General features: G+C 41.3%; 1 long non-coding RNA gene across 1 annotated transcript; it reads left to right on the plus strand.

Moving 5' to 3' along the window:
- Window positions 1-24,961: 24,961 nt before the first annotated feature.
- LOC134357509 (uncharacterized) lies at window positions 24,962-40,982 on the plus strand. The gene is made up of 3 exons (XR_010020636.1): window positions 24,962-25,097; window positions 25,844-26,011; window positions 40,276-40,982. It is a non-coding gene; the product is annotated as an uncharacterized LOC134357509 (long non-coding RNA).
- The last annotated feature ends 31,107 nt before the right edge of the window (window positions 40,983-72,089 follow it).

The following is a 72,089-nucleotide window of genomic DNA, read 5'->3' on the forward strand; positions in this document are numbered from 1 at the left end:
GTGCGGATGGAGTGTCAGAATGAAACAGTGACCCATGTTGTGCATGTTCATTACAGTAAGCTAATTGGAGGGCCAAGTGATGGGAGCAGCTTTCAAAATTGTCCTATTAGAAATAGAGTCTCAGAGCCGGAATGATGATGTAGATAGCATATCAACACAGCATAATTCTTACATGATTTCCAACCTGTAATTTTGCACATTTGAATACTTGTTCACAGCTAAGATATCATAGAGAGGTGATAAATGGAACTAAGAACTACTCCAGCAACTCACAGGGATTTCTGTTTTAGCTTGCTGATCTTAATGATTTCCAGAACCTCTGCTATGAATTTGAAGGCGTCTAGAAGGAGACCCATACAATAGAAGCCGATGCCATAAATGGATGTCAAAGTACTGTAATAGCAGCAAAGTGTAGCATAGATATTTACAGATACCTGGGAGCCACAGTAGCATGATGTTACTACAGCTTGGGACGCAAAGTTCACAGTTAAATTCCAGTGCTGTCTGTAAGAACTGTGCATGTCCTTCCTGTGAATATGTGGGTTTCCTCCGGGTGCTCCGGTTTCCTCCTACAGTCCAAAGTTGTACTGGTTACTAGGTTAAATGGTCATTGTAATTTCAGAATGAATTTATTATCGAAGTACGTATATGTCACTATATACAACCTTAAGATTCATTTTCTTGCAGGCATTCACAGTAACTACAAGAAACACAACAGAATCAACGAAAGATCGTATCCAACAGGACGGACAAACAACTGACTTGCAAAAAATAACAAACTGCAAGTATAAAAAGACAGAAAAAACAGAAATAATAAAATGAATAAATAAGCAATAAATATCGAGAACATGAGGTGAAGAGTCCTCGAAAGCGAGTCCGTCGGTAAATTGACTGTGATCAGGCGAGGGTTAAATAAGTGGGTTGCTGGAAAGTGCGTTTCATTGGACTGGAAGGGCCTGTTCTGCGCAGTATCTCTAAATAAAATAAAATAAAGGGAAAAGGGAAGGAGAATTGCTGACTGGATATAAATTTTTGTGTAACCATGGTTTATGAGATATTGCATGAGCTTCTTACTCCAGCAATCAACAATAAAGCAATGTAGGTCTCCAATTAGCAATTTAAATTCTTTATTTAAAAGCAACGCTTTAAATAATTAGACGAAGTTCCAGAGAAGGTTGGCAAAATTGGGGAACTTTGCTACATTCTACACAGTACTGCTATAGTTAAAGACAGCACCATAGATCTGAGGAATATGGATGGATTGAGGACACAGAAGAGAAGGAAATGTAATCAAAAAGACAGGTGATTTCGCTTAATTTTCTGATGAGATCTGCAGTGGCACACAGCTAGCTTGGTCAATGCAGACCTATTCCCAAAGGTGTTTATGTGATCTCCCCGTGACTGTGTGGGTTTCCTCAGGGTACTCTGGTTTTCTCCCACATTCCAAAGAGGGTTAGAAGATTAATCGTGTGTAATTGGGTGGCGCAGGCTTGTTGGGCTAAAAAGGCCTGTTACCATACTGTATATCTAAATAAATATATGAATAAATGACCAGGAGACTTCTATTTACTTTAGTTCTCATCTTAGGTGACTATATTTAATTTGCTATACTTTAGTAAAATTGATTGTTTTGCTTCTGTGCAGTTATTAAAAGGAATATATTCAAAGTAATATCTCTTTTTCCCTTTAATTTGGGTGTTTATGGCCTTTGCATTCAATATACTTGTTCTTTTTTTGAGCTTCTGTTTGCAATCCACAATACTTTGCACATGCTCTGTGTACGTGTCCTGTTTCTAAGAATCCTTTATGCTGAGTGAATAACAATAGTAGAGGGCTGTTCAGCCAATTAGTGAAATGCACAGAACTGATCAACTGTGTCCCTAATGAACCTTAATATACAGGATTCCGTATCACATTTTACTTTCCTGGGGCCATTATAATCTTCTTATCTTTAAAATCAGAGTTTCTTGCAAAGTTTTCACCAAGTCTTCTTGATAGGAAAGAATTGAGTCTGGCATGACGGTAACCTCTGCTTCTCAATATCTGTCACTGCTGATGAGCACGTCCTCGCAAGGCCACTGATCTGTGTGAGCACAGAACGTTGCCGTCAATCCTTCCTTCATGGTTGTCATTCTCCGTGGAAATTGAAGCCAACCAAGACTTTGTGGTCATGGACATTGCCATAGCTTAACCTGCCAGAGCAGAGGTCAGCCCTTCTCTAAAGGCATTCTAGATGGCTGTCCACAGTGTGGTCACTAGAGAGAGAAAAAAACAGTGCATCTACTCAGTCTTTTTGAATTTGTCTCCAGGGCTTAACTGAAAAGTTTTGCAGACTCCGCAGTTGGAAGAATGAATATTTTGATGCCTAAGCCACTTAAGTATTCCGTTAGCTATTAAGAAGTATGAAAAGAATATTTTTCCAAGCATACCAAGATTTGTGGGATTTCAGTTGTGTGACAAAACCATTCTAACCTATTGTTATGATTGGCAGTTGTTAAAATGACAAAGAATAGCATTATGAAATTGCTGTTCATATGGAGGAAATATTGTCCCGAGAGAGGAAACAAAGGGGAGCCCAGTAGTAGTCCCTCTGCACACCTCATAACGTCGGGATAGAAAGAACCATTGACAAAGCCAAAGGGGTTTTGAGGGATGCTGTGAACTGAAATGTGGAACTGAGAGGGACATCCTAATGAAAGAAAAATAAAATGTAGTTCTAAAATCAAACATCACCCTGTTGTGGCACTGCATCTTTCCCCGTGAATGAGCATGCAAAGTTACTGTGATTCTACCTTCTTGTAGAACATAATTAAATATTTAGCATAATGTTGTATTCAATTGCATATGCAATGAATTTTGGAAAAAAAATCAGGATTAATCTGAATTAGAATCAGGTTTAATATCACTGACATAAGTCATGAAATTTGCTGTTTTGTGGCAGCATTACAGAGCAAGATATAAAAATATTATAATTACAATAAGAAATATAAATGAGAAAAATATTTAAATAAGCAGTGAGCAATAATAGTACTTTTTACAGCAAATCACAGGGCTGATATGAACCTTGCATGAAAAAAATAGAATAATCTAAAGAATATATTTTGCCTGATGGGGGGGGGGGGGAAGGAACAACATTTGCATCTCATATAATTAGCAGCATGAAAACCAAATTGCTTCCAAGGGCTTCTGAAGACAACTACATTGCTTGCTATTACTGGTTAATTGTTGAACGTCAAAGACTGCACATCTTAATTTCAGGAGAATAAGCTGAATTGAACCTGCTCCACAGTTATGCAAAACTGCTCAGAAAACGAATGGACACTACAGTAATGAATGCAGTTATTAAATTGTTTCAATTGAAAGAACTCTATTCTTACAGCACTATAATGGGAACAATTTATCCCCACTGATCGGCCTGTCTCTTTTTTCAGTGCAGACTTTGATTTTGCAGCGTATTGCAGTGATGTGTTCTATTGAATAGTGAATCTGGGGCAATTCTAATGCTTTTGTACCTCACCAGTGCTCCATTTTTCGCTGTTTAAAAATAGCTGTTAATTATATCTGCAGTTTAAATGTCTCCAGTGACCCAGAAATGCAGGTTGGAATGAAACAGATTGTGCAATCTCATAGAAAACCAAGCCACGTTTCTTTACAATAAGAAAGGAGAAACATATATTCATTCCACCAATTGAAATAAGGCATATCTGATCATTTAAAAATATTAGTTCTTGAAATATGCATTATAAAAAAAACTCTTTTTCATAAATTTAATGCAATTAATGCAGTTTTCAAGATATCGGCCAAAATTTTAAACCAAATATAATAACGACATTAATTATTTTGCTGTAATGCTTCATTTGAAAAATATTTTAGGAGAATAATATTAAAGCTCTTTATTCGTACTTTTTCCAGCCTTCTAAATGTTATGGAAATAGCTCATAGCTTTTATGCAACATTGTTATTAGCGACATAACAATCACTGAGAACTTCATTGGTTCTTAGCCAATGAATTGCTTGTCAATTTCACATTAGTTTCAGTAATCCAAAACTGAAATTATTAGTGCACCGTAGAGTGGGGCTCTTATATATTTCTTGGCTATCTACAGTCTACAGGAGAACAAGGCATTTTTGATTAATTTGGTAGGAAGGATAGAAGGAAGAACTGAAACAAAGGATTTGGACCATTACACACCTAATGAAATGTTGTTCAAATGAACATCCATCTGGCTACACCCCAAACGTCAGTAAGACAGTTGATGTCTTTAGCTTAACGCTCCAAATATTAATAACTGATTCAGAGGCGACTTCAAATTTACATAAATGTCTAGAGCAGGGATCCATGGGCCCCTTGGTTAATGGTAGGAGCCCATGGTATGAAAAAGGTTGGAAACCCCTGGTCTGGAGACTGTTATACAAATATTGACACATTGAGGATAGGTGGATTTGTTTTTTTCAGCAAACTACATCTGAATTAGATACGTTGTTTAATATCAACATTATAGAAATAGCATTAATATTTTAGTTCCCTTATAGAACTGCGAAGCAAAACAAGTTTGTTCAAGTTTATTGTCAACCAACCATACACATGTAAACTGCCAAACAAAACTGCCTCCAGACCAAGGTGCACTACACAGTACATATAACTCACACACATAACTCATAAAGTAATATTACCACAAATAAATGAGGTGAATATATGATACAAGTTAAAAAGTAAACAGTATAATGCTACTGGCACTTCATACGTGATGAGACCTGGGTGGTGGCAGTGTGTTCTGCATTCTTACAGTCTGGAGGAAGAAGCTGTTCCCCATCCTAACAGTTCTTGTCCTAATGCTATGGAACCTCCTGCCTGACGGTAAACGATCAAAGAGATTGTTGAACAGATTGTTGAGCCAAACAGAAAAAATATTTTACCCATAAATTGTTAATCAAAGGCAGATTTATTTTTTGAAAAAAACATCGTTAGGCTCAGAACTATGAATTATTTGATGAAGATATATTGGGTAAGAAATGGTTTACAAATCCGCTCCCTAAACTGCCATAATGTGGAAGGCACAGCTCAGTTTTGTGTGAGGCTCTGACTTTCTCCAAGAGCCCAAGGTATTAAGCACAGAAGGAAGGGCCTTCCGTGTTTGGATGGATGTCCATAACTATCAGCCATTTTGGAGACTGGGTCTACAGAAGTGTGTAAGAAAAGGAATGATATGAGGAGGTAGGTAGTGGAGTGCATGGGCAAGACCGACCTACAGCAAGGATGTCAATAAGATTGAAAGAGTACAGAGAAACTTTACACGGATGTTGCTGGTACCTGAGTAGGCTTGGACTTCATTCCCTGGAGTGCAGGAGAATGAGGAATTATCTTAAAGAGATACACACTAGCATGAGGGGTATAGATAGGGTGCATCCATGCAGGCTTCCCCCCCTGCCCCTTAGGGTGGGGGAGACTAGAACTAAATGTCAAAGGTTAAGGGTGAAAGGTGAAATATTGAAAGGGAAGCTGAGGGGAAACTTCTTCACTCAGAAGGTGCCAGCAGAAGTGGGTTCAATTGTAACACTTAGGAGAAGTCTGGATAGGTACGTGGATGTAGAGGTATGGAGAGCTATGTTTTGAGTGTAGGTCGATGGGATGAGGCAGAAAACCAGGCCAGTGGGGACTAGATGGGTCAAAGGTCTTCTTTCTGTACTATCATCATCATTATGTGTGTTGTCATATGATATGGGCGATCATAGTATTTCCATGACCATGATTGCTTTTGGCAAATTTTTCTACAGAGATGGTTTTCTCCTGGGCAGTCTCTTTATTAGACATGTGGCCCCAGCCATTATCAATACTCTTCAGAGATTGTCTGCTTGGCGTCAGTGGTCACATAACAAGGTCTTGTGATATGCGCTGCTGCTAATATGACCATCCACCACCTGCTCCCACAGTTCCACGTGATCGAGGGGGCGGGGTGCGCGGGGAGGGCTAAGCAGGTGCTAGACCTTGCCCAAGGGTGACCTACAGGCTAATGGAGGGAAGGAGCACCTTACACCTCCTTTGGTAGAGATGTCCCCCCCCCCGCCACTCCACCCAGTTTTGTGCTATTGTGCACCAGGAGGCTATGATTCTTGGCCAGAGGGTTGGAGAAAGGCTGACATGGACATATGGAACCATAGACTCAAAAAACTATAAAGCATAGAAACAAGACTCTTTGACCAAACTCACCCTTGCTAACCAAGTTGCAATGATCTAGTCCTAGTTGCTTATGTTATGTGGAATGTGGGGAGGAAACATAGACCCTAACAGAAGGGATAATCAGAAGATGGTGTTGCTATGAAAATCACCAGTACAGGGGTGAGGTCAGCTAGTTAAGGAGATAACTTGGGAAAAGAAATTCTTTGGGGAACGATGGAGGAGGTGGGCTTGGGAGTATGATTGGGCTGGTATGGTTTGGAAAACTTCACAGGAGTTGGCGCTGAACCATTGACAAAGATAAAGGTGTATGGGAGCTTGTCACAATCAATGAAAAGTTTCAGAACTAATTTTCCTAAAAAAACATTCATGTTTCAAACAGTTCAGCAAAAACCCAAGGAGGGATGGCACTAGAACTAATGTGGAAGCAGGTCTCATCCCTCCATTTCAGAATTGTTTGAGTTTTGCACCCGTCACAATTTTCACAAGTATAGTAAAATTTCGAAGTTCAGGTTCAAAGTAAATTTATTATCGAAGTATATCTGTCACCATATACAACCCTGAGATTTGTTTTCTTACACAACAAATGCAAGAAAAACAATAGAATCAATAAAAGACTGCACCCAACATGGCGGACAAAAAAAATGTGCAAAAGACAACAAACTGCGCAAATACAAAAGAAAAATAAATAAATATCGATAACATGAGATGAAGTGTCCTCGAAAGTACATCCATAGGTTGTGGAACATTTTAATAATGGGGCAAGTGAAGTTGAGTGAAGTTATCCACCCTGGTTCAAGAGCCTGGTGGCTGACGGTAGTAATTGTTCCTGAATCTGGTGGTGTGGGTACCTTTTGCACATGTCAAGTCTTAAGGATCAGCTCTTCACTATGCACTGCCAAGACTAATCACATTCAATAACTTAGATTTTCTTTTAACTTGATCATATGATTTGTTACAACATTGATGGGTTTTTAAGCCACTGGACAGTGACTATCTGTTTGTTAAGCAAACTGTTCTATGGTTTAAACTTTTGAAGTATTAATTAACTTATCATAATGATAAAACCAGACAAAACATTGCTAGTGTTAGCAAACCACAGCAACAATGTTTAAGTAGCTTTAAACAGAATAAAGTGACCCCCTGTGTTTTACACAAGGTACACCTTCACAAAATTGATAGTGTGGAACATCAAGAAGGCTATAATCTTATCTGATCTTGTGGTTTAGATAACAGTTATAAATTACTGTAGATTCTGTTCCCTTGCCATGGACCCCATCTTTTCTTGGAAAATGTCTCACACTTTGCAAGACAATTCAACACTTTGAAATGGGCTTCACATCACATGTACATCAACATAAAGGTTGAAGCAACACTCACAACACGCTGGAAGAACTCAGCAGGTTGGGCAGCATCCGTGGAAATGATCAGTCAACGTTTCGGGCTGGAACCCTTCATCAGGACTGAAGAGGGAAGGGGCAGAGGCCCTATAAAGAAGGTGGGGGGAGGGTGGGAAGGAGAACGCTGGTAGGTGCCAGGTTGCTTAGTCTCACCTGCGTTGCATTCTCTGTCTCCAGCTTTGCTGTAAAACTTTACTAAATCCAAACTTTACTCGTTCAACGCATTCCAGTCCATCTTCCTGCAAGCTGGAGCCATAGAACACTACAATAGAAAAACAGGCCCTTCAGCACAGTCCGTTGAGTCCATACTGAACTACTTTTTTGCTTACTCCCATCCACCTTCACCTGGACCATAGCCCTCGATACCTCTCTCATCCATATGCCTATCCAAATTTCTCTTAAATGTTGAAATCAAGCCTACGCCCACCACTTCCATTGGCAAAAACATGAGAAAATCTTCAGATGTTGGAAATCCAAAGTAACACACACAAAATGCTGGAGGAACTCAACAGGTCAGGCAGTATCTATGGAAAAGAGTAAACAGTTGACGTTTTGGGCCGAGACCCTTCATCAGGATTCCACTTGTAGCTCATTCCACACTCTCACCACCTTGTGAGAAATTCCCCCTCATGTTCCCCTTAAATATTTAACCTTTCACCTTTAATCCTTGACATCTATTTCTAGTCTCACCCAACCTCAGTGGAAAAAACCTGCTTGCAATTACCCCATCTATACCCCTCATAATTTTGTATACCTCTATAAATCTCCACTTACTCTCCTACACTCCAGGGAATAAAATCTTAACCTTTTCAACCTTCCCCTATAAATCAGGTCCTCAAATCCTGACAATATCCTTGTAAATTGAGAATCTAGCCTGGACCTAACTTATTGATGCATCTACAAAGAAGGCAAGGCAGCAACTACATTTTTTTAGGAGTTTGAGGAGATTTGGTTTGTCACCTAAAACAGTCAAAACCTCTACAGATGCTTTCCGCGAAAGCATTCTGACAGGCTGTCAGGTATGGTGAGGGGGGGTGGGGTGGGGGTGCGCTACCGCACAAGATCGAAAGAAGCTACAAAATGTTGTAAATCTGTCAGCTCTATCATGGGAACTAGCTTCCATAGTATCCAAGACATCTTCAAGGAGCAGTGTCTCAGAAAGTTGGCTTCCACTATTAAGGACGCCCACCGCCTATTCAGAACATGCCTTCTTCTAATTCTTACCATCTGAAAGGAGGTACGGAAGCCTGCAGGCACACACTCAATGATACAGGAACAGCTTCCTCCCCTCTGCGATCTGAATTCTAAATGGACATTGAACCCATGAAACAACACACACAAAATGCTGGAGGAACTCAGAAGGCCAGGCAGCGTTCATGGAAAAAAGTACGCTTGATGTTTCGGGCCGAGACCCTTTGGCAGGACCATCCTGGTCTCGGCCTGAAATGTTAATTGTACTTTTTTCCATTGATGCTGCCTGGGCTGCTGTGTCCCTTCAGCATTTTGTGTGTGTGGCTTGGATTTCTAGCATCTGCAGATCCGCTCTTGTTTGTGATTGAACACGTGAGCACCACCTCACTAATTTTTGCACTATTTTTAATTTAACAGTTTAATATACATATAAATACTCACTGTGATCGATTTACTTAGTTACTTATCATGTATTGCAACATACTGTTGCTGCTAAGTTAACAAATTTCACAACATATGCCAATGATGTTAGACCTGATACTGATTCTGAAATTTTCTCTCTACTCTTTCAATCTTATTAATATCTTTCCTGTAGGTACGTGATCAGATCTGCACAGAACACTCCAAATTGGGCATCACAAATGCCTCTTACAACAACTGTGCGTACACTTGAGGTCATTAAATACTCTGCTGGCTGTGTACTAATTCACACTATCCAAATTTGCACTGATGATGAGATATTAAACCAAGACTCTTTCTGTTGTCTTAGCCACAAATGATTCTATGATGCTATTTTATCACATACCAGAGGGATTTGACTATTATCTAAAACTTCGTCTTTGCAAAAAACTTTGACAAACCTCTATGGTTGCACAGTGGAGAGCATCCTAACTGATTGCGTCATGGCCTGATATGGAAACATCAAAGCCCAAGAATGAAAAAGTCCACAGAAAGTGGTGGATACAGCCTTGTCTGTCACAAGCAAAGCCCCCCATCATTGAGCACACTTACATGGAGAGCTAACACAAGAATGTAGTATCCGTCGTCAAGGACACCCACCATCTAGGCCATGTTCTCTTCTTGCTGTTACAAACAGGAGCCTAGGTACCATATCACCAAGTTTAGGAAAAGTTATTACCCTTCAACTATCAGGTTCCTGAATCAGCGTAGATAACTTCACTCACAACTCCGAACTGTTTCAATAACCTACTTTTAAGAACTCTACAACTCACGTTCTCAGTATTATTTTATTTGCACAATTTTTCTTCATTTGCAATTTGTTGCTTGTTAGTATTTGTTTATGTATATATTTTCATAAGTTCTGCTGTATTTCTTTATTTTCCTGTAAATGTTTGCAAGAAAATGAATGATAGGTGATATATGGTAACGTATGTGCACTTTGACGTTATCTCTTGACCATTATTTATCCCTTACCTAACATCACAAAAACAGTTTAACTGGCTCTGGTCATCTATTTTCGGAGCAGACTAGATGGACCAAACAGCCTAATTCTGCACCTATGTCTTATGGATTTTGTTGCAGCTTGCAGTAAACACATTTCCTTAACTATAATACCTCCATTTTTGAAAGGCACGTCACTGGCTCTAAAGAGCTTTATGTTATCCTGAGGTTCTGAAAAGGCAAAAACGTATCTTATACATCATCAATTGAAGTGGTATTGAAGACATGGGAAATACACCCCCTCCCACTGCTTTTCAATCATGTGACGTTTTATGCCAATTGGGAAAGCTGACAGCACCAGAGAGACTGCAGATGCTGTAAATCTGGATCAAATTCTGGAGGAACTCAGCAGGACAGGCGGCATCTATGAAGTGAAATGAGCAGCCAATGTTACATCAGGATTAATTGACGTTTCATCAGAAAGACAGCGCTTTTAATTTTAGATTAAAATCCAAAATTAAAATAAAAGTTGTGGCGTCATGAAATCTTGGAAATATTATTAACTCAAGTTGACAAGTCCATGTATTTTGAAGTTATTTCTTGTGATCAATTATGCTGCAACAGTATCACACCTTTAACGAATTGCTCTCTGCAAGTCTAGTGTTTGCGGTTATGTTCCTGAGGAAATGGCGGTTTATTGTGGCGAAGCATCTGATGAATATGACTGGAAGAAGGCGTGGTCCACTAAATAGTACACAGGAGATTCTACAGATGCTGGAAATCCAAAGCAACACACACAAAATGCTGGAAGAATTCAGCAAGTCAGGCAGCATCTATGGAGGGGGACAAATAGTCAATGTTTCAGGCTGCGACCCTTCATCAGGACTGGAAAGGATGGGTAAGAAACCGGAACAAGAAGGAAGGGGGAGAGGAAGGAATATAAGATGGAAGGTGATAAGTGAAACCAGGTGGCTGGGGGAACGTGGAAGTGAGAAGCTGGGAGATGACTGTGGATAAGGTAAAGGGCTCAAGAAGAAGGAATCTGACAATGCATGAGTGATTACAATTTTAAGATGGAAACATTATAAATATGTAAAAGACTTATTCAAGCGGCAACATTTTGGTTTACTGATGCATTTAGAGTTTTGGCACCTGCAATCCTTTTCAAAAGGATCATGTGGCGCAGCAGTAATTGTTTCATCTCTGGAATTTCTATGATTAATTTGTCAAACAATTGTTTTGGCACATGCTGTTGAGCTTTGTAGTATTTCACCTAAAGAAATGTTTTCATTTGCCAAAGTGTGTCTGAATTTTAAATAAACAATTAAATTATTGCTTGTAAAAGCAATAAATGCAGAAATCAGATATGTACCCATAAATGTGATTTATTTTCAACATTCTAAAGCATCTTAAAAGGTTTTCCATCAACATAAAAGCATAGCAATGTGAGAACGCCACATAAATAATTAGAGAATTAAAAGATTTGGAAATAATTATGTGTGCTATAATTATTTACTTTCCAAAGGTTTGAAAGCTACTGTGCTGTCTTTGTTGGTAGTGTGATGCTATTCAAAGTACAAAGTAAATGTATTTACTCCAGTGGTGGAGGCAGATACACTAGTGAAGTTTAGGAGACTACTAGACAGGTATATGGAGGAATTTAAGGTGGGGGGTTATATGGGAGGCAGGGTTTGAGGGTCAGCACAACATTATGGGCCAAAGGGCCTGTAATGTGCTGTACTATTCTATGATTCTATGATTCTATTATCAAAGTACAAATACCTCACCATGTACAACCTGAGATTCATTTTCTTGCACGCAATCACAGTAAATACAAGAAACACAACAGGACGGACAATCAACCAATGTGCAAAAAAAAACCTATCAAACTGCAAATACAAAAAGAAATAGAAAAAAGAAACAACAACAATAATAATAATAATAAATAAATAAGCACTAAATATTGAGAACATGAGATGAAGAGTCCTTGAAGGTGAGTCCAGTTCAGTGATGTGCTGAGTGAGGTTGTGTGAAGTTAAGTTCTCCCCTCTGGTTGAAGAGCCTGATGGTTGAGGGACAGTAACTGTTCCTGAGCCTGGTGGTGCGGATTCTGAGGCCCCTGTACCTTCTTCCTGATGGCAGAGAGTATGGCCAGGATGGTGGGGGTCCTTGACGGTGGATGCTGCTTTCCTGCGACAGTGCTCCAGGTAGATGTGCTTAATGGTGGGGAGGGTTTTACCCTTGATGGACTGGGCTGTATTCACTACTTTTCAAGGCCTAATTATTATTACTAATTATGAGACCCCAAGGCTCGCCTTTGTTTGCATTGTCCATGGACATTGTGACCTAGTTACTTATGTGATATGTACACCAGGGCATTACGATATGGAGAACAAGCTCTTGCTCATACAGCAGGTACTCCCTCTCCACGCTGTTGATGAATCCAATGGACTGGCAGTGACTGATGCAGTTTGGCACCAGTGGCATCGTAGGAGCTGCCAGTCAGCATTGGACTCAACAGAGAATTGCCTTAATGATTCCAGCTCTGGATTTTTTCCTGGGGTCTACACCTGAAGCCTTCCCCATGAGTGGGTATAGCCACAAGGCAACTGTGGTTTGAGATCAGAGTTTTCCTAATAAATTTATCTTACTTCCTGTTAGAAGTTAAACACAATTTGAAATGTTACTGCAACAAATGAGTGTGTTATGATTCAGGACTACATCAGATTCTGACAGTATGTTGTAAAAATGACCATTTCTACAGGATTCAAAATTCAAGATTGTTTAATGTCATTTCCTGTACACAAGTGGAAAGGAGAACAAAATAATTGTTTCTCCGGATCTGATACAGCACAAAAAACACAAAAGATAAAGAACACAATAATCATAAAAAACATAATAAATATAAATACATAAGATAGCTTATAAACATTGATTGATTATATGGCCAAATAGTGAGTCTAGGCTGTACATAAGGAGACTGACAGGAAATAATAAAATAGTGGTGGGTTAGTGGGTGGAGGTGTTGATCAGCCTTACTGCTTGGGGAAAGTGACTGTTTTTGAGTCTGGTGGTCCGGGGTGGATGCCACGTAGCCTCCTCCCTGATGGGAGTGAGACAAACAGTCCATGAGCAGGGTGGGTGGGATCCTTCATATTATTACTGACCCTTTCTGTATATATGCCCTTGATGGTGGGTAACAAGCCAATTTATCACATGGGTGAACTGTCATGTAATCTAACACACATTGGAACCATTTGAACAACTGATATATAAATGTAAACACTAATTCCATTTAATTATTGTACCTGTACTGAACACCAGATTCAGATTCATTTATCACGTGTACATCAAAACATATGATGAATTGTGCCAATTACATTAACAAACAAAACTGCTAAGGGTGTGCTGAGACTGGCCTGCAATTGTTGCCACACATTCAGATGCCAAGATATCATGCCCATAATGCTCAGCAGAAAAACACAGAACATTTCAAGTATCAAAATAAGACCAACCAGCTTCCTCCCTCTCTGAAGGAGTGCTGATGAAAGGCCTCAGCCTGAAACATTGACTATTCATTTCCATAGCTGCTGCTTGATTCGCTAAGTTCCTCCAGCATTTTGTGTGTTTCTCCTTTCTTGCTCCCACCTTCCATCTCATACACACACACGGACAGTCCCCCACCTCCAGGACAGGCCTCTGGGCGTCCAGGCTTTGGCTGTCAGGCTATGACCTCCGGTCTTCCAATGACCCTCTGGACTTTAAGCTTCAGGATCAACCTTCAGACCAGCTGACGACAAGATCTCGTGGTTCAAACTCTAAGCAAGCTGACTGACCTCTGCCTCGCATGGACGCGCACCAACCTGAGACAGCCGACAAGCAACTCCAAACCTTTCTATTGACGGACAAAGCATCAGAGAATGAATCTTGGGATTACAGATCACAAATCCAGTTTATTAAAAACTAAACCAAATGTGAAAGCAACAAAGAAATACCTCATAATTTTCTCTTTTTGTGTTAGACCGGGGTTTCCATCCTGGGGTCCACGGATCTCTCAATTAATGGTAGGCGTCCTTGGTATAAAAATGGTTGGGAACCCCTGATTTAGATAAATGACAATATATAAAAATGCTAGATTGGAGGATGTTTGGCGGATGGTATGAGGGAAGTAAGAGATGAGTGTATAGTGTAGGGGAGAAATGGGCAGTTGAGGGTAGAGGTTGAAGTGAGATGTAGATAATTGTGTTGACCAGAAGCAGCCATGCTCAGAATGCAGTCAAGAGAGGCACTTGCTATGTTCCTGGCTTTATGTTAAGGCAAATATTCTTTGTTGGCTCTGACCTATCAGATGTCCCTTTGATAGATGACAAAGCCTTGTTTTCTTGAATTTTCAGGGCAAACAAATTCTTCACTGTGGACCTCAGACCAATGTCAGACCTGTGATTGATGAATCAGGGGGCTCAAAACTGTTTCAGTTGTGAGAGCTGGAAGCCATTTTTTGGGCCTTCTCTCACAGAGGTGGGCAGTGCGCTCGCAGCTCCTAGAGCTGTTTGGTTTCTGCCTGCCTGGTTGGAGGCTGTTTAATGGCCAAAAAATGACTGCTCGACAGCCAATTTTGTGGCCAGTAACTCTCAAACAGGTTAACACTCTGAAGGTGTTGAGCAGACTAAGATTAAGATAAAGATCAGCTTTATTTGTCACACGTACATCAAAATATCGAAACATAGCATGAAGTGCACCATTTACATCATTGTTTGCATGTCATCAATGCTGTCTGCCTTGCTGAATTCCTCCACAATTTTGTGGGATTAACTGAAAGAGCTCATTCTTGGTGGCATGGACTCAGTGGCCATATGCAATATTATTGATGATAAAGTTGGCACATGGCCAAGTGGTTAAGGCGTCAGTCTAGTGATCTGAAGGTCGCTAGTTTGAGCCTCAGGTGAGGCAGCGTGTTGTGTCCTTGAGCAAGGCACTTAACCACACATTGCTCTGCGATGACACCGGTGCCAAGCTGTATCGACCCTAGTGCCCTTCCCTTGGACAACATCAGTGGCGTGGAGAGGGGAGACTTGCAGCATGGGCAACTGCTGGTCTTCCATAAACCTTGCCCAGGCCTACGCCCTGGAAACGTTCTTAGGCACAAATCCATGGTCTCACAAGAGTAACGGGTGTCACAAGACTAATGGATGCCTATAAAAAAAGTTCCATAACGTAAGTTTTGATCTAGGTACTAGATGGAGATCTAGGTACAGAGCCTGGAGATTGGAGGTCTGGCCTGGAGCTGGGACGCTGTGTATGTGTGTGGTTGAGAGGGAGGAAGGATAGTCTGCTGTTGTTGTTTAGTTGCTTGTTGGTTTCTGTGTTGTTCTGCCGAACATTGAGAGCATGGTTCAGTATGTTGGCGCTGAAATGTGGGGTGCCACTTCAAGATTCAAGGTTTTTCAAAGTCATTTCCTGTGCTCAAGTGTAAAGGAGAATGAAATAATTGTTAATCTGGATTTGACGAAGCACAAAAGAACACAATAATAAAAATATTGATAATAAAACACACAATAAATATGAATACATATGATAGTTATCTACACAGATTGATTGTATGTCCCTAAAGTGACGCTAGGCTGTAGATAAGGTGACTGACAGGAAATAATAAAATATCGGTGGAATTGGTGGGTAGAGGTGTTGATTGGCCTTACTGCTTGGGGAAAGTAGCAGTTTTTGAGTCTGGTAGTCCTGGTATGGATGCTATGTAGCCTCCTGTTTTGTGGCTGGCCTTCAACACATCCCTAGGTATGTTAGTTTTTAATGCAAATGGTGCATTTCACTATATATTTTCATGCACATGTGATAAATGATTCTGAACTTGAAGATAAGTCTGGTGTGGGACACGACAATTTCAGTCTGTTTACAAAAATCCTCTCCTACTAACACTAAGGGACATCATATCATCCTGGATGAAGCAGCCTGCTTACTTGGCACCCTTCCAATGCCCATGACATCCACACCCCCTGGCAGCGGAGTACTGCAGCTGCAACGTGCCCTGCCTGAGTTTGCAGTCTTGCCTGGCAGCACCTCCTGAACCTGCAACCTCTATTGTCCAGAAGAATAAGGACGCCAGCTGCAAATTCTCCCTGGAGTCACACTGCATTCTGGCTTGCACATACATCACCGATTGCTCGCGTCACCGGGTCAGAACCCGGAAGCTCTCCATTGAATAATGCTGCAGGAATACCTTCACCAGCACACTCTCAAGGGCAGGCAAGTGACATGAACTCAGTCTCACTTAGGAAGATTAGATGATGCAAAGTTATTAGCAAATGCTTGTTATTAGCATTCTACAGATGTACTGTGGAGAGCATTCTAACTGGCTGCATCACTGTCTGGTATGGAGGGGCCACTGCACAGGATTGGAAAACGCTGCAGAGAGTTGTAAACTTAGCCAGCTCCATCATGGGCACCAGCCTCCCCGGCATCGAGGACACTTGCAAAAGGCGATGCTTCGAAAAGGCAGCACCCATCATTAAGTACCCCCATCACTCAGAACATGTCCTCTTCTCAGAATCAGGTTTAATATCACCGGCATATGTTGTGAAATTTGTTAACTTTATGGCAGCAATACAGTATAATACATGATAATATAGAAAATTGATTACAGTAAGTATATATATGTGTGCAAAAACAGAAATAATAAAAATAAGGCAGTGCTTATGGGTTCAACGTCCATTTAGGAATTAGATGGCAGAGTGGAAGAAGCTGTTCCTGAATCACTGAGTGTGTACCTTCAGGCTTCTATACCTTCTTCCTGATGCTAACAAAGAGAAGAGGGCGTATCTTGGGTGGTGGGGGTCCTTAACGATGGATGCCACCTTTCTGAGGCACCGCCTTTTGAAGATGTCTTGGATACTACGGAGGCTAGTGCCCATGATGGAACTGACAACTTTCTGTAGCTACCATTGCGATTATCAAGGAGAAGGTACGGGAGCATGAAGACATTCACTCAACAATTTAGGAACAGCTTCTACCTCTCTGCCAAGAGATTTCTGAATACACACAGGAACCATGAACACTACGTCGCTATATTTTCACTCTTTTTGCACTGGTTATTTAATTTAATTTTTATAAATACTTCATATTGTAATTTACAGATTTTACTTTTAGGTATTGCAATTTACTGTTGCCACAAAACAACAGATTTCATGACATATGCCAGTGATATTAAACCTGATTCTGATTCTAAATGATAATAATTTTATAGATGATTCTCACGCTAAAGTGCGAACAGGAAAACTTGTGAGGCATCCAAGTCAGAGAAGGAACAGGTTAGAATGCTGTGACCAGATTCAAATTCAGGTTCAGGTCCAGATAGGGATTTATTTATTTGTCACATGTACATCAAAACATACCGTGTAATGCACCATTTGTGTTAACAACCAGCACAGCCTAAGGATGTGCTAGGGCAGGCCGCAAGTTTCGCTGCATTTCTGGCATGAGCATAGCATGCCCGCAGTGTTCACCAGAACAACAAACAGAAAGGCGGGAGGAGAAGATGGCAGCGTGACGCAGCGCGCGCAGCTCTCCGGTGAAATGATATCGTCTCTGTTAAATAGGGGCCGTGGACAATTCTGATTTGATGGAGACAGATGTGAAAGCACAGAGGAACATCTGGAGAAATTTCTGAAATGCCCGGTTCGCTGCTGCTGCTACTGTATGATCGAGAAACTCCGGAGGGAAAGCCCCAAAATTCCCAGCTTTGCCTGCTGCTGGCGACTGAGGTTGAGATCGAAGTGTTCGGATAGAGATGGTGCTTGGTACTCGGTGCCGGAGGGCTGATCGGAGCTCGAAGTTTTCGGACGTATGTGGTTTTTGTTAGTTTTTCAGTCTTGATCTGTCCTGTATTTCTGTGATATCACACCAGTGGAATATTGTATCATCTTAATGCATGCATTACTAAGTGACAATAAAAGAGGACTGTGTGTCCTCATAATCTAATACATCAACAACTCAGACTCCACACTCACTAAGCTGGGGTGTGTGGTGAGTGCCTCCTGTCTCTAGGGAACTCTGATCCCAAGATCCCCTGATCTGGGGAGGCATGCGGAGTTCGGGGTCATGCTGGTCTTCATTCACAGCATTTGCTGAATTGACATCCGTTGAGGGATGTCCATCATTGCCGGTCTGCGAATGCGGAATGTGGAACAGAGGCCTTGATTACAGCCTGACCTTTAACACCTCTACATCCCTGTCCCTAAACACTAACCTGTCCCCTAACTCCCCTCCCGGACCCCAAAACTATCCTCATGAACCCAAAAAACAGGTTAGTCTGGGCCACAACATGGACAAGGCTGCCTGAACTGAAAGTGCTATCAGCATTCAGAATGCAAATGATTAGGTAATTCTCCTGGCAAGTGCAGCTTACACCAGACATCCCACCTCTCCTGGAAGTTCCGGGAGTCTCCCGCATATTGACAGTGGCTCCCTGACGCCCGGAAATTATATACAATATCCCGGAAATCCATTTTTTTGAGAAAGAGGGGGAGAGGGAGAGCGAGTATCCTGATTGGTCCCTCTTTGTGCTAAGAGTGGTCCCCAACCATGATAATATAATATAATATAAGTACATATTTTATTGTCACATTTTCTACATATACCCAACTTGGTTTACAGATTAGACAAAATCACTAAACAAAGTATTACATACATCCTTGGAAGTCATCAAGGGGTAGGATATGGGGTTGCGGGAGGCGGGGGTGCTACCTCCCTGAAATGAGTTTTTGCAGGGTGGGATGGCTGGCTTAGACGTATAGATAGCTATGAGTAACCTCATTTTACAATGAGCTCAAGAGATTCTCTAGATACCAGAAATCCAGAGTAGCACACACAACATGTTAGAGAAACTCAGCAGGTCAAGCAGCATCTATGGAGAGAAATAAACAGCTGAAGTTTTGGTGCCAGATTTCTGAAACATTGATTGTTTATTCCACTTCTGTAGATGCTGAACGGCCTGCTGTTCCTTCAGTTTTAGAATGAACTTTGACATTGCTGAAAGAACACTCTCCTGAATCTAAATGCAATCATTCTAATCCAAAATGAGAGCTTCACCAACTTTAAGAGGACTATTGTATTTTAGTTACTTGCTAATTATCACGCATATAATAAGCACATGAAGTCTGATTCCTTTAATTAGAATCCATAATGAATATTCTCAGTTTACTTCTGGGAAATGAAAACAGAAAATGCTGTAAACATTTAGAGGGCCAATAGCAATTTGAGAGGGAGAAGCATAGTCACATGTATCAGTACACAATGGAATAAAGGAATTACAGAGGCATGAGAGAGGAACTTGTCCAAGTGGATTGGAAAGCGATACTGGTGGAGATGAGGGCAAAGCAGAGGTGGCTGAGGTTTCTGGGAATAGTTCATAAGATGCAGGATAGGTATGACCCACAGAAGCAGAAGTTCTCAAATGGCAGAGGTAGGCAACTGTGGCTGACAAGGGAAGTTAAAGACGGCATAAAAACCAAAGAAATGGCATATAAGATAACAAAAGTCAATGGGAAGTTGGATGATTGGGAAGCTTCTAAAATCAAATAAAAGGCAACTAAAAAGCTATAAGAAGGGAAAATATGAACTATGATGTAAACTAGCCAATAATATAAAGCAGGATATCAAATGCTTTTTCAGTTATATGAAGAGTAAAAGGAAGTTGAGAGTTGATATTGGACCACTGGAAAATGATGCTGATGAGGTAGTAATGATGGACAAAGAAATAGCCAATGAACTTAATGGGTACTTTGCATCTGTCTTCACTGTGTCAGAGGTCTGCGAGTGTCAGGGAGCAGGAGTGAGTGCCATTGCTATTACAAAGGAAAAAGTGCTTGGCAAACTGAAAGGTCTTAAAATGGATAAGTCACCTGGACCAGATAGACTACATCCCAGAGCCCTGAGAGAATTTACTGGAGAGATAATGGGTGCATTGGTCATGATCTTTCAAGAATCATTTGATTCAGATGACTGGAAGTTTGCACATGTCACTCTACTCTTTAAGAAGGGAAGAAGAAAAAAGAAAGGAAATTATAGGCCAGTTAACTTAACCTCAGTGGTTGGGAAAGTGTTGGAGTCTGCCAGTGGTGTGCCTCAGGGATCTGTTCTGGGACCCCTTCTCTTCGTGATTTTTATAAATGACCTGGATGAGGAAGTGGAGGGATGGGTTAGTAAATTTGCTGATGACACAAAGGTTGGGGGTGTTGTGAATAGTGTGGAGGGCTGTCAAAGGTTACAACGGGACACTGATAGGATGAAAAACTGGGCTGAGAAGTGGCAGATGGAGTTCAACTTAGATAAGTGTGAAGTGGTTCATTTTGGTAGGTCAAATATGATGGCAGAATATAGTATTAATGGTAAGACTCTTGGCTGTGTGGAGGATCAGAGGGATCTTGGGGTCCGTGTCCATAGGACACTCAAAGCTGCTGCACAGATTGACTCTGTGGTTAAGAAGGCATACGGTGTATTGGACTTCATCAATCATGGAATTGAATTTAGGAGCTGAGAGGTAATGTTGCAGCTATATAGGACCCAGGTCAGACCCCACTTGGAGTACTGTGCTCAGTTCTGGTCGCCTCACTACAGCAAGGATGTGGAAGCCATAGAAAGGGTGCAGAGGAGATTTACAAGGATGTTGCCTGGATTGGGGAGCATGCTTTATGAAAACAGATTGCGTGAACTTGGCCTTTTCTCCTTGGAGCGACGGAGGATGAACGGTGACCTGATAGAGGTGTATAAGATGATGAGATGCATTGATCGTGTGGATAGTCAGAGGCTTTTTCCCAGGGCTGAAATGGCTGCCATAAGAGGACACAGGTTTAAGGTGCTTGGGAGTAGGTACAGAGGAGATGTCAGAAGTAAGTTTTTTACGCAGAGAGTGGTGAGTGCGTGGAATGGGCTGCCGGCAATGGTGGTGGAGGCGGATAAGATAGGGTCTTTTACGAGACTTTTGGATAGGGACATGGAGCTTAGAAAAATAGAGGGCTATGGATAAGCCTAGTAATTTCTAAGGTAGGGACATGTTCAGCACAACTTTGTGGGACGCAGGGCCTGTATTGTGCTGTAGATTTTCTATGTTTCTATGTTTCTATTACTAAGGATGACGTTTTGAGGTACTTGGAGACTAATGATAAAATGACTCAAATTTAGCATGGCTTCTGTAAAGGGAAATCTTGCCTGACAAATCTATTAGATTAGAGTTCTTCGAGGAAGTATCAAGCAAAGTGGACAAAGGAGGGGCAGTGGAAGTCATTTACTTGGATTTTCTGAAGGCATTTGATAAGGTGCCACAGATGAGATTGCCTAACAAGATGAAATCCTTTATTATTACAGGAAAGATACTGGCATGGATAGCGGAATGGCTGACAGACAGGAGGCAGCGAGCGGGAATAAAAGGGGCCTTTTCTAGTTGGCTGCCGGTCACTATTGGTGTTTCTCAGGGGTCAGTATTGGACTACTGCTTTTCACATTGTTTGCCATTTCACGCCTGGGAAAAAGCCTCTGGCTATCCACACGATCAATGCCTCTCATCACCTTATACACCTCTGTCAGGTCTATTCTCATCCTCCTTTGTTCCAAGGAGAAAGGGCCAAGTTCATATATTCTCATAAAGCTTGCTCTCCAATCCAGGCAACATCCTTGTAAATTTCCTCTGCACACTGGGATTTAGAAGAGCGTGGGGGTTCTCATTGAAACCTACTGGATGTTGAAAGGACTAGATAAGGTGCCTATGATGGGAGAAATCCAGAACTAGGGGGCATAGCCTCAGAACTGAGGGGCGACTCTTTAGAACAGAAATAAGGAAGAATTTTTTTTTAGCCAGAGTGTGGGAAATCCGTGGAATACTCTGTCACAGACTGTGGTGGAGGTCATGTCCATGGGTATATTTAAGGCAGAAATTGATTGTTTCCTAATCAGTCAGGACATCAAAGGATATGGCGAGAAGGCAGGTGTATGAGGTTGATGGAATGGCGGAGCAGACTCAATGGGCTGAATGGCCTAATTCTGCTCCAATGACTTATGGTCTTATAGTGGAGAGGACAATAGAGTTAAATTTTCATCATGAGAGAACCTAGATATTTTCTCTTCTGTAGGTTTTTCCTATAAATCATATAAAGTTGATTCTGGTTAACTGGGATGCATTGGGACCAGTATATTTTGGGCCAATTAGCCGATGTTTCATGGAAGTAGTTATAAATGTTTAAAAAAGACAAATTACCATTTAACTGAGTAACAAATAATGTATTTAAATGAAATACAGAACAATTTAGAACAACATCAATACCTGAGGTGCTTAAGGAGATCAGCCTCAAAAATTGCTGGCCGATGTTTATCGATGTGTGATGAAGAGCATATACTAAATGACAGTGTGGTACTCTAGCTGCAGTAAGATAGATCACAAAGCACTCCAACGGGTGATTAGGATGACTCAGCACATCACTGGGACTCAACTACCGGTCTTGGAATCTACAACTCTCAATGTCCTCAGCACACTTGTATTATCATTAAAGACCTATCCCAGCCTGGACACTGTCTGTTCAATGTCCTGCCATCTGGTAGGAGATACAGAAGCATCCTAGCCAAGACAATAAGACTGAAAAACAGCTTCTTCCCGAGGGCTGATGTGCAGCTGAGTAATTCTACACCCTGGCTAGCCAGTGGCCTTTGAGTGTGTGGACCATCGAAGTCATTTGATGAACATAAATATGGGATAGTAAGCCAGACCACATGCATTTTTAAAAAGCTGTTTTGCATGGACCAGAGCAGCACCGCAAGCTTGTTGCCTTGAGCAATGAGAATAAAGTTCTGTTCTAATTCTACAATACTACAACCTGTGTATTAGTTCCTAATAGTTTTTGACAGAGGAATTAATCTAGTGTAGGCTGCCATATTCTTTTGAAATTTGTCCCAATAGACGAGAATCCACTGTATATATTTCTATCATCCGACAGAAAGCCAGAATAGAAGTGTGGAGTTGGGGATCTGAGAATACAAAGTGTGGAGCATAGAGAAGTGAGATGTCTGATAGAATGGAGAGCAGTAGTGATTAAATGGTATCTGTGAGTGTGAGGGAGACAGAGAGAGGAAGGGAGAGAGAAAAAGATATTGATTATTCAGTGTTAAATCAGTATTTGATCTGATATGAGATAATTGAATGGATGCATTAAATGTGTCTCTACATTCAGTGTACAGTGCTTTCAGGACTTTTTATCTTTAGCTCACGTTTCTCCAGACTCTTGTGTATTCATGTATGTTCATTTTGTTCAGCCATAAGATATTGTCAGATTCAGAATTACTAACAGCTTGATAAAGTATTGCGGCCATTTTTGGGAAAAATTTCACAAACTGTATAAGAGAATGGGGCAGTTTATTTCATTCACATTTATTGAATCATTCTCTGACTCACTGCCAAGGTCACGTTAGGCTAACTGTTTACTGTAACTGGACTCGAACTCTTTGTTTTCATTATTTCATCCAAATGCCAGTAAGACAAATGCACTGAGCTAGTCCGGTCACAATAAAATCTCTCACATCCTGCTGCTGACTGTAAGGAATTTGTATGCTCTCTGTATATTCTCTAATTTCATGTCACAGGCCGGTGATAATAAACTTGATTCTGATTCCGACTGTGTTGGTTTTCTCCAGCTACTTGTAATTCCTCCCCCATTTCTAAGACATATGGATTAGTACAGGGGTTGCCAACCCTTTTTATGCTATGAAGCAGTACCACTAATTAAACGATCCATAGGTTAATTGAGTGCGATAGGGTGGCACGGGCTCATGGGACAGTGTTGTGAGCTCCTGAGATCCCAAGAGCTGAGCTCCTGGTAGAGTCACCCATGACGGGAAGGGCAAGGGGGAGCTTCCAGACAAAGATCTCAACAGTGGAGCTGGAGGAAGATGAAGACACATCACAATGGCATTGAAGGTGGAGGAAGGCTGCAGCAGTGAAGTGTCCCCAGTCGTCCTGCATTCCATGCTACTGTACCCTGACCCCGATCTGTCAAGGACCACGCGGTGGCGGCCCGTGTTAAACAAAGTCAGGTGTTCTCCATTAATGAATAACTCCTTAGGACAGGGGTTCCCAATCTGGGGTCCACGGAATCCTCAGGTAATGGTAGGGGTCCATGATGTAAAAAAGATTGGGAACCCCTGCCTTAGGAGAATATCACACCCAACCGATTTCCTCCCACGGTGCAAAGATGCGCTGGTTGGTAGGTTAATTGGTCATTGTAAATTGTCCTGTGATTAGGCTAGGGTTAATTCAGGGGATTGCTGGGTAGCAAGGCTTGAAGGCCCAGAAGGGCCCGCTGTGTACTGTATCTCTAAAGAAATAAATAAATAAGCTCGCGATCACACTACTATCTCTAAATAAAAATAAAAACAATGCTGTCAGCTGCAGCAAGTAATATTGCAATAACTTGTTTTCTGAGGACTGACAGCATCATGATACTAAAGTGTTTACAATTACACCTTTAACAATAGTTTGATCAAAATCTGCAAAATATTATATTTGTTTTCTATTTAAAATAAAAAAGGTAGGGAATCCAACAGGACTTCCTCAGCTGCCAAATCAGAAGAGATGAAAGAAACCCTTGCTGAGAGCAGGAGCAATGGTAACAGGGTGAGCATTACTTTAGTAACAAAATTCAGTGCCTCAAAAGGGCTGGAAAGTGTGACCTTGCTGGGAAAATGCCTGCTGAGTCAGCAGCGCATTCCTCCCAACACCGCAGCTCTTCCATTTGTAATCTATGGGAAGTCCAGAGCTTCAGATCAGAGTGCTGTGGCCTACCACAACATGTTTGAAAACATGAAGCACAGAACTGTCGCCACAGGAGACAAGCACCACCAACTATGTCACAACTGGCTTGGCCCGCAATGAATGTTACGTGAGTAATGAACATAATTTACAAAGCTAACCTTACTCCTCCAGTGCAGGCAGAAAGGCCCGATTGATGAAACGCAGATGGCCCCATGCCCAGTAGGAACTCAGTGTTAAAGCAAGCAGAATTTAACGCTAGAACTGTTTCAGGACATTGTCCAAAAATGTCTCTTGAGAAGAGAAAGAACGAGAAAATAGCTTGCTGCTGTAAAAGGAAAGACTAGTAGCGAGCTATGAAGGTGAGGATATTGCTAACGGGACAGAGTGAACAGAATCATTGAAGGATAGAGGGTATTGAACTGGAAATGCCAACAATCCAGCAAAGTGAAGTGGGAAGCAAAGACGGCTTGAAACATAAACACATCTTAATGGGAAACAAGACCACAGCCAAGGAAAATAACGTACAAATAATTAAAGGATAAAGCTGCGGAAATGGGAGAAAGTGGAGTTGAACTTAAGTATTGCAGAGGGATTTAAAATGATTTAAATTGAAAAATAAATATGTTCTGTTGGCACAGTAAGGAGGAAAAAGAAAAAAATAATAATTAAAATTGCAGCACTGAGGACTCTGTCACACTGGAGTAACTATAAAATATTTACATTATTCAGACTAACTATTACTATGAAAGTTCATTGGGATCTGTGCATTTTTGAATTATGAGATATGAAATCACAAGCTAGGAGAAAATTTCGTATTGCGTATCTTCCTGGGGCTGTGTGTGGTACATACTCTTTACATCCTCCCTCCATTAGATAGAACTGGAAACAATTTCCCAATTATAAGCACAAGAGATTCTCAGATGCTGGAAATCCAGAGTTACACATGCAAAATGCTGGACGAACCCAGCAGATTGGGCAGCGTCGATGGAGAGGAATAAACAGTCAACATTTCAGGCCGAGGCCCTTCCTCAAGACTGAAAGGTAATTTACCAATCATTTTTTCCATAGCATCCATCCAGGATTCTGATTTCAGAATTAAATGCAGTGGAGTATAATTAAAATCCTTCTGGCCACCAGTGCAATTGGTGAAAACTTGTGTTTGAGGAACAATTTATAATCAAGTTTGATTGATAATTATTAACTAATTGATAGCAAATGGACAGTATATGATTTATAGGGATAACCTACAGGACAGAACAATACAAAGTTTAAGCTGTGTGTTCCAAATATAATTCTGAACTGCACTTAACCCCTCAGTAAAGGCTGACAGTACATTTAACCATTTTCTCTTGAACTGATCTATTTTTCCTTCACAACTGAGGCCAGGGTGCCTTTGTGGAATCGATTATTTTCCCATCCTTTTTTTGTTATTAACTTATAGAACTTATGATTTGCCAAAAATGCAACAAACCAACGTGCTTGAACTACTGTGTAAACTAAATTTTGTTTAACCAAGAGAGCAAAAGCAAAATCAGTTTATTCAGCAGAAACAGATTCCTGATAAAGATACATTAACTCACTGCAAACATGAACTAAGGAGTTGATTTCACACACTGTTGAAGGTCAAAAAGTACATCAACAAAGGAGAAAAAATTTCTAGCCTCATATCTTTTGCTCTTTTACCACACGCAGTAGTGGATGACACACAATAGTGGATGACACGCAACAGTGGATGACACACACCTGCTGCTTCTTGACTCTGGGTCAACACAAGAACAAAAACTCTGTCTATATTTTCATGTAAAATTTCTCCAAAGGATGACAAACCTAATTTATGGGACATAATGTATTTCTATGAGAGATGAATGTTTATTTAAACTCATACCAATTGTCAAATAAATATTTTCGGATAAAGTGTATGATACAGAATCAAAATGAAAATCCGAATCAGAATCCGGTTTAATATCACTGGCATATGCTGTGAAATGTGTTGTTTTGTGGCAGCAGTACATTGTAATACATAATAATAAAAAACTGTAAATTACAGTAAATAAACATATACACACACATATACATATATATATACACACTTATACATATACATACACACACATACAGTATATATATGTAAGTGTGGAGATATAACTAGATGTCAAGCTGCTGAGTATAGCAGTTTAAGATACTATGTTGCAATTATTTAACTCTTTGCTGAGGGCATACTTGAAGTACTGTGTGAGTTTTGGTCACCTTGTTATAGGAAAGATGTAGTTAATCTGAAGTGTGCAGTGATGATTTATGACAACGTTGCCAAGATTAAAAAGCTTGAGTTGAACCAGCATCGATAACTTCACTCATCTCAACTCTGAACTGATTCAACCATGTATGGGCTCACTTTCAAAGACTCTACAACTCCTGTTTTCAGTATGTATGTATGTATGTATGTATGAATGTATTTATTTATTTATTTATCTATCTATCTATTTATTTATTTATTTATTATTAATTTATTTATACAGTTTGTCTGCTTTTGCACATTGTTAGATCATCAGTCTTTGTGTGTAATTTTTCATTGATTCTGTTTATCTTTGTTCTACCGTGAATGCCTGCAAGAAAATGAATCTCAAGTTAGTATATGGTGAGAGATACATAATAAATTTACTTTGAACTTTGAGTTACAGGGAGAGGTTGGCCAGAGTAGATCTTAATTCCTGAAACGTGGGAGAATGAGTGGTGATCCCAGAGGTGTTTAAAATTGAGACACATAGATAAGGTGGACAGTAAAAGTCTTTTCTCCAGGGTCGAGCAGTCCAAACCTTGTGGGCACTGGTTTTGGGTGAAAGGATCCTGAGGGGCAACATTTTAACACAGATGGTGGTGAGTAAGTAGATTGAGCTGCCAGAAGAAGTGGTTCAGGCAGCTATTACTGTACTTTCTATGAAGCTCTTGTCGAGGCAAGTGGAGGGGCAGAGCTCAGAGGAACATGGGTGAAATGCATGAAATTGTGACGAGCTGGGCGGGTACCATAATTGGAATAAACTGGCTGGTAGGAAGGGCTTATGCTCCATCTCCATGATCCTATAACCCACAGCTCTGCTTCCAAGTTCAAGATTCAAACTTCAAACCATTCCAGAATCAATGAAAGACCACCCAACTAAGGTATTCAACTGGAGAGCAGAAGACAACAAACTGCAAATAGAAAAAGAACTAATAATAATAATAATAATAATAATACTGTAATAATAATAATAATAAATAAATAAGCAATACATATCAAGAACATGAAATGAAATATACTTGAAAGTGAGTCCATAGATTATTGCAACATTTCACTGATGGGGCAAGTGAAGTTGGGTGAAGTTACTTCCTGTGGTTCAGGAACCTGATGGCTGAGGGGTAATAACTGTTCCTGAACCTGGTGTTGTAAGTCCTGAAGCTCCTGTACCTTCTTTCTGATGGCAGCAGTGGCATGGCTTGGGTGGTGGGGGTCCCTGATGAAGGACGTGCTCAATGGGAGGGCTTTACCCTTGATGGGCTGGGCTGTATCCACTTCTTGTAGGAGTTTCCATTCAAGGACATGAGTGTTTCCATACCAGGCTGTGATGTAGCCAGTCAGTATACTCTCCACTCCACATCTATAGAAGTTTGTCAATGTTTCCACTGGTTATAGGCTTCCTACCTTAATAGCTCTTTGATCCAACTCACTGCTTCTTGCTAGTTGGTCATTGTTTTATCCATAGTAATATAATGCTTCCTATGTCATGAGCACCAAACTTGTGAGTAATGTCTTGCATGTCACGTAGACAAAGTTCAAGTTCAGTTTATTGTCATTCATCCCTATACATGTATACTGCCCAACGAAACAACGTTCTCTCAGACCAAGGTGCACAACACAGTACACATAACTCACACGCATAACACATCAAGTAATATTACCACAAATAAATTAACAAATAAAAAGGTGCATTTACAATACAAGTTACAAGCAAACAGAATCACTCTACTGGTGCCTCATACTTGATGAGACCTGGGTGGTGACAGGGAGTTCAGTAGTTTTATGGTCTGGGGGAAGAAGCTGTTTCCCATCCTAACAGTTCTCGTCCTAATGCTAGGGTACCTCCTTCCTGGTGGTAGGGGGACAAAGAGGTGTTGGGCAGATGGGAGGGATCATTGATAATGCTCAGGTGCTATGTATGCAGTGCTCCTGATAAATACCTCTGATGGGTGGAAGAAATGATGGAAAAGAACATTCAAATAAAATTTGAATATTCTTTTGAATATTTACATTTTATGTGTCATACACTCTTCTTTGCCCGCTCAGGCTGATACTCAAAGAGCTTGATGAACTTTGACAAACATAATGGTTTTTCCTTCATGAAGCTACACAGATTAGAATCAGAATCATGTTTAATATCACTGGTATTACTGTGGGCACGTGGCCAAGTGGTTAAGGCGTTCGACTAGTGACCTGAAGGTCGTGAGTTTGAGCCCCAGCCGAGGGAACGTGTTGTGTCCTTGAGCAAGGCACTTAACCACACATTGCTCTGCGACGACACTGGTGCCAAGCTGTATTGGTCCTAATGCCCTTCCCTTGGACAACATCGGTGTCGTGGAGAGGGGAGACTTGCAGCATGGGCAACTGCCAGTCTTCCATACAACCTTGCGCAGGCCTGCGCCCTGGAAACCTTCTAAGGTGCAAATCCATGGTCTCGCAAGTCTAACGAATGCCTTTGTCTTATCACTGGTATATGTTGTGAAATTTGTTGCTTTGTAGCAGCAGTGCATTAAGATTCAGATTCATTTGCTTATTACATATACTTCAAAACACACAGGTTGTGTTAACAACCAACACAACTTAAGGATGTACTGGGGGCAGCCCACAAATGCCATCATATATTCAGACGCCAACATAGCATATCCATAATGCTCGGCAAAACAACACTGAACACAACAAGTAACGAAACAAAACTGCAAAAAACAGCCCTTTTCTTCCCTCCCACTCATCCACATGCACAGATAGCCCTCCAACCCCAGGACTGACCGCTGGGTCTCTAGCCTCCAGTCTTGCTTCTTCAGCCATTTGCCTTTGATTTCTAGACTTCTGATCGTCCTTTGGGCTTTGATCTTTGGCATTGACCCCTGGTCTAGGTGTTAGCAGTACTCCAAAATCCAGGTGACTCTCATTGAGGAGATTAAACTTATTTGCCTCCAAATAGACCAAGACGAGATTAGCTTTAAGAGAGGCCAAAAATAACAACTAGAAAATAAATCCAGTGGCAGGAATGAAATGGCATTGATTTAAAATAATTGCCAAAAGTGCCCAAAGTAAGATGTGGAGAAATATTCTGCAGTGTCAATTGTTATGATCTGGAATGCATAGCCCAGAAGGTAGTGGATAGATTCCAAAGCAATTTTCAAAAGGGAATTGGGTTCAGGCTGTCGAGCAATTAAAAAAATTAATTGCAAGTTAATCACAATTTTAATTGCACTTTTAAACAAAAATAGAATAAAAATAATACACAGATTTTTTGAATGAATTTAGCTTAGCTAAATATTATATTTGTTGTTAAGTGTTTGGTGCCTTGATTACTTTTGGAAAAGAAAATTAAATTGTTTTGTTAATTTTTTTTACAGTTTTGGAGTATTTTTGAAAGTTTGAGTTTTTTTTTAATGTCATTCAGCAAATCCAAGATGTAAGGCATGGTCACCTGTCAAATTCTTTATTCAGCAGTGTGTCCTCAGGGCTGTTTCTTGTTTCCTGCTTCCCGCACCATGCTCGGATGATCAAAACAAATTATGGCAATGATGTCAAGTGGAGCTCGATGCTAAGCACTTGGGATGCCTTCAGGGAGGAAATTCCCATTGGAGTATCCCACAACATAAGCAAGGACAGTGCCTAGGTGGCTTAATACAGACCAGGAAATTTAGTTCAATTTTCTTTTCGCTTTTGTGCTGGTGTTTCCTTTTGTCCCATCAACCGTCGCTTTTGTTTTACACCTTAAGCCAGTTTTAATTTAATTTCTCGAACTATTTTCTCTTTTACAGATGTTTCCCTTTGTTTTTTCTTCCCTAGACTTGTTCCCTGCCTCCTTAAAATGTGTTTAACTTCTAACATTTTCATTTTCTAATGAAAAACAAAAAAAAAACACTCTTTATTGGGTACCCTTGTACACCTGCTCATTAATGCAAATATCTAATCAGCAAATCATGTGGCAGCAACTCAATGCATAAAAATATGCAGACATGGTCAAGAAGTTCAGTTGTTGTTCAGATCAAGCATCAGAATAGGGAAGAAATGTGATCTGAATGACATTTACTATGGAATAATTGTTGGTGTCAGATGGGATGGTTTGAGTATCTCAGAAACTGCTGATCTCCCGGGATTTTCACACACAACAGTCTCTAGAAGTTTCAGAGAATGGTGCGAGAAAACGTAAAACATCCAGTGGGTGACAGTTCTGTGGGTGAAAATGCCTTGTTAATGAGAGAAGTCAGAGGAGAATGGCCAGACTGGTTCAAACTGACAGAAAGATGTCAATAACTCAAATAACCACATGCACAACAGTGGTGTGCAGTAGAGCATCTGTGAACACACAACACATCAAACCCTGAGGTGAATGGGCTACTACTTCAACAAGTTAGGAACCACGAAGGATTTGAAGTTATTGGCAATCATCTTGAATGAAAATGAAGATTTGGAGGAGGCCATTATTGAAAGGATTGTTTGAAGGTAGTCCATTAACTGCTCTAGGTGTCTGCGCTGATTGTGTTCCTTTAGTGTCAATCAAAAGAACACGCCAGCGCACACTGAATTAATTTCTCTGTTGATAACTATTAGGAATGAATACACATTTTTTTAGTACTGTAGTAGGTATTGATAGTGTTCTAATTTGTTATGTTTTTCATCTAAATACATCATTTGCTGCTTGATTAAAGAATAGTTTGGCCTTTTTATATATTGTTTTAACTATCTCCATGAAACCGTCTAATTGAGGCAGCTGCTTAATCAGGACAAAATGTACTGGTCTCTGTCATGACCCAATTAACCAGAATCCACTGTACTTTGATAATATATTTACTTTGGACTTTGAACTTTGACAATACAACAACAAGTTGACCAATCAGACAAGTGGGAAGCTGTTGTGTTATACAATGGTGTCAGCTAATGGATTATGTTGGCTTGAACATCAGGAAGAGCCTCTGCTTGGGAGTAATCTCCACATTTCTGAAAGGGCCTTGTTTTAACATCCATCTGAATAATTGTTCTAAAACCACAACACCTCCATGCTCCAACTGATCCGGCTAAATTCCTGTAACCAGGTGACGGTCGAATCTTATTCAGCATTGTTAAAAGTGTACTTAGGCATCCATCAGGGTAATGCTAGAATAGTTGTCTGTGCCTTTATGTGGAGATGGTGATGTCATGACGCACGCACTGGATAGTGGGGAAACCATTTTGTTTTCTGCTGAAGATGCTGGTGGGCCGTTGGAATTGAGTTCCTCCCAGAGATACTGGGCATGGTGAGGAAAGGTGAGCATTAATTTATAATATCGATATGAATTCATTTATGCTTTTTGGTGAATCAAGAATATCGGTGACTTGACATGTTCTACATGTGGATGCTTTAGATTTTCATGAGTGAAAGCATCGATGCTGGATAGCATGGCTTGTGCAAAGTTCCTTACCAGCCAAGTAGGTCAGTCTTCCTGTAATTTAACTACCAGGCAATATCTTGTAAAAGTTGTGCCAAAGTGTACCTTTTGTCTAACTTTATTGTATCATGACTGATTGTGCATGTAACAGCGTAACGTGAATGGTTAGTCTCTGTTCGGAAGTTCAGCACGTGTGTAGTAAAAAGTAGTAGACGTCTTAGACGAGATGTAGTCACTTACACTTTTCGCTGCTATGTATAAGATACAGGGTTGGGGGGATTCTAATGTTGTTTGTATTATGTTCCTTCAGGATTGCCATTACTGTATTAGTTCTGTATTAGTTTTGTGCAGTTTGCTTTATGTATTTTTATACTGTATAAGCAATTTGCCGCTACACAGGGGTGTGGATCGAAAATTAAGCTGAGATTGTAACGGCAAGAACTGGTTGTAATTTTGTTCGTTCTGTTTTGCGACCCTCTTCTGGCACTTAAACATCTAAAACAGATAAAGGAATTAAAACTCGAAAAAATATTTGTTGTCCTGAGTGTGTACCTTTCCCCAGGCTACATTCCTTATATTCCGTTTGGGTAGCTGCCAACCTGTTGGCATGGATGTTGGTTTCTCCACCTGGTAAAAATAAACTTTTCTTTCCCCTCCCCTCCCCTCTTCTATTCCCCACTCTGGTTTCTTACTTATTCTCACCTGTCTATCACCTCCCCCACCGGATCCCCTTCTCCTTCCCTGTCTTCTATGGTCCCCTCTTCTCTCCAATCAGATTTATTCTTCTCCAGCCCGTTAACTTCTTACCCACTTGGCTTTATCTATCACTTTTTAGCTTGTCTTCTTTCCCCTCCCCCCCACTCTTTTAATCCAGCGATTTCCCCCTTCCTTTTCAGTCCTGAAGAAGGGTCTTGGCCCCAAACATTGACTGCTTATTCATTTCCATAGATGCTGCCTGACCTGCTGAATTAGTTCCTCCTGTACTTTGTGTGTTAATTAACCTATTTGTTTAAATCACCAGAATGGGGTTCAAACCCAAATATGGAAAAGCTGGTTTGACACTGAAAGCTGACAAAGCTGGACCTGTCAGGAGGAAATATAACCTTGAGCTGTTTTAAAGTGTTTCACAAAATTAATTAGCTTAGCAATTCGATGACTAATGTGCTGTCATCCATGGCCTATAAACAATATTTTATATATATATATTTTCAAGGTCCTTTATTTGTGTGATTTCCATCCATAAGCTCCTAATTCTACTTCTATCAAGTAATCATAAGTAAATTTAAAAACATTGAGTCTAAAAGCGTACCATATTCATTATTATTGGATCCTATGTTAAATGCAGAGAGAGGCCATTTCCTCCAAGTATGATCTATGCTTGATTTTCACAGTATTAAACACATAATTCCCTTTCCCTGCCCTCTCCTCCTCCTTATTTTCCCATCTGCTTTTATACAGTATATTCTTTCAGATTTTGCTTCATATTATGCTTTATGCCAACTCTCATGAAGGGTTTTGGACTTGAAGCATTGACCTGTTGAGAGTTTCTTGTCAGGAAATATAGAGGAGTCTTGACAGAAGTAAAGCAGCAGAGACGATTTAAGCAGTAAATGATATCTTACTATTAATTTGCAAAATAACAGGCCATGAGGGGCCACAAAGCAAGAGAGAACAGATACTAAACACAACAAGGCAACTGAAGGCTAGGAGCAACTGGTTGAAGCTGGCTGGTTCGACGGGTGAACCAAAGGACTGTGGATGAGGGTTGGGTTTAAATAGGCTGCAGGTGCTGAGTTAGCAATGAGTGTAAGGTGACTCCTGTTAGCTTGGTGGAGACTGGGAGGTGCCTGTGTGTGTAGGCTTGACATTTCCAGCATCTTTGTTTTTTCATGTAACACCCTGGGGAAGGTTTCTCTGCTAACGTAATGGTCTTTCTATTGAAGTAGTGTTTGGGTTATGGTTAGAGATAATGGGTTCTTTGAAATGTGAGCTAGATATTTTGTTTGGTGGGAGATGAAGAGTGAAGATGTTGGAGAGAACTGGTCGTAGGATTCGACATGGTGGGGACCAAGCATGATTCAGTAGAGCAAGGTGATGCAGTCGACTGTGGATCGGTGAGTATGACTTTGGAAGAGTTGAGCTCCAACTTGTGCACATTTGACTGTTTAATTATAATAGACTCTCTTTGTTTCTTTCTTTATTTTCTTTACCAACCCTTTAGTTATGTTAAGAGTCATAAATATAATTACTTTAGTCATATGTAGTGTGCTGTCTGTTATTTCTTGGCACTGAGTTATAACAGGGTAGCAAATTACACAGCATCCACACTAGGGCTAGGGCTTTGCTGTCTGGAGACAAGGAGGATGAGAGGAGACATGATAGAGGTGTACAAGATAATAAGAGGAATAGATAGAGTGGATAGCCAGTGCCTCTTCCCTAGGGCACCGCTGCTCAATACAAGAGGACATGGCTTTAAGGTAAAGGGTGGGAAGTTCAAGGGGGATATTAGAGGAAGGTTTTTTACTCAGAGAGTGGTTGGTGCGTGGAATGCACTGCCTGAGTCAGTGGTAGAGGCAGATACACTAGTGAAATTTAAAAGACTACTAGACAGGTATATGGAGGGATTTAAGGTGGGGGTTTATATGGGAGGCGGGGTTTGAGGGTCGGCACAACATTGTGGGCCGAAGGGCCTGTACTGTGCTGTACTATTCTATGTTCTATGTTCTATGTTCACACAAATCGGGGTTTGGAGTGGGAGAGCCGGCTCAACCTCACGGGTTTGGCGGGACCAGAGTGTGTCTTCCTGAGACTTACGCAGCCAAGGAAACCAGGCAGGGTTTCACTTAAATTAAACTTAATCCATTAATTCTAAATGTCAGAGTAACTATTAAAGGAATGGAACCGGAAACTTCATCATAACTGGAAGTTGGAGGCCCCATGTCTGTGAGTTTGAGATACTGGGGCTGAAGGCTGGAGGCCTGGAGGTGGCCTTTCATTGACGTTGGACGTCCACGTGTGTGAGGAGGAGGTGGGAGGGTGGGGTGAGAAAGGGGCTTGTTTTGCTGTTGTTGTCTTGTTTTGTTCTGTATTGTTGTTGCTGGTGTTCTCTGTTGTATATTATGTTGAACATTGTAGAACATGCTATGTTGTTGCAGGCCACACCCAGCACACTCTTGCATACTTTTTTTGTTAATATAAATGAATCATTTCACTGAGTGTTTGGATCTACTGTACCTGTGATAAATTAATCTGAATTTGAATCTAATCAGATACAATGTTCTGAGCATTCATTTCAGATAAATATTAGAAGACATAATTATAAGACGCTGCTGTTCACTTTCATAAGCAAATCTTAAACAATTCCTGCTTATTTATTTATTTATAGATAGATAGATAGATAGATACAGCACAGAATTGGCCATTCCAGCCCTTCGAGCTGCATCATCAAGCAAACCGCCAATTTAACCCCTACTTGATTACAGGGCAGTTTGCAATGACCAATTAACCAAACCTTGGAATGTTGAGGTTAACTCAGGTACCTAGAGGAAACCCGTGCATTCCACAGGAAAGACTTACAGGATCCTTAAAGAGTTCACCAGGATTGAACTCCGAACCCTGACATCGCAGGCTTTATTAGCGTTGTGCTAACTACCATACTACTGTGGTGCCCTCTTCAGAATCAGAATCAGAATCGGGTCTATTATCACCGTATGTGTTGTGAAATTTGTTAACTTAGCAGCAGCAGTCCAATGCAATACATAATATAGAAGAAAAAAACAAAATAAAATAATAATAAATAAAAAAATAAATCAATTACAGTATACGTGTATTGAATAGTTTAAAAATCATGCAAAAAACAGAATTAATATATACTAAAAAGTGAGGTAGTGTTCAAGGGTTCAATGTTCATTTAGGAATCAGATGGCAGAGGGGAAGAAGCTGTTCCTGAATCGCTGAGAGTGTGCCTTCAGGCTTCTATACCTCCTACCTGATGGTAACAGTGAGAGAAGGGCATGCCCTGGGTGTTGGAGGTTCTTAATAATGGACGCTGCCTTTTTGAGACACCACTCCCTGAAGATGTCCTGGGTACTTTGTAGGCTAGTGCCCAAGATGGAGCTGACTAGATTTACAACCCTCTGCAGCTTCTTTCGGTCCTGTGCAGTAGCCCCTCCATACCAGACAGTGATGCAGCCTGTCAGAATGCTCTCCATTGGTACAACTATAGAAGTTTTTAAGTGTATTGGTTGACCTGCCAAATCTCTTCAAACTCCTAATGAAGTATAGCTGCTGTCTTGCCTTCTTTATAACTGTATCGATATGTTGGGATCAGGTTAGATGCTCAGAGATCTTGACACCCAGGAATTTAAAACTGCTCACTTTCTCCACTTCTGATCCCTCTATGAGGATTGGTATGTGTTCCTTCATCTTACCCTTCCTGAAGTCCACAGCTCTTTTGTTTTAACGACATTGAGTGCCAGGTTGTTGCTGTGACACCACTCCACTAGTTGGATTCACACCTGGATTCGAAATTGGCTGTGTGGGAGAAGACAGAGAGTGGTAGTGGATGATTGCTTATCAGACTAGAGGCCTGTGAGTAGTGGTGTGCCTCAGGGATCTGTGCTGGGACCATTGTTGTTTGTTGTCTATATCAATGATCTAGATAATAATGTGGTAAATTGGATCAGCAAGTTTGCTGATGACACTAAGATTGGAGGTGTTGTGGACAGCGAGGAAAGCTTTCAAAGCTTGTAGAGGGATCTGGACGAACTGGAAAAATGGGCCAGGAAATGGCAGATGGAATTTAATGCAGACAAGTGTGAGGTGTTGTATTTTGGAAGGACAAATCAAGGTAGGACATACACAGTAAATGGTAGGGCATTGAGGAGTGTGGAGGAACAAAGGGATCTGGGAGTTCAGATACATAATCCCCTGAAAGTGGCGTCACGGGTAGACAGGGTTGTAAAGAAGGCTTTTGGCATCCTGACATTCATAAATCAAAGTATTGAGTATAGGAGTTGGGATGTTATGGGGAGGTTGTACAAGACTTTGGTGAGGCCAAATTTGGAGTATTGTGTACATTTTTGGTCATGTAACTATAGCAAGGATGTCAGTAAAGTTGAAAGAGTGTAGAGAAGATTTCCTAGGATGTTGCTGGGTATTCAGAAGTTGAGTTACAGGGAAAGATTGAACAGGTTAGGATTTTATTCCTTGGAGCGTGGAAGAATGAGGGGAGATTTGATAGAGGTTTACAAAATTATGTGGGGTCTAGATAGAGTAAATGCGAGTAGGCTCTTTCCACTTAGATTAGGAGAGGTAAATACGAGAGGACATGGCTTTAGGGTGAAAGGGGAAAGGTTTAGGGGGAATATTAGGGGAACTTCTTCACTCAGAGAGTGGTGGGAGTGTGGAACAAGCTGCCATCTGACATGGTAAATGCGGGCTCACTCTTAAGTTTTAAGAATAAATTGGATATGTACATGGATGAGGGAGATCTGGAAGGTTATGGACTGGATGCAGGTCAATAGGACTAGCGGAATAATGTTTCGGCACAGCCTAGAAGAGCTGAATGGCCTGTTTTCTGTGCTGTAGTGTTCTATGGTTCTGTACGCCCTCCCGTCACCACCTGAGATTCTACCAACAATGGTTGTATCATCAGCAAATTTATAGATGGTATTTGAGCTATGTCTAGCCACACAGTCATGGGTATAGAGAGAGTAGAGCAGTGGGCTAAACACTCACCCCTGAGGTGCACTCACCCTCACCTCATAGTGGACCACACTCAGCTGGTCTCTCACTCTTAGCCATTTATGGAAATACAGCATGGACTAGGCCCTCCTGGTCTTTCTAGGTACGCTGCCAGCAATCTCCCAGTTTTTAATCCTAGCCTAATCTCTGGTCATTTATAATGAACAATTAACCTACAGTACAAACCAGTACAGAGCACCTGGAGAAACCCTGCACAGTCACGAAGAGAACATATAAACTCCTTACCGGCTGTGTCGGAATTGAACCCAGGTCACTTGTAGTGTAAGGCAATGTGTGAACCACTACACTACCGTCACCATGTACCGAGACCTGGTGATTATATTTATTTATTGAGACACAGCAAGGAACTGGTGCTTCCAGCCCTTCCAGCCACTCCGGCCAACACTCCTGATTTAACCCGAGCCTAATACTGGGATAATCTACAATCCCCATCCTTTAAACCAACTTGGAACATTTTCGCAATAGAGTGATACATTAGACAACCTCACAGAAGAAAATGATCCATTTATCAATATATACCAGGAAAGAGATTTTATGACCACACAGGATATTAGAGAATGCTGAGAGTGGAGATCTTCTGGACGTTTTGGTGAATGGTTAATTTTCACAATAGTTTATTATAAACTCTGAATACAGGATCCAGCATTGATTGGTAAGCTACATTCTTGTTACATTGAGATAACTGGAGCAAAGTATTCATGAAAATAAATATTTCTGTTTCTCATGTTCTCATTCATTGACGTCGAAATTGATTCAGGATTCAAGATTCAAGATCGTTTAATGTCATTTCCAGTACACAAGTGTGAAGGGGAACAAAATAGTTGTTACCCCAGATCTGATGCAGTACAAAAAAAACAGAATAAATAGCAATACATAAGACAGCTTATATACAAAGGTTTATTGTACGTCCATAAAGTGACACTAGAATGTACATAAGGTGACTGACAGGAAATAATAAAGTAGTGGTGGGTTAGTGGGTGGAGATGTTGATCAGCCTCACTGCTTGGAGAAATGACTGTTTTTGAGTCTGGTGCTCCTGGTGTGGATGCTACGTAGCCTCCTCTCTGATGGGAGTGGGACAAACAGTCCATGAGCAGGGTAGGTGCGGTATTCTTCATGAAGTTACTGACCCTTTTCTGGCACCCTTCTTTATATATATCCTTGATGGCAGATTGGCTGGTGCCGGTGATCTATAGGGCAGTTTTGGCTACCTGTGCAATTTCAAGCAGTGATGCAGCTTGTTAGGATGTTCTCTACTGCACGTCTGTGATTGTACAAATATATTGTACATATTTGTGTGTGTCTATTTTAACAATAATGAAAGTGTAATTCTATTAATATCCATAATTAGAGCACACACACACACACACATATATAAAGACAAAAATATTTTGAATCTGAACTTATTAACAGCTCATAATGATGCATTAGAGAATGATACCATTCTCCTGATGTGGAAACTTCCAAGACAAATTTACCGACACAGGAGATTCTCCAGATGTTGGAAATCCAGAGCCTCACACACAAAATGCTGGAAAAACTCTGCAGGTCAGGCACCATCTGTGGAGAGGAATAAAGAGCCAATATTTCAGGCCAAGACCCTTCATCATGTCTGGAAAGGAAGGGGGAAGAAGCTAGAATATAAAGGTAAGAAGCTGGGGGGAGGGGAAGGAGTACAATCTCGTATGGGAGGGGTCATTGGTGGGAGAAGGGGAATAAAGTAAGAAGCTGGGAGATTATAGTTGGGAAAAGTAAAGGGCTGAAGAAGAAGGAATCTGATAGGATTTCTTCTTATTCCAATTCCCATTTTCTTCTTCTGATTTATTCTCCCCCTTCTTTTCCAGTCCTGATCTCAACCCAAAATGTTGACAGTTTATTTCTCTCCACAGGTGCTGCCTGACTTGCTGAGTTCCTCCAGAATTTTGTGTGTATTCCCCAAGATTTTCAACATCTGCAGAATCTCTTAGATTGGACAAACTCGGAATATTTTCTCTGGAGTTTCAGATACTGAGGCTTGAGCACGAAATGTCCACTCTTTCTTCCTTTCCATAGATGCTGCCTGGCAGAATAACTCTACATGTTTGGCAAAATGAGTGCAAGTGGCAATTGATCTTTTATAAGATTTCATGATTCGTTTCAACTTTTATCTCACTTTTCTTGACCGTTGCTGCATTGGAATAAAGTTTAAATTGATTGAATATATTTCTCATAGATCCAATAAATTCAGAACTTGTATTTTATTTCCAATTGTTTTCAATGTTTAGTTTTGAAGTTGGGTTGTCTAAAGTTATTGGCAAGTCGATTTGTCATTAAAGTAATACGTTTCGAATGATAAAACATTCACACGTTCAATGGTTCCTTTTAATATCAGAAAATGTGTACAGTGTACAACCTGAAATTCTTACTCTCTGCAGAAATCTACAAAACAGAAGAAAAACTCCAAAGAATGAATGACAGAAAAAAACGTTAGAACCCCCAAGCTCCCCTCACACGCACAAGCAACAACGCATCCAACCTCCCCTCGCCTCCCCTCCCCTCAAATGCCTCAGTGAGAGGGGAGGCCAACAGCTGGCTGTTTCGATGTTACAGTCTGCCACGTCCCTTATTTCGACAGCAGCGTACATCGCTGGTTCGATGTTCTGAACTCCCGCGATGCTTCAATCCGTGATACTGCAGAGGAATCGGGTCATCTACAGGGTCACAGGGTCACAGGGTCACACCCTGAAGGTGCACGTCTTCCAAGTTGCTTGTGCAGATATCAAGAACATTGTTTAATATTTGATTAATCTTGTTATTCCTGGCTTCACTTTACCTGGATTATTGGTGTTAATTTGACACTCATCCCCTTTGTTATTTTGCTCACTTGTTCCTTGCAAAATTATTCAATGCACTGAAACCCTTTATTGTTAAACCTCAGCATCAATTTCTTTGGAAATCTTGCTTGTGCCATTATTAGATAACTTTTGACCACTTAAACTTCTATTTTCCATAAATATGCATGTCAATTAATGTTCACAAGCCTCCGAAATAGGCTCCTCTTCATTATGCGCCATGTCGTATATAACGTGGGCGATCATGGTCTCCCATCTGTCTTTAATTTACTTATTCTTTTTTCCATCTATGACCATGATTGCTCTTGGCAAATTTTTCTCCAGAAGTGGTTTGCCATTGTCCTTTTCTGGGCAGGTGACCCCAACCATTATCAATATTCTTCCAAGATTGTCTGCCTGACGTCAATGGTCACATAACCACTTGTGATTTGCACCAACTGCTCATACGCCCATCCACCACCTGCTCCCATGGCTCCATGTGACCCTGATCAAGAGATGGGGCTAAGCAGGTGTCACACCTTGCCCAAGGTTGACCTATAGGCCAGCAGAGGGAAAGAGCACCTTACACATTCACTGGTAGAGACATATCTCCACTCTGCCACACATCTAAATAGTGTAGCACTATGTAAATCAGCAGAGGATAAGTATCACTTGGAAGATGTACTGTGTGGTAGGAGACCTACAGAGAATGGAGGATAATTGTGTGTTGCAATGTATCAGTATGGCACATGATAGTTCAGAAATAGTACGATAATACTTGTGTGTTGCAGCTACAAAAATATTCAAGAGAATTTTTGCCCAGCAAAGCTTAGAAGTTGCACCACATGACATGCTAAACAATGTTTCTCTTAGCAGAGTTCAGATGTTTTGAAATATTGACAAATATAAAACCATAAGATAGAGGAGCAGAATTAGGTCATTCGGCCCATCGAGTCTGCTCCGCCATATCATCATGGCTGATCCATTTCCCTTTCATCCCCAGTCTCCTGCCTTCTCCCTGACTCATCTAGAACCTATCAATCAACCGCCTTAAATATACCCAATGACTTGGCATGCATAGCTGCCTTGGCAATGAATTTCACAGATTCATCACTTGCTGGCTAAAGAAATTCCACCTCATTTCCATTCTAAATGGATGTCCCTCTATTCTGAGGCTGGCCCTAGACTCCTCTACCATAGGAAACTTCCTCTCCACATCCACTCTATTGAGGCCTTTCACCATTCGAAAGCTTTTCCCGTCATTCTGTTGAACTCTGGTGAGTATAGGCCCAAAGCCATCAAACATTCCTGATATGATAAGCCGTTCAATTCTGGAATCATTTTTGTAAACCTCATCTGAACCTTCATTATGATATGAACTTGCTTTTGTGGACATATAACTGCTTGATCATTGATGGTGGATATATTACACTGGAAATTTAGAGGGAGGATAGAATAATAAATCCTGTATATCTCTGATGTTTAAATGGAAAGATCAATGGAATAGTATGGATATCATTGTTAGTCAGGACCACAAACAATTCCAGATGGTAATTACTGAGCCAATGAGCTTGAAGACAGATAATAATAATGATTGAAGGGAAGAAACAAGACATCATTTAAAGATCCCACAGTTAGAGGGAGTCCTGGAATTTTACCAGAGGTGCTCCCACTCCCTGGATAGGAGGGGAAGGATTTACAAAGAGTAAAGTGGGAGATAGGTCACTCTGGAAGAGATTATACCATTGCAGGAGGTTATTGACAGCAATATAGGAAGTGGTAATATCAATTAGGAACTAATATTAGGACAAGAACTTTAATTTAGAGAAATTGGGTGTGTTAATGGTGGAGGAAATGAATGGTAAATGAGAAGCAGGATTGAACACGATGCTGTTACAGCTCAGGGCATTGCAGCTGGAGATTCCAGTGGCCTCATTAGGGATTTGTCTGTCCTCCCCCAAGGAATGCCCGTGTTTTCTCTGGGTTCCCCAGTTTCCTCCCACAGTGTGAAGATTTACTGGGTATTTGGTTAATTGGTCATTGTGAATAGTCCTGTGGTTAGGCTGGTGTTGAATTGAGGGTTGCTGGGTGGTGGGGCTTGAAAGGCCGGAAGGGCCTATTCCTTGCTGTAAATAAATCAATAGAATATATACAAGACAAGATATACAGGACCAGAAGATGTACAAAGTGAGGTATTCAATAAGTGTAAGTTTGAAAAGAGCAGGAAGCTAACCTCCTCATTAGATTTTTAACTTCATCCAATCTAATCGATAGGTAAGGGCCTAAGTAGCAGGCAGTGAGGTTGAGTAGATTGAAACAGGCTTTACCACTGCTGAACAGAATATGTACTTGGGACATTAATTGCAAATCAGAAGTGCCAAAGTTGTGAGCAGCCTGGTTTGATCTAAAGGATGGTTTGGAGGCCGATAGAAACTTCGTCGATGATCCAGATTTGTGCTGGGGGTTGGAGATAATTGCATTGGTTTTATCATCACTTAAACTGTGTGCCTGAGCTGCATGTTGGAAAAACAATGAGACAATTAACCCAGTAAGTGAGACTATGGGGAGAAGAATTGCTTTGTCACCACATGGAAGTTGACTGCGTACAACCATCTATTGTCATTCTGGGAAAGCCAGTGGATGTGCGTACAAGAGGAGAGGGTTAGGAATAGATTATTAATAGTGTTCTGCACTTGTGGGGGTAGGAAAAGGAGCTGTTGTTGATGTCTGGCTACAAAGTGACTAGATGGCAATAGGATGAAGTGAGGTCAAATTATCAGAGATGGACTATGAAGTAGGTACATTGGAATTAGTTGTGATTGGTCACATCAAGTGTCCAAAAAGATTAAGAAAGTAGAGTAACACACATAAAGTGCTGGAGGAACTCAGCAGTCCAGCAGCATTTATGGAAAGGGTCAACAGTTCAGGCTGAGACCCTTCATCGTGACTCATCGGGAGTCCTGATGGTGTGTCTCAGCCTGAAATACCTACTCTTTATTCTTCTCCATAGACGATGCCTAACCTGCTGAATTCCTCCAGCATTTTGTAAGTGTAACTCTGGACTTCCAGCATCTACAGAATCTCTCGTGTTTAAGAAAGGTACAGGAGCCTTAGGACTCACACCAGCAAGTTCAGGTACGGCTATTACTCCTGAACCACCAGGCTTTTGAACCAAAAAGAATAGCTTCACTCAACTTCACTTGCCTCATCATTGAAATGTTCCCACAACCTATGGACTCTATTTTGAGGATTTTCATCTCATATTCTTAATATTTATTGTTTATTTATTTATTATTATTATTTCTTTCTTTTTGTATTTGCACAGTGTTGTCTTCTACACTCTAGTTGTACACCTAAGTTGAGCAGTCTTTCATTGATTCTGTTATGGTTATTGTTCTATAGATTTATTGTATGCCTATAGGAAAATAAATCACAGGGTTATATGTGGTGACATATATGTACTTCGACAATAAATTCATTTTGAACTTTGAACTTTGAAAGTGGACTGCCATTTTGATGCTGTAAGTAAGGATAAGAATCAAAGCATCTTTTAAACTGATAGTGTGATTTGGAAAACAAAGCTTTTTCCACTTCCTAATAGATGGTCAGGCCACAGTAGGGTTGATATTAATTTCCTACATGCACTGGGTGACTGACAATCACGGCAAATGCCAGTGATAAAGCAGCCAAACTTGATATGTTTTATGGTTAGTTCTCATTTCAACTCAAACTCACATTGTTATTCCTAATAGGCATCACATCATTTGAAGTGAGTGGGGGTGAAATTAAGTTTATGCATGGTCTGTAGACTCACTTCAACAAGTTAACAATGTCGGATTGATAATATTTGTGCGGAGAAGTTTACTGATGTGGGAATGAAGGATCAGATGCAAAAAAATTGAGGACCTCCATTGGGTGGGATGGACCCATGGATGTTATGTCCTAGCTAATACGCAAACCAGGGCAGTACGATATGGAGAGCAAGCTGTTGTCCATGCAGCAGGGTCCCCCTCTCCACACAGCTGATGAATCCAAAGGAATGGCAGAGACTGATACAGTTTGACACCAGCGGCGTCACAGGAGTTGCGACAGGATTCAGCTCAATATAGAACTGTCTCAGAGATTCCAGCTCCGGATTTTTCCTCCAGGGTTTACTCCTGAAGCCTTCCACATGGAAGGGTATAGCCTCAATGTAGAAGAGGTTTGAGTTCAGAGATTACAGTCTCCGAGGGGAGCTGCTATCTATGGCTAACGAGCCCTACCTGCTTGAAGCCACTGATTTTAAGGCATCAGTAACCTGCCTTTGCCCCTTCTGCCGTTAGTAGAAATGGTTCGGCTAGGCTTAGGAGTTAAGACACACGTGATGGCTAGGAGCTGGACTTGGTTGTCAGAGGCTATTTGAGACGCACACCATTGGGGGCATTTAATAGGTAGCGGGAGCTTATCCCCAATACTACCCCTGGCTGTGACAACCTTATGGATTCTTCAATTAGCAAGGAGTTTAACCCAACAAACTTCATAAGGTTCAAAAATCAAAGGAAAAACAAAAAAAAATCTGTATTTATGTGGCACCTTCATGACTTCAAAGACCACCCAGAGTGTGCAGAGCTACTGAACTATAGTAACTGCAATTTAATGGGATATGGAGCAGCCAATCTTTGCACAGCAAGCAGCCTAAAATGACAACAGGATGAAAATGATCACGTGGTTGGAGAACACCTCTAGTTCTCTTTGAATCATACTTTACAATATTTTACATCCACTTAAGAGGTCAAGTACATGCAATGTTTCATCTGAATGGCAGCATTCTGAATAGGAAGTTCCCCCTAAACTTCACCACAGTACCAGCCAAGATTGTGCACTCCAGCCTCTGGCACTTGAACCCTTGCCCTTTTTACTTCGAGGCAAAAAGATTATTGCCGACTCAAAGTTAAACTTGTACACCAAACAAAATGAAAATATAATTTCCAACCTCACATCACTTTCCTGACTCCAGCTCCTTCCCCAGCATTGATCACATCTACATGAAACACTGTTGCAGGAAAGCAGCTTCCATCGTCAGGGACCCCCACCACACTCTCTTCTCACCACTGCCACAGGAAACAGGTACAGGGCCTCAGGACTCACACCACCAGGTTCAAGAACAATTATAACCCCTCAGCCAGAGGGGATAACTTCACCCAAATTTGTTATTGTCATTATTCTATAGTATGCCCACAAGAAAATGAATCTTAAGGTTATATATGGTGACATGCATGGACTTTTATAATAAAGTTACTTTAATCCAGAGTAAAAATGGCTGCAAATAATTCACAGGTAAATTAAAGTAATTCTGATTGATATGAAAATGCCTGAATAATGTCATGTAACACTTACTAGACATATAACTTATTCACACATTTGATTCAGGCAGTTTCTGAACATCGAAGTTGAAAGATCCAAAGCCATAAATAGTGAGGTTGATGGTACTTCAACATTTTTTTGTGATTGGCAGTTTGCTGCATCCCTATTTACCCTGGAAACTCAAGCATGAGGAACATGAAAATTGTCAAATTATTCTCCTGTCACCAAGTTATATCCTTGACTTTACTTCCTTTGATTTTTACTTAGAGGTACAGTGTGGAATAGGCCCTTCTGGCCCTTTGAGACATGCTGCCCAGCAACCCCAATTTAATCCTAGCCGAATCACAGGACAGTTTACAGTGACCAATTATCTACCAACTGGTATGTCTTTGTAATGTGGGAGGAAACCACAGCACCCAGAGAAAACCCAAACAACAGGAATTCTGCAGATGCTGGAAATTCAAGCAACACACATCAAAGTTGCTGGTGAACGCAGCAGGCCAGGCAGCATCTGTAGGAAGAGGTACAGTCGACGTTTCAGGCCGAGACCCTTCGTCAGGACTAACTGAAGGAAGAGTGAGTAAGGGATTTGAAAGTTGGAGGGGGAGGGGGAGATCCAAAATGATAGGAGAAGACAGGAGGGGGAGGGATAGAGCCGAGAGCTGGACAGGTGATAGGCAAAAGGGGATATGAGAGGATCATGGGACAGGAGGTCCGGGAAGAAAGACAAGGAGATGGGGGGGGGGGACCCAGAGGATGGGCAAGGGGTATATTCAGAGGGACAGAGGGAGAAAAAGGAGAGTGAGAGAAAGAATGTGTGTATAAAAATAAGTAACAGATGGGGTACGAGGGGGAGGTGGGGCATTAGCGGAAGTTAGAGAAGTCGATGTTCATGCCATCAGGTTGAAGGCTACCCAAACGGAATATAAGGTGTTGTTCCTCCAACCTGAGTGTGGCTTCATCTTTACAGTAGAGGAGGCCGTGGATAGACATGTCAGAATGGGAATGAGATGTGGAATTAAAATGTGTGGCCACTGGGAGATCCTGCTTTCTCTGGCGGACAGAGCGTAGGTGTTCAGCAAAGCGGTCTCCCAGTCTGCGTCGGGTCTCGCCAATATATAAAAGGCCACATCGGGAGCACCGGACGCAGTACATCACCCTAGCCGACTCACAGGTGAAGTGTTGCCTCACCTGGAAGGACTGTTTGGGGCCCTGAATGGTGGTGAGGGAGGAAGTGTAAGGGCATGTGTAGCACTTGTTCCGCTTACACGGATAAGTGCCAGGAGGGAGATCAGTGGGGAGGGATGGGAGGGACGAATGGACAAGGGAGTTGCGTAGGGAGCGATCCCTGTGGAATGCAGAGGGGGGGGAGGGAAAGATGTGCTTAGTGGTGGGATCCCGTTGGAGGTGGCGGCAGTTATGGAGAATAATATGTTGGACCCGGAGGCTGGTGGGGTGGTAGGTGAGGACCAGGGGAACCCTATTCCTAGTGGGGTGGCGGGAGGATGGAGTGAGAGCTGATGTACGTGAAATGGGGGAGATGCGTTTAACAGCAGAGTTGATAGTGGAGGAAGGGAAGCCCCTTTCTTTAAAAAAGGAAGACATCTCCCTCGTCCGAGAATGAAAAGCCTCATCCTGAGAGCAGATTCGGCGGAGACGGAGGAATTGCGAGAAGGGGATGGCGTTTTTGCAAGAGACAGGGTGAGAAGAGGAATAGTCCAGATAGCTGTGAGAGTCAGTAGGCTTATAGTAGACATCAGTGGATAAGCTGTCTCCAGAGACAGAGACAGAAAGATCTAGAAAGGGGAGGGAGGTGTCGGAAATGGATCAGGTAAACTTGAGGGCAGGGTGAAAGTTGGAGGCAAAGTTAATAAAGTCAACGAGCTCTGCATGCGTGCAGGAAGCAGTGCCAATGCAGTCGTCGATGTAGTGAAGGAAAAGTGGGGGACAGATACCAGAATAGGCACGGAACATAGATTGTTCCACAAAGCCAACAAAAAGGCAGGCATAGCTAGGACCCATACGGGTGCCCATAGCTACACCTTTAGTTTGGAGGAAGTGGGAGGAGCCAAAGGAGAAATTATTAAGAGTAAGGACTAATTCCGCTAGATGGAGCAGAGTGGTGGTAGAGGGGAACTGATTAGATCTGGAATCCAAAAAGAAGCGTAGAGCTTTGAGACCTTCCTGATGGGGGATGGAAGTATATAGGGACTGGACATCCATGGTGAAAATGAAGCGGTGGGGGCCAGGGAACTTAAAATCATCGAAAAGTTTAAGAGTATGAGAAGTGTCATGAACATAGGTAGGAAGGGATTGAATAAGGGGGGATAAAACCGTGTCGAGGTATGCAGAAACGAGTTCGGTGGGGCAGGTGCAAGCTGAGACAATAGGTCGGCCAGGACAGGCAGGTTTGTGGATCTTGGGTAGGAGGTAGAAACGGGAAGTGCGGGGTCTGGGAACTATAAGGTTGGTAGCAGTGGATGGGAGATCCCCTGAGCGGATAAAGTCGGTGATGGTGTGGGAGACAATGGCCTGGTGCTCCTTAGTGAGGTCACGATCGAGGGGTAAATAAGAGGAGGTATCTGCGAGTCCCATGCATTTCATGGGGAGGACGTACAAACTCCTTACAGAGGACGTCGGGATTAAATTCCATACTCCGACTTCCTGAGCTGTTGTGATAACTGGTACGCTACTAATCTTGATGATTATCCCTTTGTGTTTCCTGTGGCAGAACTATGAGTGGCTAGTGGGCAGAGAGAGGATGCTAGTACATTGGAACTAAATGTAATTTAATTTGGGGAATAAAATTAAATTTGGGAAAGTTGTTATTTAAAATAAAATCTAACATCTTTACGATTCTGAAACAAATACTGAGTTACATTTCAATCTTTTGGAAGATATTGCTGCAGATCTTTTGTAGTTCAGTATACTCCACAGAGTGCTTTGGTTAGCTACCTGTTAGCCAAGTAATAATTGATATTGTAGAAGTGGTGACGTATCAGTAAATAAGAGGGAGATGAATGGTGCCACAACAACAGTCTCTCATTAACGTCAGCAAAACCAAAGAGCTGGTGATTAACTACAGCAGGAAGACTGGAGGTCCATGAGCCAGTCCTCATTTGGGGATCGGAGGTGGACAAGGTTAGCAACTTTAAATTCCTTGATGTTATAATTTCATAGGATCTCACTGGGACTTGGATATAAATTCCATTACGAAGTAAACACGGCGATGCCTCTGCTTTCTTGGAAATATGCCCAATATTTCATGTCATCCAAGACATGACAAAATTCTGTAGAAGCATAATGGAGAGTATCCTGACTGGCTGCATCACAGCCTGGTGTGGAAACACCGATGCCCAAGAATGGAAATATCTGTAAAAAGTGCTGAAAGCAGCTAAGTCCATCAGAGGAAAAGCTCACCCACGACTGAGCACACCTGTAAGGAGTGCTGTCACAGGAAAGCAGCATCCATCGTCCAGGACCCTGTGCAGTCCGTGCTCTCTTCTGATTGCTGCTATCAGGAAAAAGATCCCAGGCCACCAGGTTCAGGGACAGTTATTACCCTTCAACTATCAGGCTCCTAAAGCATGTGGTCGATGTTTAGAGATCTCTTGCAGGGTATTAGGGATAAATTTGTCCTGGTGAGGAAGATGAAGAATGGTAGGGTGAAGGAACCATGAGTGACAAGTGAGGTGGAGGATCTAGTCAGGTGGAAGAAGACAGCATACATGAGGTTTAGGAAGCAAGGATCAGATGGGTCTATTGAGGAATATAGGGTAGCGAGAAAGGAGCTTAAGAAGGGGCTGAGAAGAGCAAGAAGGGGGCATGAAAAGGCCTTAGCGAGTAGGGTAAAGGAAAACCCCAAGGCATTCTTCAATTATGTGAAGAAAAAAAGGATGGCAGGAGTCAATGTAGGACCGATTAGAGATAAAGGTGGGAAGATATGCCTGGAGGCTGTGGAAGTGAGCGAGGTCCTCAATGAATACTTCTCTTCGGTATTCACCAATGAGAGGGAACTTGATAATGGTGAGGACAATATGAGTGAGGTTGATGTTCTGGAGCATGCTGATATTAAGGGAGAGGAGGTGTTGGAGTTGTTAAAATACATTAGGTCGGATAAGTCCCTGGGGCCTGAGGAAATATTCCCCAGGCTGCTCCACGAGGCGAGGGAAGAGATTGCTGAGCCTCTGGCTAGGATCTTTATGTCCTCGTTGTCCATGGGAATGGTACTGGAGGATTGGAGGGAGGCGAATGTTGTCCCTTTGTTCAAAAAAGGTAGTAGGGATAGTCCAGGCAATTATAGACCAGTGAGCCTTACATCTGTGGTGGGAAAACTGTTGGAAAAGATTCTTACGGATAGGATCTATAGGCATTTAGAGAATCATGGTCTGATCAGGGACAGTCAGCATGGCTTTGTGAAGGGCAGATCGCGTCTAACAAGCCTGATAGAGTTCTTTGAGGAGGTGACCAGGCATATAGATGAGGGCAGTGCAGTGGATGTGATCTACATGGATTTTAGTAAGACATTTGACAAGGTTCCACACAGTAGGCTTATTCAGAAAGTCAGAAGGCATGGGATCCAGGGAAGTTTGGCCAGGTGGATTCTGAATTGGCTTATCTGCAGAAAGCAGAGGGTCGTGGTGGAGGGAGTACCTTTGGATTGGAGAATTGTGACTAGTGGTGTCCCACAAGGATCAGTTCTGGGACGTCTACTTTTCGGGATTTTTATTAACGACCTGAATGTGGGGGTAGAAGGATGGGTTGGCAAGTTTGCAGACAACACAAAGGTTGGTGGTGTTGTAGATAGTGTAGAGGATTGTCAAAGATTGCAGAGAGACATTGATAGGATGCAGGAGTGGGCTGAGAAGTGGCAGATGGAGTTCAACCCTGAGAAGTTTGAGGTGGTACACTTTGGAAGGACAAACTCCAATGCAGAGTACAAAGTAAATGGCAGGATACTTGGTAGTGTGAAGGAGCAGAGGGATCTGGGGGTACATGTCCACAGATCCCTGAAAGTTGCCTCACAGGTAGATAAGGTAGTTAAGAAAGCTTATGGAGTGTTAGCTTTCATAAGTCAAGGGATAGAGTTTAAGAGTCGCGAGGTAATGTTGCAGCTCTATAAAACTCTGGTTAGGCCACATTTGGAGTACCGTGTCCAGTTCTAGTCACCTCACTATGAGAAGGATGTGGAAGCATTGGAAACGGTACAGAGGAGATTTACCAGGATGCTGCCTGGTTTAAAGAGTATGCATTATGATCAGAGATTAAGGGAGCTAGGGCTTTACTCTCTAGAGAGAAGGAGGATGAGAGGAGACATGATAGAGGTATACAAGATATTAAGAGGAATAGATAAAGTGGATAGCCAGCGCCTCTTCCCCAGGGCACTACTGCTCAATACAAGAGGACATGGCTTTAAGGTAAGGGTTGGGAAGTTCAAGGGGGATATTAGAGGAAGGTTTTTTACTCAGAGAGTGGTTGGTGCGTGGAATGCACTGCCTGAGTCAGTGGTGGAGGCAGATACACTAGTGAAATTTAAGAGACTACTGGACAGGTATATGGAGGAATTTAAGGTGGGGGTTTATATGGGAGGCAGAGTTTAAGGGTCGGCACAACATTGTGGGCTGAAGGGCCTGTACTGTGCTGTACTATTCTATGTTCTATGTTCTATAACTTCATTCACCTCAGTACTGACCTGATTCCATAACCTTTGTTTGTGTGAGTTTTGTTTTTATCAATTTTATTATATTTCCTTGTCCTACTGTGAATGCCTGCAAGAAAGTGAATCTCTGGGTAGTGTATGGTGATATATTTGTACATTGATAATAATTGACTTTGAGTTTTGAACTTTGAGAAGTATATAAATTTTCATGCCAACATGTGATATTGGACAAAAATGTGCTCCAGATTTGAACAGCTTTTGTTCATTACTGTGCTCTGATCCAGATCGTCAGTATCTCTGAAAAGAGAGTAAGGACTGAAGTAACTCTGATGTTAAACTGACTTAAAGCAAAAGGCCCCAAATGAAGTAATAACTTTGGATCAGCTACGACAAAAACAGGCATGCAACTTACAATGGATTCTGGGAATTCAAATCAACAGTGGGTGCCTTTCATAATCCCTTCCCTCATCGAGTCAGTGAGGGCAAATAAAGGAAAAATTAAGCCCATAAGATGTAGGAGCAGAATTAGGCCATTTGGCCCATTGAGTCTGCTCTGCCATTCCACCATGGCTGATTTATCCCTCTCAATCCCTATTGCTCTCAACTCCATTTGACTCCCTGTAACCTTTGACACTCTTACTAATCAAGATCCTATCAACCTCCACTTTAAATATACCCAATGACTTGGCCTCCACAGCCACTTGTAGCAATGAATTCCACAGATTCATCATCTGACAGAAATTCCTCTTTATCTCTGTTCTAAAGAAATGTCCTTGTATTCTGAGACTGCGCCATCTGGTCATAGACTCCCCCACTATTGCAAAATCCTCTCCCTGTCCACTCTGTCTGGGTTTTTCAATATTTGATAGGATTCAATGAGATCTGTTGAATGTTGTAGAATCATGTAGATCTTTACAGGCCATTTGGCCGTCATGCCCAGCCATTTTAATAGACAAAGATGAGAAAAAGATTGATAATCATGCATCAGCGTTTCGAAATGGAACTCTTCCAAGAGACCATAAGGTTCTCATTAAAAATCATCTCACGTTCTTCAATGAATTGCACACTATGTCAACCCTTTTTATGTTGAAATAGTTAAATAACACAATTATATTTAAAAGAAACTTGAGAGCTAACAAAAAATAACCCCTTTCAATAAGAACCAATAAACAGGTCCAAACTCCTTGCTAAACAACAACCAACCCCCGATTAAGCTGATAAAATATATAACATCTATTTAAATTTGAATTCTTTCCTGATTTAAAGCCGAGCAGCTGGGAGACATCAATATGAATAAGTTGTCATGTCTTTAAATGTGGATGTAAATCTCAAATTCAGTTTGCTGCAGGCACTTCTTTTCTCTTTCTTTCTTTGGTAAAGTGGCTTGCTTAGGTATTGAGGATAAAATGCACTGAAGAAATATCTTTGCATCTGCAAGGAAGACATATGTATCTTTTTTAACTTAATGAAGACCCCAAGTGTTGCTGAATATGTAATCTACCTTTAACCTTTTTCTCAAGAGCATTGTTTAACCTGGTTAAATTCTCTGAAGAAATGCAATTGTTGAGGAGGAAGATACGGAAGGAAATAAGGCAGTATTTCATAGTCGGGGGATTTTTCTCCTTGCTTCATTTTAAGAAATAAAAACAGTGTATCATTAAACCACGGGTATTTCAGCAAAATTATGAGCTGATGAAATACTAGATGTTGACCCAGAGGTCAAAGGTGAACCGTTATGTTTTGTAACTCCAAAGCATAAAACTAATTGAAAGAAAAAGACAGGGCCCAGGAGAAAATGTACATTTCATTTTTATTTTTAGTGAGGAGCGTGCATTTATAATGTGGTTGTGTAATGACGTAAGCCACTCACATACTTTTCCATATAACCCACGATGCATTACGTAAACAACAAAGAATGCTTAATCAAACAATTATATTTACAATATTACTCAATTATTACTGAAATATTAAATACATGAACTTCTCTCTGCTTAGCTATAAGCTCCAACTGAATATAGACTGCATCTCAGTTTATATACACATACACATACACATATACATTATGTATATATTTATTTACAATTTAATAATGCCCAGGGAGAGGTAGCACCTCTGGTAAAGAGGGTTGTCGTGTCCATTCTGGGGAAGTTCACTCACCTTTCGTCCCCACCAGACACTCGTCTCTCACCTGTGTCGCCAATTAGCTGTTTGCACGTGACAGTGGCCACAGCCGGTACACCGCTTCGACAGGTGAGAGTAGCCAGTGGGTCTGATACCCCGGTAAGGTAGAGACAGGCATACTCTAGCAGGCGTGGTCAGCTCTGGCCGACTGGGCGGATGAGATCAACAGTGAGATTCAATGGCCAGGAAGGTAGCTGTAGAGAGCGAATGGCATGACAAGGCACAGAGGAAGTCATGGTTATACACTGCAACCGAGGAAGAGTCCAGTTTTGATGACTACTTGTACCAGGAGACACTGGTCTCCGAGGACCTGAGTGTGGAACTGCTGCAGTGCAGTGGCTTTCCCACTTTAAAACTCTCCTGCACAGGTCTCCTGTCATTGTTGGGTTTGACGGACAATCACCACTTTCCTCCAATTCAGAATGAGTAATTTAATTCTGTATCTTGTTTTACCTTTCCGATAACCTGAGAAATGCAGGTCTTGTCGACATATTTGGAGACTGTGACTTATTTAGTGTAGAAATTGATTTCCATTTCTATGACTTGTACACACACATCTCTCTTGTTTCAACATTATGCCCAGAGATATTGTATGAAAACATAGCCCATAAATACTTTGGATGTCAGACTGATTGGTAGGTTGACAAAACAATCAATATATCACATTTAGCATAATTTCAGTCCTACAAAAGGTAGTGGATTCAGCCCAGTACGTCATGGGTGAAATCCTCCTGATCATTGAGTACATCTACATGAAATCCTGCTGTAGAAAAGCAGTAACCATCATCAAAGGTCCTCACCACCCAGGCCGTGCTCTTTTCTGACTGCTGCCAGGTCCAGACGCCTCAGGACTTGCACCACCAGGTTCAGGAACATTTGCTACCCCTCAACCATCAGGCCCTTGAACAAGAGGAGATAGCCACACTCATTCTACTTCTGGCATTCACACAACAGATGGCCTCACCTTAAGGACTCATTATCTTGTTATTTCATGCTCATTATTTATTGCTATTTATTTATATTAGCATTTTCACAGTTTGTTGTCCATTGATCCTGTTTACAGTTACTGTTCTATAGATTTAAGTATCCCCACAGAAAAAGAATCTCAGGGTTGTATGTAGATACATGTGTATACTCTGATAATAAATTTTACTTTGAACTTTAAAAATAAAACACAGTATGTTTTAAAAAATTCAAACTTCAAACTAAATTTATTATCAAATTAGATCTACGTAGCCATATATAACCGGAGATTCATTTTCTCACGGGTATACTAAATGAATCCATAAGCCCATAAGACATAGGAGCCAAATTAGGCCATTTGGCCCATCGAGTCTGCTTCACCATTTCGTCGTGTCTGATCCATTTTCCCTCTCAGCCCCAATCTCCTGCCTTCTCCCGGTATCCCTTCATCCCCGATCAATTAAAAATCGTTGAATCTCTACTTTAAATATACATAAGGACTTGGCTTCCACAGCAAACAGTGGCCATGAATTCCACAGATTCATCACTCTCTGGCTAAAGAAATTCCTGCTTAACTCCATTCTAAAAGGATGCCGCTGTATTCCGAGGCTGTCTCCTCAGTTCTTAGATTCACCCACCAGAGGAAGCATCCTCTCCATATCCACTCTATCAAGTCTTTCTGCCATTCGATAGGTTTCAATGAAGTCACCCTTCATTCTTCTGAGTTCCAGTGAATACAAGCCCTGAGCCATCAAGCGCTCTTCACATGACAAACTGTTCAATCTTGCAATTATTTTCGTGAAACTCCTTTTAATCATCCCCAGCTTCAATATGTCCTTTCTCAGATATGGGCCCAAAAACTACTCACAATACTCCAGGTGAGGCCTCACCAGTGCTTTATAAAGTCTCAATATTGCATCCTTACTTTTATAGACTAGTCCTCTTGAAATGAATGCTAACATCTCTAAGGTAGAGATTCTATCATCTAAATCATTGGCATATAACGTAAAAAGAATCAGTCCCATCACAGAGCTATGTGGAACACTATTAGAAACAGGCAGCCAACCAGTAAAGGCTTCCTTTATTCTCACTCTTTGCCTCCTGCCCATCAGCCACTGCTTTATCCATGCTAGAATCTTGCCTGTAATACCATGGTCTCGCAACTTGTTAAGGAGCCCCATGTATAATACCTTGTCAAAGGCCTTCTGAAAATCCAAGTACACAACATCAACTGATTCTCCTTTGTCTGTCCTGCTTGTTATTTCTTTATAATAACCCAATACCCATGATAGAATCAATGAAAGACCGTACCAACAGGGTGGACAACAATTGTGTGAAAGACAACAAGCTGTGCAAATTCAAAAAGAAAGAAAATAACAATAATAATAAATAAATAAGCAATAAATATTGAGAACATGAGATGAATAGTTCGTGAAAGTGAGCCCGTGGGTTGTGCGAATAGTTCAGTGATGGGGCAAGTGAAGATGGATGAAGTTATCTCCTGGTTCAAGAGCCTAATGCTTGACAGGTAATGATTGTTCCTGAACTTGGTGGTGTGAGATCTGAGGCTCCTTTATCTTCTTCCTGATGGCAACAGTGAGAAGAGAGCATGACCTCTCTTGCACAGTTTGCAGAATAAAAGTAACAATTACCTTCAACATATTGTCTTTAATCAATTATTGATTATAATTCCGTTAGTCTGCAGTGAATTTGTGTAAAACAATAAATACTGTATGGGTGTTTATTATTTCACACATAGAACCCTGGTGAGCTGCTGTTGGCAGCCTCTGCCCCAGAAGGCATGATGGGTTTATCTAAATGTCAATCTATAACACCATAAGACCATATGATATAGGAACAGAAGTAGGCCATTCAGCCCGAGTCTGCTCCACCATTCAATCATGGGCTGATCCGATTCTTCCCGTCGTCCCCACTCCCCTGCCTTCTCCCCAGACCCTTTGGTGCCCAGGCTAATCAAAAACCTATCTATCTCTGCCTTAAATGCACCCAATGACTTGGCCTCCACAGCCACTTGTGGCAACAAATTCCATAGATTTACCATCCTCTGACTAAAGTAATTTCTCTGCATCAATTCTAAACGGACATCCTTCAATCCTGAAGTCGTGCCCTCTCATCCTAGACTCCCCTATCATAGGAGATAACTTTGTCATATCAAATCTGTTCAGGCCTTTTAACATTCGGAATGTTTCAATGCGATCCCCCTTCATTCTCCTGAACTCCAGGGAATTCAGCCCAAGAAGTGCCAGATGTTCCTCATATGGTAACCCTTTCATTCCTGGAATCATTCTCGTGAATCTTCTCTGAGCCCTCTCCAAAGTCAGTATATCCTTTCTAAAATAAGGAGCCCGAAACTGCACACAATACTCCAAGTGTAGTCTCATGAATGCCTTATGGAGCCTCAACGTCACATCCCTGCTCTTATATTCTATACCTCTAGAAATGAATGCCAACATTGCATTTGCCTTCATCACTGACTCAACCTGGAGGATAACCTTTAGGGTATCCTGCACAAGGACTCCCAAGTCCCTTTGCATCTCTGCATTTTGAAACCTCTCCTCATCTAAACAATAGTCTGTCTGTTTATTTCTTCCATCAAAGTGCATGACCATATACTTTCCAACACTGCATTTCATTTGCCACTTCTTTGCTCATTCCCCTAAACTATCTAAGTCTCTCTGCAGGCTCTCTTTTTCCTGAACACTACCCGCTCCTCCACCTATCTTTGTATCATCAGCAAATTTAGCCACAAACCCATTAATCCCATAGTCCAAACCATTGACATACATGGTAAAAAGCTGCGGTCCCAACACCGGCCCCTGTGGAATTCCACTGGTAACCGGAGGCCAGCCAGAATAGGATCCTTTTGCTCCCACTCTCTGTTTTCTGCCAACCAGCCAATGCTCCACCCATGCTAGTACAATCTATGTATATTTACAGTACAGTACAGACCCCCTAGGCCTGAGCTGACGTAGTAGTACTGTAATGGTAATTTTGTACTTCTTTTGATGTTGACCATGCACATGACAGAAAAGTATGCAGACATGGTCAAGAGGTTCAGTTATTGTACAGACCAAAGATCAGAATGGGGAAGAAATGTGATCTTAGTGACTTGGACTGTGGAATGCCACATGGTGGCAGACAGGGTGGTTTGAGTATCTCAGAAATTGTTGATCTCCTAGGATTTTCACACACAACAGAGTTTACCCAGAATGAAGCAAACATCAAAAAAGAAATCCAGTAAGTGGAAGTTCTGTTGGCGAAAATGCCTTTATAATGAGAGAGGTCAGAGGGGAATGGCCAGACTGGTTTAAGCTAACAGGAAGGTGATAGTAACTCAAATAATCAGGAGATACAATATTGGTGTGCAGAAAAGCATCTCTGAAAGCAGAACATGTGAACCTTGAAGTGGATGGGTTACAGCAGCAGAAAACCACAAACATACACTCAGTGGCCACTTTACTCTGTACAGGAGGTATTAATAAAGTGGCCCCTGAGGGCAGAGGTGAAAAGTCAGTTCTCTGTGTTACATTGGCTGAAATAGTTTTCTCTTGGTGCCATGATTTCTTAATACTTTGACAAAATTCTAATCATGCTTTATCAATAGGCGGCCAGATGATTGTATTTTCTGTATGCACTGTTTTAGAGTGTGTTGAATGGAACTCCTGTTTGTCACATCATCTCCTTGTGCCACCTTCCAGTTCATCTAGGTGTTTACTACCTTCAGAAAAGAGGTAGTGTGCTTAACACTAAACCCCAACGCAGAGGACACCTCCAAAAGGTGATGTCTCAAAAAGGCGGCATCCGTCATTAAGGACCCCCATCACCCAGGACATGCCCTCTTCTCATTGCTACCATCAAGGAGGAGATACAGGAGTCTGAAGGCACACACTCAATGTTCCAGGAACAGCTTCTTCCCCTCTGCCAGCAGATTTCTGAATGGACAATGAGCCCATGTACACTACCTCACTATTGTTTGCTCTCTTTTTGCACTACTTAATTTAATTTTTATATGTATTTCTTAATGTAATTTATAATTTTTATTTTTATGTATTGCAATATACTGTGTATGCAAAACAACAATTTTCATGATATATGGCAATGATATTAAACCTGATTCTGATTCTGAAATCTTCAATTTATGGTTTCAATCAACATTCTTCCATATTCTGTCTCCTAGATCTGTTTCTTCCAGTCAAAATTTACCCGAGTCTCTTAATATTACTTTATTTATCTTTTTTCTAGCTTTTCTTACTTTTAATTTTTGCTACTGCTAAATAACTTTGAAATGAAATTTGAACATAGCACTGCATTCCACAGGAACAGGCCTTTCAGCCCACAATATTGTGCTGAATGAATTAAATTAGTGATCAAATCACCAACTAACATCCACATCTTTCCATTTCCTGAACATTCACGTTTCTGCTTAAGAGCCTCTTGAACACTCTTATTGTATCTGGCTCCAGACAGCTCATTCCAGGGATTTGGTACTCTCTCTGTGGGGAAAAGATAACAGCTGTCTCTACCTCTCAATTTTTATACACTTCGATCAAGTTTCCTCTCAGTCTTCGCCATTCCAGAGAAAACAACACGTTTGCCTGAATTCTCCTTTAACTCGTGCCCTCTAATCTAGGTGGCATCCTTGTAAAGCGTTCTGGACACTCTCAAAATCCTCCCTGTAATGGGGCGACCAGGAGGGAGGAAAGGGGCTTGTTATGCTGTTGTTATTTTGTTGCTTGCATTCTGTGTTGTTCTGCTGAACATTGTGGGCATGCTATGTTGGTGCTGGAATGTGTGGTGACATTTGCGGCTGCCCCCAGCACATAGTTAGTTTGTGTCAGCTGTTAATGTAAACACTACATTTCACTGTATGTTTCAATGTACATGTGATTAATAAATCTAAATCTGAATCTGAATCTCATATGGATGTGAGAAAAATTCACAATTAGAGCAATATAGTGCTAAATACAAAGTGTAATAATGCTTTAGCATTTATGGTGCAAAAGTCTTAGATACACACATTTGGCTACGAAGCTTTAGCCTTTTGCACTCTACTGTATTTGTCAACATAAAGCAGAGAGTGAGTTTGTAAATCTGGCGGGAGAGAGGGTTGTTGGGAATGGCAAGGGTGGAGTGCCATGGGAGGGGTGTGGGACAGGTAGCAGAGAAGGAATGACGGGGCGGGGGGTGGTGTGGGTGCAGACACACTCAGCCCTGAGACACCAGGCAAGGTAATTTGATTCTAAACAATTGGTTTATTGATTATCACAGCAAATCTTTCTGGTGCTTCTCATTCCCTCCCCTCTCCCTTCCCCTTTTCCCAACCATGATCCCCTTCTCCCTGCTCCCTTCCCACTCTCAGTCCACAATAGAGATCCAGATCAGAATCGGGTTTATCATCACTCACATGAAATTTATTTTTTTTTGTGGCAGCAGTACAGTGCAATACATAAAATTACTACAGTACTGCGCAAAAGTCTTAGGCTCCCAAGATATATGTATATATGTACATATATGAGCCTAAGGCTTTTGCATAGTTCTTTAGATTCATTCTAATCTAGATATTTTATGGCTTTAGGGAGGTGTAGTTAGCATGATGCTATTACAACTCGGGATGTTGGAGTTCGGGGTTCAATTCTGATGCTGCCTGTAAGAAGTTTGTACGTTTCGTCCTGGGAGCAGGTGGGTTTTCTCCGGGAGCTCCGGTTTCCTTCCACGGCCCAAAGGCAAACTGGTTAATAGGTTAATTGGTCAATGTAACACGGTCCTGTAATTGAGCTGGAGTTAAATATGTGGGTTGCTGCATGGTGGGCTCGTTAGGCTGGAAGGGCCTGTTCCACATTGCATATCTAAATAAATACAAATGAATTAACTAGCCCTTCTCTGATATCTTTCATAAATAGGAGGAAGCTGGCTTCCTACTCTCTGCAATTGCTTCCTGCGGAATCCAACATTCATGACTCACTTCATCATACCTTTCAATCCCGAGCTCTGTTTTGATTCTAATTACACACACCTTACCTACATTGAACAGACTGCAAAATGTCCACCATTTGAATCTACCCTCCTGGAGAGCTGCAGTTTAAATTAGTATCTTATAGACAACACACATGCCTCTCTTGTAGCAGGCTTGTTTAAAAGGAATGCAGAGTGTGAAATCCAACAGGTTCAATCAATTTAATGTCAGAGGAATGTATACAATATACACCTTGAAATTCTTTTTCTTCGCAAACATCCACAAAACAGAGGAGCACCCCAAAGAATAAATGACAGCTAAAACGTTAGAACTTCAAAGGCACCCCAACTCCAGCCCACCCCCAGCAGCAAGGCAACAAATTCCATAATTTCCTGAAAAAGAGTGCCATTTTAATGACAACTCACTCTTTCACAGATGGTTGAGAAACTCTTTCTGACAATTACCACAGGTCATTGATAAGCAGCATTGTGAGCAACACAATTCACCTAGTCTTTGGTTCAGACAGAGAATCACGATCAGGTTTAATATCACTGACATATGTCATAAAATTTGTTTTTTGATTGCAACAGTACAGTGCATCACATAAAAAACTATAGATTACAATATGAAATATATATTAAAAATTAACTCAAACAGGCAGTGCAAAATGAGAGCAAAAATCATGAGGTTGTGTTCATTGTCCATTCAGAAAGTCCTGAAAGCAATTCCAGGTACGTGGTGAGGATCTTGTCAAAATTTAAGATGTATTTGTAATTTTTATTTTAACTATTTAGTTTTAAATGAGTACTTGGGATTGTTGTAAGAATATCATCCAAATAAAGGAATCCTTAGGAAGTACGAGATAGACCAAACTGCTTGTAATTTTATTCCCTGGTTGCCCCAGGCAGTTCACAGCTCTCCTCAAAAGCCAAGCAGGATATTATGCACCAGGTTCATTCACAAAGCTATTTGTGTTGCTGCAAGGACACCAATAGGCCATCTCACACTTTAGCCAGTATAGAATTAGAAACATAGAAACATAGAGAACCTACAGCACAGTACAGGTCCTTCAGCCCACAAAGCTGTGCTGAACATGTCCTTACCATAGAAATTACCGAGGTTGCCCATAGCCCTCTATTTTTCTGAGCTCCATGTACCTATCCAGAAGTCTCATAAAAGACCCTATCGTATCCGCCTCCACCACCATCGCTGGCAGCTCATTCCACGCACTCAGCACCCTCTGCATAAAAACTTACCCCTGACATCTCCTCTGTACCTACTTCCAAGCACCTTAAACCTGTGCCCTCTTGTGGCAGCCATTTCAGCCCTGGGAAAAAGCCTCTGACTATCCACACGATCAATGCCTCTTATCATCTTATACACCTCTATCAGGTCACCTCTCATCCTCCATTGCTCCAAGGAACAAAGGCCGAGTTCACTCAACCATTTATAATCAGAATCGGGTTTAATATCACTGGCATATGTTGCATAATTTGTTGTTTTGCTGCAGCAGGACATTAATTAGAAATTTTAAATTGCAGTAAGTATGTATATAATTTAAATTAGTTAAATGAAATAAGTCCTGCAAAAAAGTGAAAGAAAAAATAGTGAGTTTGTGTCCATGAGTTCAAAGTCCATTCAGAAATCTGATGGCAGAGGGGACGGAGCTGTTGTGAATGTTGAGTGTGTGTCTTCAGGCTTCTGTACTTCTTTCCCTGATGGTAGCAATGAAAAGAGGGCATGTCCTGGGTGATGAGGATCCTTAATGATGGATGCTGCCTTTTTTGAGACATTGCTCACTGAAGGTGCCCTGGACGCTGGGGAGGCTGGTGCCCGTGAGGAGCTGGCTGAGTTTACAGCTTTCTGCAGCTTTTTCAGATCCTGCGCAGTGGCCCCTCCGTACCAGATGGTGAGGTAACCAGTTAGAATGCTCTCCACGGCACACCGGTAGAAATATGCCATTGAGTTTATGTCTCAACCTTAAAATCTTGGCAAGAAGGTTAACTCTATTTATGCCAAAATCCTCCAAAATCTGATGACCTTGAAAAGAAATACAATAGAATTCTCCAAAAAGCTGTTCATAAACATATGAAGAATGACAAATAGTCCATGTGTAAAAGAGGACAAACTGTGTAAGTAAAAATAACATTGAGAACAGGAGTTGTAGAGGAGTCTTTGTAAGGAGTCTGTAGGTTGTAGAATCAGTTCAGAGTTGCGGTGACTGAGGTTATCCACTCTGTTTCAGGAGCCTGATGCTTATAGTGTAATAACTGTTCCTGAACCTGGCGGTGTGGAACTAAAGGCTTCTGTACCTTCTGCACCCCTGTGGGTTGGGGGGGGGTGGTTTGGAGATATGTGTCTACCAAAGGGGGTGTAAGGTGCTCCTTCCCTCCACTAGCCCGCAGGTCACCCTTGGGCAAGGTGTAGCACCAGCTCAGACTACCAATCAAGGTTAAATGAAGCTATGGGAGCAAGTGGTGGATGTCCTTATGAGCAGCCGGTGCATATCACAAATGCTGGTTATGTGACCACTGACGCCAGGCAGACAATCTCTGAAGAGTATTGATAATGGCTGGGGTCACCAGTCATGTAAAGACACTGCCCAGAAGAAGGCAATAGCAAATCACCTGTGAAGAAAAATTTGCCATGATCACGTACGTCATGTGACATGGCACAAAACGATCAAACCCCTGCCCAATGGCAGTACCAAGAAAAGGGAATTGCCTAAATGGTCAGGGGGGTGGGGTGGCGTGGAGTGGTTCCTTGATGATGGACGCTACTGTCTTGTGGCAGTGCTCAACGTAGATGTGCCCAATGATGGGGAGGGCTTTACCTGTGATGGACTGGGCTGTATCCATCACTTTCTGTAACCTTTTCCATACCAGGCTGTAGCGCAATCAGTTGATCATGAGCTCATGACAATGAACTTTAGGTCTCCATTTCAATTTTCTTTAAACAATACATGGTAACAAATTTCATGAGATATGCCGGTGACACTAAATCTGATTCTGATTCTAAGGCTGACATTGTGAAGGTTGCCTATAGTTGTGTATAAACCCATTGAGAAATCTTCATTAACTCGGTGCTTGCTTTCTACTGTAAAGTAGCAATGATTGTCCTCATTTGGCCAATGTCATTTGCAAAATTCAAGGAGTTTGACTGACTTTTTATCCCACTCAATGAACAGGACAGTGTACCAGAAGGTAATGGCTTTGCCTTTGGGTGCCATTGGATTTTCGTCAAACAACTTAAGCTGCCAAGCTGAGTGTTAAACACCCCGTACCCTTTCCTAGTAGCCCTCATTGTATGCATTGGCCACCCATTACTCGTGCTGGCTGTCAGCACCAAGCATTAATTATTATGTAGAGAGTACCTCTTCAGAGAGTAAAGAAATCAAGGAATATATTCAGAAGACCAAATGAAACACAAAAAGCAATGAAAGAATATCGAAAATAGATTGCAAGGATATATGGTGTGAAGAAGCTTGGGCACGTATTTTGCCGAGATATAATCATGTTGTCAAGGCTACCCTGATCCTGATGACTAATATCCCTTTCATTAAGAAGCAGAGGTGAAAGGCCAAGGTGTATGGTGTAGTGTCATTGAGACTAAAGAGAGAGGAGTGGAATTGGAGAGAAACCTGGAAGATGCGATTAAGTGATGGTGATCTGGGTGTTTATTGCCTGGAGAGTGTGAAATACTGGCAGAGATAAAACTTTTCATAGTTTACATTCTCCAAGAAATAAGAAATTAAGGCAGGAGAACAGATTTTGACTGTCTGGAAGCAAGGGAGGAAGAGGAATGCAGAAAGAAATTATAACTTAAAAGTAGCAAGAACAGAAAACTTAGATTAATAAATAACACTTTGAACCAATGTAGTAAAGCAAAGAATCATCAACCTTGGAAAAACTGGTGTTCTCTCATATATAAACACAAGAGATTCAGCAGATGCTAGAAATCCAGAGCAACACACATAAAATGCTGGAGGAACTCAACAGGTCGGGCAGCATCTATAGAGAGGAATAAGCAGTTAACGATTCGGGCTGAGATCCTTCATTAAGGCTAGAAAGGAAGGGGGAAGAGGCCAAGATAAAAGGGTGTAGGGAGGAGAAAGAGGACACCAGCCTGGTCTCACCAATCACCTTCTGGCTTGTCCTCCTTCCTCTCCCCCCATCTCTTTGTTCTGGCTTCTTCTCCCTTGTTTTCCGGTCCTGAAGAAGGGTCTTGGCTGAAACATCAACTGTTTTCTCTTTTCCATAGATGCTGCCTGACCTGTTGAGTATTTTGTGTATGATTCTCTCATACATGGACGTTTTTTCGTGGTTGTAAGTCAATTGTCATGAAAATTCCAAAACCTCTTACACCATCATCTTCTCAAGTTCATACTTCAATTTCAGGGCATTTTTTAGATTGATAGCTGATTAGAAAATCAGTCAGATGTTGAATGGGACCATGGAATGTGAGAGGGAACATGAAGTGTGGGTCCAGGAGGCACCATTTGAGGTACCGTTACTTGTATTAGTCTCACTTAGATAAACAAACTATGCTGTGCATGTTTCTGCAGTTTAATGCAAATCAAATTTCAAAGTTCAAAACTTTGAATTTCAGAGTAACTTTATCATCAGAGTACATATAGTTTATGTTACCATATGCTACCTTGACATTTTCACCCACAGAACTGCCACTCACTGGATGTTTGTATTGTTTTTTGCATCATTCTTTGTAAACTCTAGAGACTACTGCGCATTCGGAGAAGCTCAAACCAACCCATCTGGCACCAACAATCATTCCAGGGTCAAAGTCTCTTAGATCACATTTCTTCCGCATTCTGATGTTTGGTTTGAACAACTACTGAACCTCTTGACCATGTCTGCATGCTTTTATACAATGAGTTGCTGCCACATGATTGGCTGATTAGATATTTGCATTAATGAGTAGATGTACAGGTGTACCTAAAACTTAATTGATATAATTGTTGAAGAAAGTGCAAAAATGGGTTTATCTATCATTTGCAAAAAGACAGAATGTATGGTGATATCCAAAAAGAAGGAGAATCCTATCTGCAGGCTGAGAATAAATGGGGAAGACATAAAACAAGTACAGAACTTTTGCTACTTAGGAAGCTGGGTGACATCAGATGGCAGGTGCGACATGGACATCAAAAGAAGAATAGGGATGGCGAAAGACACCTTTACGAGAATGAAGAATATACTGACCAACACTAAACTAGGCATGACAACTCGCCTCAGAGTACTGAAATGTTACGTTTATCCAGTTATGTTATATGGCTCAGAATGTTGGATAATATCTAGTAACATGAGGAAACGAATTGAAGCAGCAGAGATGTGGTTTTTGAGGAGGATGCAAAGAATATCATAAACAAAACGAATATCTAATGCGGATGTCACGAACAGAGCAAACACAAAAAGAGAAATAATGTATGAGATCATGAAAAGGCAACATAACTTCATTGGACATGTGATTAGGAAAGTGGAGTTGGAATGCATGGTAATTATGGGAAAGATTGAAGGGAAGAAAGCTAGAGGAAGACAAAGACAAATGATAATGGAGACAGCAGCCAGAGAACTGGAAATGAATACCAATGAATTGATCCACTTGACCCGAAACAGGAGTGTGTGGGCCATGGCAGTCAAAGCTCAAACTGGGCATGGCACCCGATGATGATGATGTCAGGTGTACCTAATAAAGTGGCCACTGAGTGTAGGAAGGGAGATTAGGTGTGAACACTCTAGTGTAATAATTCATTTCTAAATGGTCAATGAATGGTTGAGGCAACAGCTTGTGAAGCCACGTGAAGAAATCAGAGTAAAGTGTCATCTTTCCATGGGGATGTTTTCATTCACTCTGAATGAATTATTCAACAAAATTCACGATGTTAAACAATTTAGAACTATACATTAAAAAGTTGTTCAGCATAAAATATTAATAAATATTAAAGATTCACTTTAGTGATATAACATTTTCAAACCCCACTTTGACAGGATTTTAAAGTCTGCTTTTGCAATATTAATGGGCGCCACAATAGTGTGACACTATTACAGCTCAAGGTATTGGTGTGTGGAGTTCAATCCCAGTATCCTTTGTAAGGAACTTGTACATCTTCCCTGTGGAGTATGTGGGTTTCCTCCAGGCGTTCTGGTTTTCTTCCATAGTCCAAAGACATACCAGGTAGTAGGTTATTTGGTCACTGTAAATTTTCCTGGGATTAGGCTAGGGTTAAATTGAAAGTTACTGGTGTGAAGGGCTGGAAGACCATAAGACTATAAGATAGAGGAGCAGAATATTGAGTCTGCTCCCCTGTTTCATCATGGCTGATCCATTTTTCCTCTCAGCCCCAATCTCCTGCCTTCTTCCCAAATCTTAACATGAATCTATCAACCTCTGCCTTAAATATACATAAAGATTGGTCCCCACCACTGCCTGTGGAAACTAAGTCCACCGATTGGCTAAAGAAATTCCTCCTCAACTCCGTTCTGGAAGGATGCCCCTTTATTCTGAGGCTGTCTCCTCAGGACTTAGACTCTCACACCAGCGGAAACATCCTCTCCACATCCACTCTATCAAGTTCTTTTATCCAGTGAATAAAGTCCCAGAGCCACCAAACACTCTTCATATGACAAGCCGTACAGTCCTCGAATCATTTTCGTGGAACCTCTTTTGAACCCTTTCTAAGATAGGGGGCTCAAAACTGCTCACAATGTTCCAAGTGAGGCCTCATCAATGCTTTATAAAGCCTTAACATTACATCCTTACTCTTATATTCTAGTCCTCTTGAAGTGAATACTGATGGTGTATTTGCCTTTCCCACCACTGACTCAACCTGCAAATTAACTTTAGTGACAAGGTTGCTCCCAAGGCTGCACAAGGACTCCCAAGTCCCTTAGCAGCACAGTTTTTTGTATTTTCTCTCCATTTACAAAATATTCAATCCTTTCATTTCTTTTATCAAAGTGCATGCCATACACTTCCCGGCACTGTATTCTAATCTGTCTAAGTTCCTCTGTAGCCTCTCTACTTCCTCAAAACTACCTGCCCGTATCTTTGTATCATCTGTCAACTTTGCTACAAAGCCATAAGTTCTGTTATCCAAATCATTGACATATGACGTAAAAAGAATTGGCCCTATCACAAACTCCTGTGGAACTCCACTCGCCACGGGCAGCCAATTAGAAGAGGCTTCCTTTATTCCCACTCTTTGCCTCCTGCCAATCAGCTACTGCTTTATCCATGCTAGAATCTTTCCTGTAATACCATTGGCTCATAGGTTGTTAAGCAACGGCATGTGTGGAATCTTGTTAAAGGCCTTCTGAAGATCCAAGAACACAAGATCAACCCATTCTTGCCTATCCTGCTTGGTATTTCTTCAAAGATTTCCAATAGATTTGTCAGGCAATATTTTCCCTTGAGGAAACCATGCTGACTATGACCTATTTTATCATGTGCCTCCAAGTACCCTAAAAGCACATCCTTGATAATCAACTTCAATATCTTCCCAACCACTGAGGTCAGACTAACTGGCCTATAACTTTCTCTCTTCTGCCTCTCTCCCTTCTTGAAGAGTGGAGTGACATTTGCAATTTTTCAGTCTTCTGGAACCATTCCAGAATCAAGTGATTCTTGAAAGATCATTACAAATGCCTCCACAGTCTTTTGAGCTACCTCTTTCAGAACTTTGAGGAGTACACCATCTGGTCCAGGTGTCTTATCTACCTTCAGATCCTTCAATTTCCCAAGAACCTTATCCCTAGTACTGGTAACTTCACACGCTTCATGGCTCCTGATGCCTGTAACTTCCACCATACTGCTAGTGTCTTCCACAATGAAAACGCTTTAATATTATTGGCCAGTTTACTTTCATATTCCATCTTTACCTTCTTAATGACTCTTCTAGTAGTCTGTTCGATTCTAAAAGCTTCACAATCCTCTAACTTCCCACTAATTTGTTCTTTATTAAATGCCCTCTCTTTGGCTTTTATATTGGCTTTGACTTCGCTGGCTATGCTTGTGTTATCTTTCCTATCGAATACTTCTTCCTCTTTGGGATGTGTATATCTTGTGCTTTCTGAATTGCTTCCAGAAATTCCAGTCATTGCTGCTCTGCTGTCATCCCTGACAGAGTTCTTCTCCAATCAACTCTGGCCAACTCCTGTCTCATACCTGTATAATTCACTATAATGCTGATACATTTGACTTTAGCTTCTCCTACTCAATTTTCAGTGTGAATTTGATCGTATTATGATTACTTGCCCCTCAGGGTTCTTTTACCTTAAGCTTTCTAATCAATTCTGGTTCAGTGCACAACACCCAATCCAAAATAGCTGATTCCCTAGTGGGCTCAATCATGAGTTGCTCTAAAAAGCCATCTCGCAGGTATTCTAGGAAAAGCGTTCTCCAGTTGCTGTGTGTCAGCATCTCTGAAGATCTATCCTGGCTCAACATATTAAAGAAACTACAAAGAAGGCAAGACAACAGCTGTATTTTTGTTAGCGTTTTGAGTAGATTTGCTATGACACCAAAGACACTTGTAAATTTCTACAGATGTAACATGGAGAGCATTCTAACTGTTCACATTACTGTCTGGTATGGAGGGGGAACTACATAGGTTCGGAAAAAGCTACAGGAAGTTGCAGAATATTTTTGGTCACTTTATGCATTATTTATTTGAAGTTAAATTTAAAAAAATTCTTCTTGTAATCTATAGTTTCTTTCTTATTATGTATTAAAATGTACTGCTGCTGCAAAACATCAAATTTCATGACATATGACAGTGATATTAAGCCGGATCCTGAGTCAGATTCTTCTGAGGCCTCACTCTTTGAATATCAGATCTGTCACTTCCTGTCACCGTTCACATGACTCTGGATGTCATTTCCTGTCAGATTTACATGTTCGATAACTCCATCAATATGTGATATTCTCATTAATTACTGACTGACAGGAATTGGACAAGGAGGTTGCAACCTGACCTTTGTTTTAACTCTCAATAAAACAAGCGCAGTACATCACTCTGAGAGCAGTGAATCAAATGTGTGATTTAAAGTGTCGCTGCTGGGACATCATTTATAAATTTTATAAATCTCCTCCAGTCAGTCTCCAGGATTAAAAAGCTCATGCCAGCAATGCTGGTTTCAGATCAAAGGATCTGTATAATGATATCTTCAGCTCACGCATGTCCCAGTCTGTGGTCTCCACAGATTTTGCTGCCTGTGGTAGCTGGGGACCACCCTGGACAGAGGGAGCAATTGCTCTGGTCTATATGCAGGAACTTGTTCACTTGGAGGTGTGGACAACATTAATTTTTTGTCTTCTGTTTCTCCTCCCACCCATGCCCCTTGATTCCTCTCATCCCACCACAGTGACTAAAATCCATCCCCCCTCTCCTGGTTTCCCTCATCTCTATGCACACAGACAGTGGATGATTATAGTGCTGACTTGTTTCCCGTGATGAGATAGCTCCTTGCATAATCAGACAGGTCCACTTTTAATCCTCTGAGAACACCAAATAAGTTTTTTAAAACAAGGAAATCCCTATTTCATGATTCTTTTGGTGAAAATCATTTTGACATATGAGTAGAATGTAGATGACATTTGCTCAGGTTGTTACGAAGGACTATGGTGGTTGGCCTTCATTAGAACCATAGAACCATAGAACACTACAGCACAGAAAACAGGCCATTCGGCCCTCCTAGTCTGTGCTGAAACTTTATTCCGCTAGTCCCATTGACCTGCACCCAGTCTGTAACCTCCAGACCTCTCCCATCCATGTATCTATTCAACGTATTCTTAAAACTTAAGAGTGAGCCGGCATTTACCTCTTCAGATGGCAACTCGTTCCACACTCCCACCACTCTCTGAATGAAGAAGTTCCCCCAATGTTCCCCCTAAACCTTTCCCCTTTCACCCTAAAGCCATGTCCTCTCATATTTATCTCTCCTTATCAATGTGGAAAGAGCCTACTCGTATTTACTCTGCCTATACCCTTCATAATTTTGTAAACCTCTATCAAATCCCCCCTCATTCTTCTACACTCAAAAGAATAAAGTCCTAACCTGTTCAATCTTTCCCTGTAACTCAACTTCTGAAGACTCTGCAACATCCTAGTAAATCTTCTCTGCACTCTTTCAGTCTTACTGATATCCTTCCTATAGTTAGGTGACCAGAACTGCACACAATACTCCAAATTTGGCCTCACCAATGTCTTGTACAACCTCTCCATAACATCCCAACTCCTGTACTCAATACTTTGATTTATGAATGCCAGGATGCCAAAAGCCCTCTTTACAACCCTGTCTACCTGTGACACCACTTTCAGGGAATTATGTATCTGAACTCCCAGATTCCTTTGTTCCTCCACACTCCTCAGTGCCCTACCATTTACTGTGTATGTCCTACCTTGATTTGTCCTTCCAAAATGCAACACCTCACACTTGTCTGCATTAAATTCCATCTGCCATTTCCTGGCCCATTTTTCCAGTTGGTCTAGATCCCTCTGCAAGCTTTGAAAGCCTTCCTCGCTGTCCACAACGCCTCCAATCTTAGTGTCATCAGCAAACCTGCTGATCCAAATTATCACATTATCATCTAGATGACAACAAACAGTAATGGTCCCAGCACAGATCCCTGAGGCACACCACTAGTCACAGGCCTCCAGTCTGAGAAACAATTATCCACTACCACTCTCTGTCTTCTCCCACACAGCCAATTTTGAATCCATTTAGTCAGGGGATTGAACTGAAGAGCCGTGAGGTAATG

The sequence above is a fragment of the Mobula hypostoma genome, chromosome 16 (genome assembly GCF_963921235.1).
Source record: "Mobula hypostoma chromosome 16, sMobHyp1.1, whole genome shotgun sequence".
Classification (NCBI taxonomy): Eukaryota; Metazoa; Chordata; class Chondrichthyes; order Myliobatiformes; family Myliobatidae; genus Mobula; species Mobula hypostoma.